Raw genomic sequence first — 72,089 nt, forward strand, 5'->3', positions numbered from 1 at the left:
TTTATTATAAAAACTATGAAAAAAAAAACTAATCTGAAAATACGATCCATTAATATATAATAACATTTAATTCATTAATATGTCCCTTAGTGATGTAAAAAAAAACAATATATAGTATATTTAATTATAAATTTTCAGTATAATATATATTTATGTGATTTTTCAAAAATAGAATTAACGAAAGCATTGATAACAATCATGAATAATAAATTCTTCTAAAACATACTTTAATTAAGAAGTTTTTTATAATTCTTGAGCTATTAAACAATTATAAGTAGATCATATTTTAAAAAAGTATTATTTTATCTTATAACAATATTTTGCCTTTTGACCAACAAAATACAAACTAAAAGTATTAAAAAAACTTATAAAATAAAAATTTTCTATAACAAAGTTTTCATAAAATAAATTATATAGAATAAAAATTAAGTGTTTTTCATATAATATACGTATATATATAAATGGGCAACGGAAAACCTGCACTTTCCCTTATTAAATACAAAGCAAGATATACTCATCTTTTTCTTAAAACATACGATGCATATCTTTAAATACATTAACATATAATAATTTTAGAATGAAGCAATATAAAAAATATAGTGTAGCATTTCATAAATTACAAATACATATTAATAAACTTACTAAAATTGTATTAATTTTCCTATAATATATTATTTTTATCACAAAAAAAATATAATTTTTATGAGTATCAAAAGAAATTCCAACATATATAAATATATATTAATCTAACGTAGTTAACTATGTTGAAAATATATCATAAAATACAAAATAAAAAACATTTAATTTCACCTAAAATCATAATGCACATTTATATATTGTCATGTACCCAAAAAAGGAAAGTACATATAAATGTATTTATAAAATTACGTAATTATATATACGTATATTAAACATATGACAAGAATTAATACAAATATTACGTCATATTAAAGACTTCATTATCGAAAGAAACATATAACATACTTTATATTTTACCTTTCCTGAACTTAATTTTTTGATATTTTTTAACATTTTTATGGTAATAAAAAACCACTGATATAAATGCAAAGCCTAATATAAGAAAAAGTGAGCAATATGTTAAAAAAATAAACATGTTATGAACAAGAGCAGACTTCTTTGTAGTTCCAACGGTTACAACTTGCTTAAACATTCTACCGAAATAGGTATCCTTCAAATACTGCCCAATTTTATTAACATTTTCAGATCCAAGAGATATAAAAAACACATAATATAGCACATTTGAAATTCCATAACCCAAAGAAAATTCTACTATTAATTCTAGTGATAACAACAATAACAATATCAATGGAATAGCGATTCTTAATGAACATTTTTTACGTATTATTTTTTTGTAAAGCTTACCACTAATTGTCTTGTTGTTTTTAAGAAAATCTTCAAAATCAAGTTCTTTAAATATTTTTCTTTCCAAATAGGAATATATATTTGTTTCAAATAAACATAATTTATTTTTTTTATCTTTTTTACAGCCTTTTTCATTATATGGTAAATTTTCACTTAATAGTTTCTTTTTATCTTCTCCCACCTTTTCGTTATTAGACGCATCATTTTTAATATATTTTCCATTTTGAATCTCTTCTTTTAAACATACAATATGTGAATCCAATTTCTGATTATGTATTCCAAGTAAACGATAATTTCTTGCATAAAATTTTCTACAATGTTTGCAGAATTTATCCAAAAGTGTGTTATGCCTACTCTGAAAAAATAAAAAAAAACTTATCAATTAAATAAATATTTTCACACTAAAAAAAGTACTAAAATAAAAAAAAATAGAAAATTATAAGTAATATAAATACCTGTAAATAATTATATTTTTAAATTATAAATGTAAAAATTACATATCCAACTTAAAAGTATAAAAGTAGAAATTTTTAAAAATAATAGTAACTTAATTTTTTGTTCCATGATATAGATTATTAAAACTGTAATATACTGAGGAGGAGCACAATTAATAATAATATAATATTCCTTTATTTATATAGGAAACTTTTATTATACATTTATTCTTTTATATTTATAAATTTTTTTTTGTTCGTAAAAACATATTAAAAAATGTATAATTATAATTTTTTTTTACAGCAGTGACTTGGAAAAAGAACTTCAATTAGAATAATTTAAATTCAAATAACTAATAAACATATAAAATATATAATTTATTTATTTAAAATAATAAATTAATTAAAAAATATTTTTATTAATTCATTTCAGAATAAAATAAAATATATATGATTACATAACATTCTAGATATTGATTATATGTAGAATATAGAATGTATAGAATATAGATAATGGATCTTTTTATACCTTAAGAGAAGTATTACAGATGTTAAAGAAGTTCTCCTATTAATTATTCCGATTTTATAAATAATATATTTTTGAAAAACTTGTTATTCCTAAAAAAAATATTAATTGTTATAGAAACATAATGGTAGAAGTAAAAAATGAAAAAAATATTTTTCATATATTTTTGTTTTATATTAATTAAGCTAATGTAATTAGGTATAACATAAACATATACATTCCTTTATCTTCAATAACATATATCAAATATCGTATTTATAATAAAGAACCTAAAGCACTAAAAAGGTATATATTTCAAAGGTAAATAAAGACCGTCTTTTATTTTTGTAAAATAATTTTTGAGTGTTATAGTCTTTAATTAGAAGTAAATGTACTATTATTTCTAAATTAAAAGTTTGTAAATTTATCAACTTATTTCAAATTTCTTTTTAATTTAATATTTATTTAGACGAAATAAGATAAAAAAATAATACATAAAAAAGTGAAGGATAGATTAAGTATTGAATTAACTTAATAATAATCTTGGAATAATAATATACTTCGTTAACAGCATTTAACGTAATAATGAGTATAATTTCATATCAAATAATTTTACATAGATTTTTAATAATTTTTACAGAAAAATTTTAACACAAACAATTATCTAAAATAAAAAGTAAAATAAGAGATATACTTTAAGACACTCATTTAAATATAAAGCTTTAAAAATTATAAAATTGACAATTTACTAATAATAATTCATTTCCAAAGGAGAATTATATTATTATTTAATTATAATTTTTACTTGAACTATAAAAGAATCCAGAATTTTATTAATATATTCTTATATCAAATAACTTTTGAAACATGTAATTTTCATAATAACTTTTTTATAAACATGATTTGTTATGTTTACATTTAAATAAGAAGTACATTTTAACAAAAAAAATTAAATAGTTTATATTTTATTAAATAAAAATAAATTCAAATATATTAAAATTAAAAGTAATATATCGTATATATATTAATAAGATCAATAATGAAAACTTACAACCTTTAAAAAGAAAAGAGAGGAATTGTTAATTATAAAAGTTATCTCATTAGGTGCGTGAAATTACATTAATTACGATATAGTATAATAAATTAAATATCACATATATATTGAATTACAAATCCAAATGTAACTATTACACATATATTTTTTGCATATATGGTGTATATTTTTATTCTGAATATTCAGCAATTTAAATTTCACATTTAATAAATAAAGAAATATATATTATATATATATATTCCGAAAAATAAATTTTAATATAACAAAAATCTAAAAATATAAGAACCGTCAAAAATACTTCTTATACATCTTATTACTTCTGTTCATTAGTATATACTTGTATAATATTTAGTTTCAATAAAAAAAAATTTATAAGTATACAATTAATTTTTGTTAGCATATTTCCATTAAGCATAAAGGAAATATTCACTAGATACAGGAAAAAAGGTATTTCTGAAAACAATATATCAATTTTGAGGAGGCTTTTATTTTGTCTTTTTCTAATTTACAGGCTTATTTAATAATTTTAACAGAACATATAACATTAAAATATATAAAAAATGAAAAATAAAAATACAGTTGTAAATCTCTTTTTATAATTAAATAATTATATTAGTAATTCTCACCTTAATATATATTACAAATTTATTAATGGAATAATAAATAGAAAAGTAATAAAAATACTATAACAAAAGTATCCATTAGAGTAAATGCTAACGTAATACTCATACATTCTATAAGTTTTACACTTTTTTTCTTGGTAGAACAGGAATATTTTCTGTTTTTATATATAGGAATATATACTCCTTATAATATTTTTAAAAATACATATCTATCACTATATATGGCTTGAATAAAACAAGTAACCATTTAGTGACTAATTTTTTGGATGTCCTTTTTGAATTATCATTATGTCTACGCTAATACATTCCAATATATTTTAATTCAATATTACCTCTTTATTGCATGAACCAACATATACATTACCATATAACACACCTTTAATTCTACATTATTTCTCTCCTCTTTTTCTGAAAATAATATAAGAATCCTTTGTCTAATATTCCATCTACAATATTATAATTATCTAAAGATATATAAAAGGTACATTATAATGAAAAGAATATATTCTTATTATTTATAATGTGGTAAATTTCCTTACAGATAACAAAAATATTCTTATAAATATATGTATATATAACATGGAGCTACAAAAATATAAAAAAAAATTTATTCTAGTTTATTATAGTTCCTTATTTAAATATAGACATATACAACTGAAAAAGATAAATCTACGTGATTTTTCTAATATAACATATTTATTTAATCTATAAAATTTGTATTTTTTTTGATTTTATAACACATCTATTTTGGCAAAATATATAGAGAATATTGACAATTTAGTAATATATGAGTATAGTAATTTCTTTAGCTATTTTGTTTTATTTTTTAAAAAAGTGCTAAATTCCATAAATAATGTACAAGTTATAAAAAAGCTAAGATAATTTAATAAATATTTTTTTAAATATATCATATTAATTTATTTATAGAAAAGCAAATATCAAATGATATTTGGGAAACGAATTTTATTAATGAATACTCAAAAAGCATATATATTTTAATAGCCTAACGGAACATTTCAAAATGTTTGTTATTAATACGTTTCAGAAAAAAAATAAAATGGCTATCCTAGTATACAGGAATTTTTTTTTATAATTAGAATAAAAAAATCAGACATGTGTTGAGAATAAGCATGTTAACATATGTTTGTAATACAGTTATTTTTTTATTGAACCTTCTAATAATAATCTTAATTATGTATACCTGTTATACTTCTTATAACTTATTTACAAGTAATAAATACAAGATATAGTATATAATAGTAATCATACGCTGAAAAAAAAAATAAAAAAAGATTTTTTTTTATAGCACATGTTATAATCTAGTATGTCCCATATATATAAAACATGTAAAATATTTGTACTAGAATAATTTTGAAATTATATTGTGCAATTTTATTAAAATAAAAAATACTAATGTTTTAAAGAGTTCTATACAATTTAACGCTTTTATAAAATTGCATGTTATTGTTTTAAATATAATAAAATAATTTCTATATAGTTAAAAAAAAAAAAAAAGAATTCTATTTATTATGATCAAAATAAAATATATTAAATTTGAGAATTAATTTATATATTTTTATTTTTTCGTTAAAATATTTATAAATTTATAATATATAGCGAAAATGCTATATTAAAAAAACATAATAACTATGTAAGCATATATATAATAAGAAAAAATTTATAGTAATTATAATAATTAAAAAAAAAATTATAATAAACAAATTATTTTAAATAAAATAATTTACAGTAAAAAATAATAATATTAATAAATAAAAAAAAAAATACATAAAATAAAAGTTTTTTTTTTTTTTTTAAATTCAGAATAGTATATATCACAAAAAATTAAAAATTAAAATAATAAAAAAAATATATAAACATAATGTTATATATAATAAATTACATTTATTGTTAACTCAAACTTAACAAATGTTACAATTCGAATATAATGTCCTATTTTACTATATATTATAAGTCAATATAAATGTATAGTATACTAAAATGTTCATTAAATTAATATGTTATATGTTAATAAATATAGTTTTCTTGTATAACAAAAAAAATTAAATAAAATATATTATAATAAAAAAGTAATTCTTTTGCATGGTCGTTTTAAGGATATTAACGTTATTTAGTTTTACTAAATTCCTCGTATTATACTTTAGAATTATATTTTGTATATTAAAAATTTCCTGTAATTAGTTTATAGTTCGAAATTATAGAATTTATTATATTTCTAAGCAAAATTTATAACGAATCTTATCTAATAATAATTCCAACTTTTTTTTACATTTATGATTTCTTATTTAGTATTCTATCTATATTGAATTATCTTTTTTCTTTTAGTTTTATTTGTAGAAAAATCTTTTGGACCATTTTTCTTAGAACAATTTTTAGGTAAATTTAGATGATCGTAAGAATATAAATGATAAAATATATCTTTTATTGGGGATATATATTTATTACTAACGTTAGTATGATTATATCTATTTTCCTCGTGGAAAAGATTCGAAAAACGTTTGTATATTATATGAATATAAAAAAATACATATATTTAGTGCATATTGTTGATATTTTATATGTTGTTTGTATTTTCATCTAATAAATATCTCTACAATAAGATTTGAATTAATAAATAAAATAGATTATTTTTAAAAAGAAAAAAAAAATTTCATAAAATAAATATATATGTTTCTCATCCAATTAGATTTATTCTATATTAATAATATATATTTTGTTGAATATAAAGAAAATAAGAAATTTAGATAACGTGACATAATAAATAAATTAAAAACATAACTACTAAAATAGAGTAATATAAAAGTAAAATAAAGTATTATAATAAGAGTATTCATGAAAAAATTAACATAGAATGAACTGATGAGAAATAAAGCTTTTGGTTATTATATAAATGAAAATATTTTGTACTCTATTCATATGTTGCTCAATTAAAAAATATCATATAAGAAATTTGAAATTTCAAAATATAAAATAGATTTCTTTAATAATAGTATAATATTAGTTTTAAATTTAATTAAAATACTATATTGCTTATTTTGATATTTTTGTCAATAAAAAGCCGTTCTAATTAATATATAACAAACAAAAATAAATGTTCACTAAATATATACTCATATATAGAAAAATTATGAAACGTAAAATGTTAGAACCTAAATAATGTACATACATATTGAGATACAGATGAACTAATAAAAAATAACATATTAAATTACTAACCCAGTAAAACAAGTAATAATAATATAAATATAGTATAATAACTTAAACATAGTTTATTGGTAATTTTTATACACATACAAATAAAAAAAAATAAGTAAATTAAAAATGTAGATATTTTTACATCACTTATACAGAATAAATTATAAAGACGAATACTAAAAAAATTAACAAACTATCCATATTAAAAAAAATATAAATAATTTTAAAAGATTTTATTTAGATTAAAGTTAAAAAAACTAGAATTCTCATATTACCTATTAAGAGTTTTTATATATATATATATATTATCAAAAAGATAAAATTACTGTATTCTAATATATAAGCATTCAATATATATATATCCAAGAAATACCCTATTTTTTATTTTTTATATGTGTTTAGAAATTATTTTACCTAATTTTACTTATTATTACCCTTGTACATATTTTTCAATAATTTATAGGAAGTAAATAATAGTGTTAAAATAAATATTGAAAAAAATATTGGAAAGGATAATGTGGCATGAAGGTCTTTTATATCCCCCTTACTTATTAACATTACTACCACCAATGCAACAATACTGAAACATATAAATACAATAATAACATGAATATGCCTTGGAAATTTTTGTGCAAATTTACACATAAGGTTATTTACTTCTTTGTATTCATTATCAAATGCTTTTACCATTTTAATACTATATGTATCATCTAATCCTTTTTTAGGTTTAATAATGGATGCTGACACGTTTTTTTCCTTTTTTGACGATTTTTTTTTTAGTTTTCTATGCCGTCCTTCATAGTTATTATTATTTGATGTATCAGATGAGACTTTAAAGTTTTTTGAAGACATTTTTTTTAAAGGTATTCTTCCATTGGGGGGATGTAAACATTTTTCTCCATGTAATAATCTGTCTACTCTTACATATAATGAATTATTTAGATCAATTTTCTTAATATATGTTATTCCATATATATTTGTCTAAAAATATGAGCAAATATTTGATATTAAATAAAAATATTAATATTTTTGCACGAATAAAATATTAATTTTTAAAATTAAAATGTATGATTACAAAAAAATGTATAGAAATTGTTAAATATAGCAATTATCCTACCTTATATGAATTCTGATATGTCCGTATTAAAAGGGAAAATGAGCAGAATTTAATAAAGAAAAATAATTTGTTAGCTTGTATCATCATGTAAAAATTATTTACCGCTGCTAAAACTTATTCGATATTAAAATTATTATTCATATAATTATAACGCTTATATTCAGTAGAAGATAGATTATAATTTTTTTTTATTGTTTCTGCCACATATATATTTTATAAATTGTATTTATTATATAATTATAACATATAATTAAATGTATAAAGAGAAAAAAAAATTTAAATATAATTAGTAAATTTTCTATGTAAATATATTAAAATGATATAAATGGAATAGTTTCTAAAAGTACATTGAATGGTATATAATGACTGCAATTAGACTTGCTGTAAAGATAATTTACTTCGAAAAAATTTACTTATATTTTATTTGCATATTACTTAAATGGTTTGCTTAATTCAGCTAGATAATTGGATAAAATTTAATAAAATTATATAATATAAAATACATAAATTCGACTTTTAAAAAATATTATTTTAAATTTCTTTGTTACGATTAAAATAATAAAAAATCTTTTTAAGTTAACTAATGTCTTATAAAAATTATTTTTAAAATAATTTGCTATAAGCAGAATAATTAGAACAAAAATATAGATATACCGTAACAATGATTTAATAGAATTTAATTAATCGGAAGTATCAACAATGTCAGCTTTTTATATATTTTATGAAAAAACGATTAAAAGTCTAATAGATATGAATTATACGACATTTAAACGAGGTTACTTTTATTGTTATATAAGATAAATTAAATTTTTAATTTTTTAATAATATATATGACATAATTTTCTTGCGCGCTGACTTCGTTCATGGCTTTTAATATTAATTGAAAATATTTAATAATACAACAGTTTATAAATTAATATTAAAACTGAATACATGAACAGACAAATGTTCTTTTCTAATAATCGTTCTATTAAAAATTAAAATATAATTAATAAAAAAAAAAAATCAATGAATATTAAAGAATTATTACATGCTAATTTAATCAATATTTATAAATAATTAATTAATTGACACTTTAATAATACTTAAGACGCAATTACTAGCCATTTTACCTTATAAAATCATACATATATTAAATTGAGGAAATGGCTTCACATAGATACGTTTAAACGATTAATCGAAATATAAGAATGAATAAATATATGTCCCATTATATGTAATAAAGGAATTAATACTAAAATTATATACATTATTTTTAAATATAGCTTTAAAACAGTTTTATATTTTTTTCAGTTTTTATTCATATGCTATTATTCACTTATGTTTCTTGAAGCATTATGAATATATTTCTTGTTTATTATGTAATTTTTCTACATAAAAAATTGATAGTTAGAAAATAAATTCTTTACTTATATATTTATTAAGTTAATAATATATTAAATGTAGTAATATTTAATAACTTTTTTCACATATATATATATATATATATATATATATATATGCTTTGTAATAATAATATTTTTATATTTGGATGCTTAAATATATATCACTCCATATATAAAATATTTCATCATTTCATTTTTATTATATATATATATATATTAATTATATAATAAATATCATAAAAATATAGACATATATTTATTGTATAAAATATTCTATGAATAAATGTGATGATGAATGTATAAAAATTTAATGAAAATAACTTTTATATGTAAAACTCTATAATAAATACCCTTACCATATATTTATTTTAAATATTATGAATTTCTGCGAATTTCTTTATGAAAATAAGTGCGCTATGTATTATTAAAATATTTTTCTTTTTAAAAACAATAAAATTTTTTAGTATTTAAAAAACTTTTTAATGTGACGTTTTTATGAAAAATTGTTAAATATATAAAATACATGTATATTTATGACTGTACATAATATTTATTAACTTTTTCCTGTCAGATCCTTTAATGCAAAACAATAAAATTTAACTTTATTTGAGATTATGGAATTTTTAGACTTCGTTTTTTAAAATAAATCGCTAATGCGGATGATACAAAACTTAAAAAAATCCTCTTATATATGTATTTTATATGTAAAATATTATTTTAAAAAACATTAATAATAATAATACTGTTATTTTTATCCTGTCAAAAATAAGATGTCATATGGCTTTGTCATAAAGTTAAATAACAAAAAATTTGAGAAAAATTACATTGAAATTTTTTATTATTTTATACAATTAAAATATCTATTTATAAAAAATAATTTTAATATATACTTCCTTTTTTCTGGAGTAGCTATATAACATATTACAAATAATAATATAATATAAAAATAAAGGAGAGAAATTTAATAGTACATTTTATTGCTTCAAAAATTTATTATTAAAATAATAAAAATAAGATAAATAATTTCAGTATAAATATGATTTACATCTTATTACTTAAATATTTTAGCACCTGTAATAATATACTACAGAAAAATAACAATATATCATAAGTTAATATTCTATAATTCTTACATAGACTGTTGTACTAACTATAAAAAAGTTGTATATATAGATTTAGAAATATATTATTATCCAAATTAAAGAGATATAATATCATAAAAATGTTTTTAGAAATAATTTAAAATAATGATCATATATACTAATTACCCAAAAATATTTTTATCGCACAATTTAGGTAATATATATTTAGAAATAAAAAAGAATATATATCATCTTCTAAGAATAAAGAACGTACTCATGGATGATACATTTGAAATTTTGTTTTATGTTTTTTTTTTTATATAAATATTTAGAATTTAAAATATTTAAATATTAAATTGAATAAATAATGTTTAAACAAATTAAATATATAAAAAAAAAAGGAATATAATATTAATAAATAACATATATATATATAAAAATAATTTTTATATAGAATCCTAATATACATTTTAACTTTATAATTGTGGGTATCCGGTACCCAATAATATGTTATTGAATAATCTAAAATACGTATAACAAAAAAAATAAAATAAAAATACCTTTTAAAAATACTAGTAATACTTTATTTATATTGTATGATTTCAATGAAAGAAATTACTTATTAAGAAGTAAAACAAAATATATTGCTTAATATTTCATATAGTAATATTTTAATGTTTGATATATATATAATCATGTTTGTATATTCTTTTGAAACAAGGATTATTAAAACTTTCTTATACATGTTCTTTTTGAAAGAGAAAATTATTTATAATTATAATATATATTAAATAAATGAATTTCTATATTCATATTTTATACTTTTTTTTTCTTTTATAATACTCATTTTGTAATTAATTTTCTTTATTCCATTCCTATGTAATGATATTTAATAAATATTTCATATGTGTATAATCATATTTCACTTTAATAGCATTCTAATATATTTTATGTACTCCCTATCTATTACTGTTGTGTATTATTCTAATATTTTATAGGATTCCTCTACGGTATTCTCCATATATATAGAATTTACATATGTATAATATCCTATCGAATCTATTATTTCCTAATAAATAGAGATCTTATATTTATAACTATGAATATCCTAGTTTTTATTATTTTCCGCAACGTAAATAATAGAACCAATAATATTTCTTTTTATCTGTTATTCTCTATATACGTTGTCTTTTGTCTAGGATTCATTCATGCAATTGTGCAGATACAATACACTATTTTCTATATAATATTATTTTTCATATTCTTCTAGTGCTATCAAATGTACAAATATAAACAGTTATTCTAAATTTTTTTTAATATATTTCTTCATCACTTACTTTATTCTACAATTATTTTACATTTTTTAATTGTTAATCATCTTTATTTTCTTCATTTTCATTTTTATCCAACTTATTTTGATATCCCTCTGTCAATATTTTATATCAGTCCTATTTCAAATATCTTATTACAATCATGTCCTTATTTGATATCCACTGCATGCCCGAAGCTTTTTTCCTATCTAGGAATGGAACACTTCCAATTTCATTTAGGATATTCTCTTTTAATTTTTTATTGTTTTTTATGTAAGCATATTCTGTCTACCATACATTTTTTAAACTATATAACCAATGTTCTTTTTCTACTTTTCAGAAAAATTTTTATGTCCTTCCACTTATACATTCCATCGAATTTTTTGTTTTTTCATTGTCATTGCTGCTTTTAATATTTTCATTTATTAACTCACCATTTCTTAAATTAAGATACGTTTAAAATACCTCTTTTGAAGTAACTTCTAGGTATAATTTTAATAATTTTTTTTACTTAAAATCCAATTTGTCATTTTTGAAATTTTCGAGTACTTCCATATGTACTACTACAATCGTTTATGCCCTGTCCTTTTTTAATTTGACGTATTTACATTTTTTAACATTTTATGTTCATGTAATTTTCATCCTCATAAAATATTTTACTAAACAATAATCCCTAAGTTACAAGTTCGAACAGAAATTTCAATCCATCATTCCATTTCTCAAACGTACTTTAATGTAATTATATCGATATATTATATGGGATTACAATAGTTTACTATTATTGCGCTAATTCATATACTTTTATAATTAATTCATTGTATATTTTAATTAAATATATTTTAATTTTTTTATTCAAGTACTGCGTTTTCTTAAAAATATAATATTATGCTAAATAGAAAAGCACTCTAAATTAATATACAATTGTTATGCATTCTTTTGATGCACCATATTCAATAAAAAAATAAGTGCATTATTTATATTAACTATTTTTATTGATTTCTTAATATAATAAGAAAAGGATATCAGTTTTTATGGTATTATATTCTGATGCACGCACAATAACTATTATCATAAATAATATTATTTTTCTTAATTTATTACTAAGATATATAAAAATATATTAATGGATTCACAAAATTAAATGTCCACTATTATCATCTCAGAAGCAATGAATATTATTATATTAAATTTCCATAAGACAATTTAAAATGATGTTTAAATTTTACTTTTTTAAAAATTCATGTTAATGCATAAATAGATAAGTTACTAAAATATATAATATAAAACTTAAAATTAAAGATTATATCTGTACTAGATCTATAAACTGTGCACAAGAAATTTTTAAAATTGCTAGAAAATGTATTTAAAAATATTTCATAAAAATAAATACTTTAAAATAAATTAAAAAAATAAAATATGTGTTTATTTTATATATTTCATTATATAAATATATAAAATATATAAAATAAAACTGATTACAAAATGTTACAATTTATTATCATTCTTGATATATATTTTGTACCTGTGAAAATAAATACCTATGAGAAATATAAACATGAATATTATTATTGGAACGAATGAATTATGTAAAAAGTAATTGTTTCTAATACAAACAACAATTCATATAAGTTTTTATCGTATTAATATATATATATTATATACATAAAATCAGTTATTTTAATAGTATACTCTGGAGTCTAATATTAATTAAAAAGGGAAAATAATAACCTTATATTATTTAATATTTTTTTATCATGTATATAAATTTTTCAATTCACAATTATCCATTTATTGATTCCACTTTTTTTAACACAAATTTATATATAAATAATTTAAATATATATACGAATTAATTCACAAGTGATCAGATTATAAATGTAGATAACTTCAATAACACAAATAAATACTATATACAACATTTACTTCTATTTGAATATAAAGAGAAACACTTTTGTTATATTACATGTAGTCACCTAAATCACTCATATATACAATGCATGCAAATGTTATATTCATATCTTTTTTAATTAAAACTATTATAAATATATATTTTTCATTTATTCTTTTTTGTTATAGTGTATCTATTTAATAATAACTAAATGAAATATTTGCGTATAAAGCATAATTTATATGGATTTACAGTAATTACTTTTTATTATATTACAAAACGGAGAAGCTTAAGTATCAAAATATTGATAGTTTGTAACATATATTTTGTATATTTTCAATTAATCCCCATACAAACTTATTGCTATTTTTATGATAGATATAGGTAAAGATGTTTAATATCAAAAACATAAAAATAATTATTTTTGCGATTATACCAAACATATATATTTGTTTTTGTCACTCTTACAGATATGTGAACATTGACATATATATAATTTATTTTTAAAAAGTTATTTTTGTTATAAATTAAAAAGAAGGATATTTATATAATGACAGACAATAACATATGAATATTATTTTATTTGTAAAGCTTCATTTTGCAATATAAAAAAGTAAATATAAAAGCAGCATGAATATTTATAAAATTTCATTATAATGTATATTTAGGTAATTGCTGTGAAAACGAAATAAAAGCACATTTTATGTTAATACAATGTTAAATATACATGTCCCTTATTTAGATACAAATATATATATTCTTTAAAATTTTAAAGGATATATAATTAATTCATTCATAAAAATAATATAATTTTATCACATATTTATAATTTCATAAATGAATCATTCAAAAATTCAAACATATACTAAATTAGTATTATGAAGTAATTATAAAACCATTTACAATAGATATAAAATAAATTTTATTTTCGCAAAAACCAAAAAAATTAAGCTTTTTTTATTTTATAGTATACATAAAGAATATAAATAATTAATTTAAAACATATCATAATTTTGTATTAATTACGTCAAAATAATCATTTTGGACTAAGATTTTAGAAACGATAACAAAATAAGTATTCTTTTTTAGGTAAAAACATACTTTTTCCTATTAATTTAACGAAATTATAACATTGGCCTTTTTTTATATGAATTTTATAAAAAATAAATATGTTTTATACACAAATATATTTAGATAAAAAAATATATTTATTTTTCTAATAACTACATTATGTTCAAACAATTTATTTAAATAGAATTTTAAAAAATGAAAAAGTAAAATTCACTAAGAATTTATAATGTATATTTTCATAATTAATATCAAATTAACTATGTAAATATATTTGGTATTATGTAAACAAAGTAATTGTATTTACATTTTTTATATGTAGATTATATTTTTATCGATAATTTATGTCTCCCTTTTCCATATTGAAAGTTTTTATTACCAAAAAACATTAGCTACTGATAGCATATTTTAGAATTTGTTTTCTTTATAATATGATATCTTACAATTATAGTCAATGTATAGATAATACATAATACAATAAAAGATGTAGCACATATTAAAAATAACGAATATAATACTATTGCTACAAAAGCCCATACTCCTGAAGCCTCTGAATTATTTTTCGATACACCCATAAAAAATATAAAACATAATAATAAAACTATAACTAACCCTACAAACAAAATTGAAAAAAGTGAAATAACTGCTAAACCTATCTTCCCACATATCTTTATATATGCAACCTTTTTACTAATTTTTCTGTTATACTTAATTTTATATATAGAATCTAATAGATTGAATATTTTGTTTTCAAATAATATATCTATTTTTTTAAGTAAAGATGTCTGTTTTTTCTTAGTTATTCTGTCCCCTTCTGTATTTAATGAACTTTCTTTTAATTTTTTACTTTCAGATACATGGTCATCCTTATAAGATATATCTTTATATTTACGTAATAATTTGATTTTCTCTTTTTTACCAAAAAGACCTTTAGATGATTTTACATTCATTGAATCCTCTAGTAGTAATCTATTAATTGTTAAAGTAAAATCCCCATATAGCTTACATCTATCATACAATGATTTATCGCAGTTTATCTAAAAAAGAAAAAAGTAAATATTCACCATTTACAAAGATTAATACTCTTATAACAAGAAAATATAATTCTTATGAATATAATGTTAAACTAAAAAAAAAAACAAGAAATAGTATTATAATACTGCGTTATCATTATAATGACATATCCAAATAAAAATGGTGAATACAAGAACTAAAATACAGATTAGGTAGTTCAAATTGTCTTTCATTTTATATTTTTTTAAAACTATTATGTATTCACAAATATAAACGCAAACTATATTTTAAATAATGCAAATGAAAAAGGAAACTGTTTATATTATTAATTTTAATTCACTTATTTTTATTTTATTTTAAATATAATATATTAAGTTTATATAGATTCAACTCATTAAATTTTACATAAACTCAAAAAACTTTAAATTTTAGTATAATTTCTATATATATATATTATATGTAAAAATAAATTATTCTGAAATGAGTTTAAATAAAATTATATTATAATTGTTTATAAAATTTAAATTAATTATTAGATACTAAAGGGTTGTTACTTCTTTTTTTATTAGTCGTTTAGAAATAGAAAAAAATATAATACTAAAAAGAAGAAAACTATATAAGATAAATTAAAATCAAAAATCACTTAATCTGCAAAAACAATTTTGTACTCATTCAAAAGAAACTACAACATGTAGAAAATTTATACTAATATGTATTCAGAATCTAATTAAAACTTTTATGAAGTGTTCAAAATATAGTTCAAATTTTTTATATAAGTTATTAGTTGACCTTCATATTGAATCTATCTAATATTAATTATTATCACAGTAAATATAATAGAAAACGAAATACATTGTTATAAAAAGTATTATTTAATACAAAAGATACGTAGTAGTATGTAACTCAAAGTAATGCATGTATTATTACATACTAGTATATATTAATATAATTAAATATACAATTTCTAAAAAATATATTCATTTATTTACATAACTGAAAGTTCTACATTATGACTTTCATTGTTTTATAATAATTTTACAATATTATAATTTGTATATAAATCGGTATACAATTTATAATTATTTAATATAATGTTTAAAATTTCATACATTCTGTAATTTTCTTCCTTTTTATGAGGTAAATACATATGCATTTGGAAAAATAATAACTTATCTAAAAAAAAAAAAGAAAGAAAATAAAAATATATTTAGAAAAAAACAATAATCTTCAATTTAATTATATCAAAAAAAATTATAGTCATGATATATTTCATGAAAGTAATAAATTATAGTAATATAAGCTTTATAAAAAAATTACAAAAGGTATTTAATAATTTTGAATATAAACAAATTTTTTTTATGATAGAATTTAGAAAGAATTCATAATATACTATATTTTATAAATTCATTCTACCAAAATAATATTTTAAAAGGAATAATAAAGAAATAATTTATTTTTTTAGATAATTAATATTTATAAGGACATAATTATATTATATCTTATTATTTTTATTCTTCGTATACTACAACACGATGATGAATAATTCTAAAATTATTATGTGTAAAAAAATATTATTATGACTGTAAAAAACAAAAATACTTCATTTATAATAATTCTTTTGAATTACTCGAAGTAACAAAAATTAATATAATTATATTTTTATTCCATTCCATTATCTGTACATATCTTTTAATATCTATAACGATTCTTATGTAGTATCAATTTGGAAATTTTATTTTTTATAAACATGTTCGTAAATGAATGAATAATATTTATAGAAAAAAAGTTTAACGAATAAAAAAGGGTAAAAAAAGTATTTTATAAGATATATTATAAAATAAATTACAAAACATTAAAGGCTGTATTTAATAACTATAATTGAATTAATTCAAATTCTCAATAATTATTAGGAGTATTTATTTTTTTTAAAATTTTTATCATTTTCCCATATATTTAATAAAAATATTCACAGAATATTTGTTCAATTTTTCAATAATAAAAATACATATATTTCTTGGTTATTAAATTATTTTATCATAAATATATAATTATTATATTATAGAATTATATCACAGTTCCAAATGCATAATGAAAGAAAGGTAAATACATATACCCTCATATTTATTGGAATGTCATAGTAATATATAAAATTAACAATTATTTATTTAAATGTTCTATTGTAAGTTAAACTAAATAATAAATAGTGCTCATTTCTTATAAATGATACCCTCTAAACTGCACTATATTTTCAGTATGTCAACATTTATTATATATATAAAAATATTACCTTTATCTTATATTATTACATTTTAGAAATTATCATTATTAATATGGAAATATAACTAATTTTAAATATAATCTACATAATGATTGAAAATTATGTGAATTATATTAATGTGTCACTTAATTTTCTTAGAGATATATTAAATTTAAAAATACATATTTATTTCAATGTTTCGCAATGAAAAATTACTTTCTTACAGATACGCAATACAGTATTAATTATTCATTATTATCAAAAAATAAAGAGAATAATTTCTATATAATATATCTTAATATGTAGTTAAATTAAATCTTTGAATTACATAAAAAAAGAACACTACATGTAACTTTATATTTTTATTAATTTTCAGTATACTATATACTTAAATAATTTATGCATTGTAGATTTGGTAATACAAATAGGAGCAATAATAGCATAATAATCGGTTTTACATCTTCACTTAATTGTAATTATTTTGATTTTTTAAGCTAGAAACAAATTACAAATAACCCATAATAAAAAGTATATTATTTTTTTATATATTTATAATTTCACGTTTACAAAATCTAAAAAAAAAATAAATATATGTTTAAATGAGTTTTGTAATTAGTACGTTTAATAACGTATTTCACATAAAAAATATTTTATTGAATAAATATTATGTTCTTTTATACGTAGAAAATATGTATATACATCACAAAGCAACAAAACATTATCTTGTCTTTGCATTAAATAAAAAAATATACATTTATTGTTAACTAAAAATTAACAACTAATTTTTCTAATAACCTTGAAAAATAATCATATTATACTAGTATGTTGTAAAAAAAAAAAATATTCATATTTTATTTCAAGTATAAATAATAACTTCTTATTCAAATTATATGAATTATTTTATTATCTATTCGTTTTAAGCAAAAAACATATATTTTTTTGAGATAATTTAATTAAATTCAAAATGTATATATTAAACCATAATATCTATTCACCTTGAAACTGCACATTCTAATATAAATTAAAGAACGTTTATATACTAAAATTTACAAAAAATTAAAAATACATTTATTTAGCGTAGTATAACAAAAAATCCACTCTATATGTATGTGAAGTTATCAGATAGAAGCTATTATATGTACTTTTGTTAAGTGTATAAGTAAATATATTACAGATAAAACTTATTAATAAAGACATACTTACACAAAGAAATGTATTTCGTACTATATATTTACCGTTTTCTGAATTTTACTTTTTCATACTTTTTAACTTTCTTATGGTAGTAAAGGATAATTAATATGAATATTAAACCCAATATAAAAAATGGTATGACATATAATATAAAGTCAAATAATTTCATTAATACAAAATCTCCATATTTATCCGCACTAATCGCAGTACTAGTTTTCTTTGTCCATTCTAAATAGGTATACAACGAACTAAGTGCAGACTTCAATTTATCCAATTTATCCAACCCTAATAGATCAAAAAACCACGCACTATTTTGCGTACTTAATGAACAGTCTAATAATGGTACGATAGATAACAACATGAAAAATATTAAAGGAAAAGCAATTCGTAATCCGCACTTTTTACGTATTATTTTTCTGTAAATCTTATTGCTAATTGTCTTGTTTTTTTTAAGAAAATCCAAAAAATCAAGTTCCTTGAATATTTTTTTTTCTAAATAAGAATACTTTTTTGTTTCATATATACAGGATTTATTTTCCATAGCTTGTTGGATATCTCTTGCATTATATAGTGAATTTCCATTTGCTTGTTTTATTTTTTCTGAGTTTTTTTTTTCATTATTAAATATATATTTTTTTTTGCTCATTTCATCATTTGGTAAGTCTATTCTTAAACTTACAGTACATGAATCCTTATACTGTTCATATTTCGCCAGTAAACGATAAGTTCCTTGAAGTAACATTATTTGACATTTGTGGTTTTCATCTAAATATCTATTAAAATCACTATACTGAAACAAAAAAAAATTATTTTCTTATCAAATAAACAATTTCACCTTAGAAAACAATACTGATAAAAATAAAAACAAAAAAATATAAATAATAAAAATATCCATAAGTAATATTATCATACCTTATTTACATGAAAATGACATATCCAAGTTAAAAGGACAATTGAAGCAATTTTAATAAATAACAGTACCTTAACTTTTTGCTCCATATTATAGATCTTCAATACTGTAATATACAAGAATTAATATAGTTGATTATAATATTATTACATAATAATGATAAAAAATACAATTATTTATTTGTATTTATATTTTATCTCTTTTTGTAAAACCATAGTAAAACGTATGTAACTTTATTAATTATCTACAACAAAAACAAACAAAAAAATGAACTTTAATTAAAATATTATAAATTTAAATCACTAATAATTATTGAAATTATATAAATTACTTATTTAATATAATAAAGAAAATAAAAAAAATTTTTAATAATTCATTTCGAAATAAAATAATATTTATATAATTACTTAATATTTCGACATTTATTATATACAAAATATAGATTGTAGAGAATATAGATAATATATTTCTCTGTACACTAAAAGCAGAATTACCGATTCCAACTATGTTTTCTTATTAAATTTTATTATTTATAAACAATATATTTTTGTATAACTACTTATACCTATTAAAGCATTTACTATAATAAGAATATATTAGTAGTAATCATAAGTAAAGAAAATAATTTGTACAACTTATTATATTATGTTATTTGTAGTACTGTATTTTATATTTTATAAAATTATATATGTTCTTATGGTTTATTATATATTTAAAAAGTGAAATTTATAACAATCTAATCTACTGAAAAAATACGTATTTGAAGATAAGTGAAGTGTATACTTCTATTTCTATAATATAATTTTTGAATTTTATATTATTTAATAAAATATAATTTGTACTAATATTCTTAAATACAAAATTTGCAAACTTTTCGAACTATTTTTATTTTATGTTTTTAATATATATATAAATTTAAAAATTACATAATAAAAAAAAGATAACAAATATAAATAAAATATAGCGTAATTCTTATATAAAAAGTACTGACATAGGAATTTTCATGGTAGAATAAGTTAGCTTTATAATTAATTCAAGAGGAAAAGTATATATGTTTTTTTAATCAACATAATTTTTTATTGTTATTTAAGTTATTTTTATAAGAATGAATAAATTTCAAATATTGCATAAGATAAGAAGTGTAATGAGAAATGTTAATAGAGCTTCTAATTTAAATATAGACCTTTATAAATTATAATATTGATAATATTCACTTAATAATTTATATTTTAAAGTAGAAATGTATTATTATTTATTTATAATTTCATACTTCAACTATAAAAACAAAACTAAAAATCTATTAAAGTATTCCTTTATAAAATTAGTTAAGAAATATATAATTCCTACAATATAATTTTTATAAAAATAATTTAAACGAGTACTTACAATCATAAAAAAAAAACTTTTGTTAAAAACTTAAATTATTTCAAAACATGAAGGAAGTTATATTGATTTTATGCATTAAATTATACTATGACATACTTATTATAAAAAGAATATAAATTAAACAACTACACATATAATTTCTTCATGTAAAGCTCATATTTTTATGCATAATACGGAGAATCGTGAATTTAATATTTTATAAATTAGGAACAATGTATTATATATATATGTTAAGTTAACATACACGATTATTCAAAAGAATAAATTATAACACAAGAATAAATATGGAAATATACGAGATTTTAAAAATATTATATAAATATTTCTTTGATTATGTGTATTACTATTTATCTGTACATTATCTATGTTCCATAAAAAGAAATTTATAATTATAAAAAAATTAATTTTTATTAAGCATTTAATTTTATTAGGCATAAAGTAAAATTTCATTTGTTACATAAAACATAATATCGCTCAAAACAATATATTAATTATAGGTAGACTTTAATTCCATTTTCTCCTACTTCTACAGTATAGCTTAAAAATTTTACTAATATATATATAGTCATTAAAATAATTAATCAATTATCTAGCAATAATACAGTTGTATTACCTATTCAAAATTAAATAGATATAAGAATACTTCTATCCCCTATATGTATATAAATTTCTTCATAGAATAAAAAAAGATGTAATCAAAATATAATAAAAGAACCTATTCTTGTACAGTAAACGCTAAAGTTATTCTCATATATGCTGAAACGTATAAACGTTTACTCTTGGATCAGGATATCTCCTATATTTATTTATAGAACTAAATCCCCTATGTAATAGTTTTTTAAACAAATTATATATTGCATAAAATGGTTTACATATAAGACATGAATATTTTTTGTCTAACAATTTTTCACCAGATTTTGAAGTATCTTTATCCAAAGATTCATATTTTCTATCGTATTCAGATGCACAAACTTCATCTTCGTCTTCTGAACAATCATCTTCACTTTCACATAATTTAAATTTTAATCCCATATTTTCATTTCCATCTCATTTTCTGAAAATAATCTGCCTTTTCTTGAATACAGACAATTATTTTTACTTATTTTATAAATATTTATGAAAAATATACTACAAAGAGAAAATGTTTTAATTACATACAATGAAATAAATTCTTATGTGAATAGATAAATTATTATATATATATATAATAAGATGCAGTAAAGTATATAAAGAAGATTTTCTTAGTCATAATTTTCTCCATGCATTAGTATAAGGAGATGTCCAAATAATTAGAACAAATATATTAATTTTAATTAAAACAAAATATTTTTTATTTCATTCATGCCAATTATTTTATGTTATAATATCTTTTAGTAGATTAATAAATAAACTGATACACAGAACGTATTGTTAAAACTGAACGGTTACATACATTATTATGTTATTTTTTTTTCCTTTTAAAAAATTACGAAGTTTCTTAGACATATTACAAATATAATAAATACAAAAATAAAAGCAAAATTTAAATATATTTTAGTAAATATTTCCAATAATTTTTTATTTATAAAAAAAGTATCATTAATTAAAATAATATTTGGTAGATATTTTTTTTTGTTAAATAAATGCTCATAATATATATATCTTTTATTTACCTAAGAGAACAATTAAAAATTTTGTTAATAATTCGTTTCAAAAATAATATAAAATTACCTCTCTGATATTTAAAATTTTTATTTTTCATTCTATATAGAAACAAAAAATACATATATATATATATATATATATATATATATATATATATTGAATGAAAAGTAACATTAACATATATTAGGAAATAGAGGTGATTAGTTTTTTTTATGTTTCCAATAAATAACCTAGTTTTTGGTACTAATTTTACATTTTAAATATTATTTCATAATTAAAAAAAAAAAACTCGTACATTAAACATAATAGCATCGATAAGATTAAAAAAAAAATATATAAATTTTTTTTTATTGCGCAAAATTTAAACTAACTTACAAAATGTTACTAAGATACTTTGAACATTTATAAACTTTTTTTTTAAAAGTTATATACAAATAATGAATTCAGATACAAAATTGTATATTCATAAAATAAATATTCAAATAATCGATATTATCATATTGTATTAAGTTATTATAACTAGAACATTGTAATTATTATACAACATAAATAAATGCATTTTATTTATTATTACTAAAAAGAAAGTTTTTTTATTTAGAAAATTATATTATCTCTTTTTTTTCTAAAACTAAAATAACTTTATATTTTGAAGAAAATACTAATATTGATAAAAAAAGAATATAAGTAAATTCATTAAAATAACATTTTTAGTATTTACTAACTCTTGGTACAAAATATCAATAAAATATAATTTCATATAGAATAATTTACAATATAAAATAACGTAGTTTAAAAACACGAAATGTTAATGCACAAAAAATTTAGTAAAACATAAGAAATTCTTTTATGTATAGATATTTTTCTTGCAAATGTTAACGACATGGAAACAAGGCATTTATGTTTTATTCATTTATACATGAATACTCACAAAATCATGTATTAAATTATAACCTATATTCAACTAATATAAATGAAATAGATTTAATTTTTTTTGAAATATATCTTTCAGAAAAGAAATGTTTACCTTTGAATTTTTTCAACCTTATTCTTTGCTGAATTTTGTGTCAGTAGAAATTATGTTACATTAAATATATTATTTTAATAATATGATAATAAATTGGTATCAGTTTTTCTTAGAAAATTACTTTCATAAAAAATAAATAATAAAAAAAAAAAAAAAAAAAGTATATCGCAGTTCTAAAATGAATTTTATATTTGATATTTTCCTGTAATTTCTACATTTTTATTTTTAATTTAACTTTTTTGTTTTATTTTTATTACTAAATTTATATTAAATGTAATTTATTTTTATTTATATTTATACTATTTAGTTCTTGTTTACTATATTATTTTTATTTTTTAATATTTGTACTTTACATTATCTAAATGTTATATGATATATTTCCTAAGATAATTTATATTACAAATGTCAACTAATTTATATTTCATTGTAATATAATAATACTACTGCTATATTTCTCCTATATATATATATACATATATATATGGTAATGAGTTCATTTTTTTGTGAAAGTAATTGTAATATTTTATGAGACCTCTGATATATATATTTTTTTTAAATGTTTATATATTTTCTTTTTATATACCTTCAACAAATTTGATAATATATTATTTATATATATCAAATATATTTTATTGATGTATACTTATATTCTTACTATATATTATATGTTTTTAAAAAATAATATATATATAAAATATATAATTACAAAAACAATACTATATTTTTAATTTTTTTTATTTAATATATGTTAGCATTTTATTTAACATAACTTTAATATATCATATGAAAATAAAACTTCACTAAATATAGGTAATTATATTCCTTAGTTTTTTTTATAGAATAATAATTAGAATGAACTTTTTTACCCATGGAAATTTTGAAATCTCATTTTTCTATGATGTTTTATAAAATTTTTAATTCTGATTATTTCTTCTATTTTCGCATAACAAGTTTCATTAATATAAAGAATATAATGTACATGTAGTATTTACTTATAGATGTATTCCTAATAAAATCTAATTAAATTATATATATCTTTTTTCCCATGTATCTTTACGCTATGTTTATTAAGAGCTAATGAAAAATTTTTATTTAAATATTTATATAAAAATTTATTGCTTGAAATTTAATAACACATGTTATTTTTAAATGTATCTTTTACACTGCATAATTTACAATATATATAATAATTTAGTTAGTTATTTACTATTAATTCTACTATTGATATATAATATGTTATTTGTTTCACGCAACACTCTTTTCTTATAATAGCACTAATCTGCATCTTACTATTACTCTGAATTAATTGTTAAAATTATTTCTTTCACTACTTCAAATTATGAATTCGTATATACTAATATATAAAAAATATTAAATTTCAATAAACTAGATAAATGCATATTTTTTATTTCTTGATTAATTCTTTTTTGTCATATATAAATTGGGGATTCAACAAGTATACAAACGTCTAATTTATCATTTTCTACTTTCTTATCAAATACAATCATATATTTATTTTAAATAATATTTTTTTTTATATAGAACTTATATCAATTTTATATGCTTTTTTATATTAAAATACATTGTTATAGTATATACTATGATTTTCAATAATTTATTTAGGTGTTCTAGTTTCTGTTTGTTTTTTCGTTTTAAAAAGGAAAATATATATATAAAATATTTTTTGGAAAATAATAATAACACTAACACAATTAATTTATGTTTGATTTTAGTAAAAGGAATTTTATGAAGGATGATAATATACATTTAAATGTCTTCTCTGTAAATTTAAATTTTTATGCATAAACCCATATTCCTCTAATTCATGTGTATCCTCACCATCCAAATTATTTCCAAGTAACGTTTTTCTTCGTAATTGAGTTCTTATACAAGATAATAGTGGAGTAAACTATTATACAAATAATATATATATATATATATAATAAATATTCAATAATAAAGGTTTTTATTTTTTTTTTTATTGAAGAAAAATATATATTAAAATTATTATAATATTTATAAATGTTATTAAAAATTACCTTATATATCATGAAGGAAATGAACAAAATTCCTACAACAGGAAAAAAAATCGACATGAAAATTTGAGATGAATTGAAGGTAGAAGGATCATTCGTACTTCCTAATCCATCAGATGAACGATAATTAGATCCACCTGAATCTTCTAATTTTAAGGACACTTCTTTTAATTCACAAGTTAAATCTTCTAATTTTTTAGAAAGGCAACCAGTAACATGTTTTCTAAGTTCAGCACAATATGATAGTGATCTATCTAATTCACATTCACTATAAACATTGTTATACGTACTAACAGCTTCTTGAAGGTATTCTTGAAATTCATTACTACAAACATTATTTTTAGCTCTAAGAGTTTGTTTAATCGTCTCATGATCTTCACAATAATCATGGACAATCTTCATTCTTTTAAAGTTCTCCTTATCAGTATCACTAAAAAAAATACAGTTGCATTTATTATTCGAAGAAGTATTTCTAAAGCCATCACTTAGTATTTTAATAACATTCAAAAATGAAATTTTGTTATTAAAAACACTTGAGAGTTTGTCTCCTATCCAATAGTACAAATTATAGCACTGTTCATTACATTTTTCACCTTTATCAGAAAAAATCACGAAACAAAAAGCCTTCAGAATTTTATCATAAACAGTTTTATTTTTATCATAGTCAATTAATTGAGGCTTTACATTTTTAGCTTTATCTTCTGAAAAACAATAATCAAGAGATAACGAATCGAATTTTCTATAATAACGTTGCGAAGGTAATACTTCCAAAAAACTCCCCATAATATTAAAAAGAAAAATATAAAATTACAAATAATGAGCAAATTTTATTTCTCAATGTTATAGTACTAATGCACATTATAGAAAAAAGTGTACTCTAAAGAATATATATAAATAAGAATTATAATAAGATATCAACCTCCGATATACAAAACATCCTTAAAGTTATTTTCACTGTTGGAATATTCCAATCAAAAGAGTAAAAAAATATTTTAAAAATATATTTATCTACATATTAAATCAAAAAATACGTAAAAAATATGTATTTTGCATATATTTTATTAAAGAACTTTAAATATGGATAGTTATTATTTAATATTAAAAAATTTTAAATTTTACGTGGAGAATAAATTATAATAATATAATTATTTTATGTAAATGTAACATTTACAATTATAACATAACAAGCACATACAGAAATATAATAAAATAAAAACAAGGACTAATATTATTTTAAATTTTTATCATTATATCTATATTATATATTTACAGATCATCCATGTGCCATTACCCAACATATTAATGTATATATATTATTTTATATATATGTGCATATAATTATATCAATTATTATTTTAAAATATATATAAATAATGAAACTATTTATACTATATAATTATTACAGATGCTTCCTAAATATTCATCTATTTATATAAAAGTATATACTTATATCATCTAAATACATTCTCTGACTTTTTTAATTACTTATAGTATCAATGTAAATATTAAAAATATATAATAGATTATAACAATTTTTTATTATGTTCTTATGTAAAATCCATTATATTAAATATTATTAAAACACGTAATAGTCTGATATGCAGATAATTACTTCAAAAGCATAATATTAGTATATCTTTTTTACAGTTATGTAAAAATTGTTATTTCTCTGATCTATAGTACGTATTGTTAATATCTCCTTATTTTATATTATAGATATTATCTACGTTTATAATATGTAACGTTCAATTATTATTTTTCGTTTTTTAATTTTTAATCAATTATTTTAATATTTAAGTGTTCATATTGTTACTTGTTTTAATACTTAAATATTAATTTTTTGATAAAAATAGAATAAAGCTTAGAAGTAATACAATTGTAATAACTCTTATCATTTTCATGAAAATATTATGTGACTATATGTAATTTATTGTTTATATATGTATTTATTTGTATTAAAATATAATTTTTTCATTATTATGTAATATTTGAAAAAATGAATATACATTATTTAACGTAAAATATGGATAAAATAAATTTTCTATAGTTCGTATTTTTCACAACAAATCATATAGTATAACAAATTCCTTAAATATATTATTATTAAAAAATTATAATCCATTTATTGCTTCCTTTCATTAGGAAGAGTTCATATTAGTGTTTTTTGACATCATTAAATTTATAGAATTTTTAATATAGATTATTATATAGTTTTTTATATTCTTTATCATATTACGAAAAAAGGAATACTACACTAACTTTAACTATAACATGTATTGAATTGAATATATTACTTTTTGAAAATATTAACATCACTTTATTTATTAGTTTTACATTTTATATTTATATTTTTTATATAAATATTACAATATGTAGACAGTGCGTTCATATTTTATCATTAAAATCATTAGTTATCCCTAATTTTAATATTTTTAAATATATCATTACAAATCCATTTTATTATTGTGTACCCGTATTATGCTTTATTTAGCACATATAATTATTTTTTATTCTTTTCATTAAACATTTCTACATATGTATACTTATTGAATACTCTCAGCTGTTATAATTTTACTTGTGCTTTTTATTATTTTTAATCTATAATTTTAAAAAAGCATAAATCATTGCTACATAAATTTAAGTATTCTTAAGAATGCTCATTTAGTAAAAACTTTATTTTCTTTAAAAAAAATAATGATTATTAGCTAACAATATTACGGATTTAATTTCATATATAGAAATAAAAATAACCTAAATATTAATATCATTTCAGTAAAAAATTTCATTTATTAAACACTTATTTAACAGGAGCTTTATTTTATAAAATGCTTACATTTTTTTTTTTTTTATTTGTCTTAAGAGTCCCATACTCTTTGAGATATTTAACATTAATTACAGTCTTATAATTATATATAACTTTTTTCTTCCTATTTAATTCAATACATAATGTATGATATAATTTCTGAATTTATTGAAAATGTATGCAAATTTTCATATACATCTTAAAATTATTCTTAAAACTTTGTTATATTTATTACCTCTAAAAAACATATGGTTTATATAATAATATATGTAGCAAAACGTACAGTACATGAGTTTTTAATATTACAATTTTATACTGTTTTTTCTTATAAAATGTACAAAAAAAAAGTAAATAAATTTTATATTATCTTTATTTAAAACAAATATTTGGTATTTTAACAATAATATAAAATTTTAATTATTACTTTCTTATAATAACATAGATATTACGTGATAAATACATTCTTTTTTAATTTATAATTTATACATAATAGATAACTCATTTTAGTATACACATATATATATATATATATATATATTTTTAATCTTTTTATAAAATTTCATTCGTTAATGCTTTCAGAATAAGAGCAAATCGTTAAAAAATATGACACATATAAATGAACATTCACAATTTTCAGTGTATATTTTTATTTATAACATAGTCCAAATTACATTTATATTATAACTTTTTTAATATTTTAAGAAATCACATAAAATCGAATATTAAATGTTTATTTAAATTCAATACATATTTTCGACAGAATATTTATTTATAATTCTTTTAATAATTTTATATTTATTTAATTTTCTATAATAATTACGAATGCTACATAAAAATAAAACGGTTTCTTGTATTATTAATAGACTTAATATTTTAATAAAAGTTTGATTAGTATATTGCTATGAATTATTTTTAAATAAAAAAATTCACAGGAGATAATCTTTTTTATTGCATTATGCGTAAATAATAAAGTTAATAAAATTATTTTATAAAAATATTAATATTATACATATAATAAATTTTTAGATAAAAATCATTAAAAATAAAAAAAACAATATAAATATGTAGTAACATTTAATTTATATTTATAAATTTAAAAAAAATGTATGCTAAAGTATATATAACGAAAAATAAAAAGCAATTTTTTTTAAATTTTTTAATAGCATTCATGATATTGTTTATATATTACATATTCAATAAGACAATTATTTTACAGTAACCTTTAACATATAATAGTATGGTTGTTCTCTTTCAATATATTATTATTAAATTAATGCTTAAGTTTTTTTTTACTTTTTTTAAGAACAGTTATAAACGAAATTCATAAGAAATAGATACATTGAATAAATATAATACTAAAAACTTAAAATAAAAACATTTGATGATATATTAAAAAAGAAATACATTAAATACATATTAATAATTTATTTTTAATTTTCTTTTATATATACATGTATGTGTCTTATTTTCATTTTATCGTAATAAATTCTTCTGTTATATTTATATGTATACTTGTTACTATTATACTAATACAACAACTGTGTATATAAATTTCACATTTATGTTTTGCAATATAAATAATTATCTTGTACTACTAATATATATATTGATTATATTTCAACATTCAAAATTAGTTTCTATATAATAAAATTGTTAAGAAGCACATTCTCCATCATATAATTAAAGTAAAATTACAATTAAACATAAATTTAAGATAAATTTTATATTTCTGTATTAATGCTTACCTTTTTTATTATAAGTGTTTACCATATTTTCTATATCTCACTGTGATCATAATTTTATTTTATATTTTGTAAATTTTATACTTGAATTCTTTTTCTAAAAAATGATTATAATATTTTCTTTTTATTCAAATGGTAATTAAAATTTATTCCTTTTTAAGAATGTGACATAAACACTCTAAATTTGTTCATATAATAATGTCTAATATACCTTGCCTTTCTGTTCTAAATAAAATCCTATCACTTTTGTAGTTTCTTATCAAATTTCTAATTAATTGGCATATATTATTATTATTCATAAATTAAATTATTCTTATTTCAACTTGTTCTCAAAATTTCAGTGAAATGTTGTCAATTGCAGGGTATATATGTATTAATATTGTATATTTGTTAGTTTATTTTGTATTAAAATACTATTAAAAACATAGTTTTATTAGACTTATTTATATAATTAATTATATCCTATTTTACATATATAAATAAATTATTTATTATTTAGTTGATTCAATGTTTACTATATTAGAATCAAATGAATATATAAATAGAGTTTTTTCAGTATTTTTTTCACATTTATATGTTGTTTATGTATATTTCATAAAACGTAATTCCACATGTGCTATCAGTTTCATGAGTTGTTTTATATCATGTTTCATATGTTCACTAGAGTAATCATTTTTTATCTAACTACTTATATTTTAATCAGTTATCTAAATACGTCTATTTTTTTGGTTTTATCATGATTCTGTATAAAAATTCCATTTTCAAAGTATTGTTCCTGTTTATTAGAGCATAGAATACTAATTTATTATATATTAAATACAACTAGTTGAAAAAAAATAAGTTTTTATTCTATATAACATCCGAATTAGTAATTTTTCACTGAATCATATCTCATACAAATTTCAAATTTGACCCTAATTTATGTAATGATTTATAGAATTATGAGATAATTCTTTCTTTTCTTTTTGTTGGTTTCACCAAACATTTATCACCCTTGCTATATTAAGGCGTTTTCATAATTTAAATAAACAATATTATATAAATTTTTATTCGTTAAAAAATATATAAATTTTATAATGTAAATTATTTCTGAAAATTTATTACGTAAATTTTTGTAAAATAGTACATTATGAAAAGTAATTTAAATTAATTTTACAAAAACTAATAAAAATGTTGTGAGTAATCAAGCTTATGTAATAAGAGGGTAATTATTTTATTTAGGGGATGGTAATTTTTTTATTAATTCCCATCTGCCTTTATATTTCATACTATTATAATAGGGTAGTTCAATATTTCTTAATTTAATACAAATATATTTTGTACACAGCGAGTAACAATTGTTTATATGACTTTCATATTATGCAACATATTTTCTGTCGAAATAGCAATTTTTACCATTAAATTTTTCTTTATCATACCTGAAATTATTAAAATATTCATACAAATTACATACCCTTTTGATTTTTTAAAAAAATTTCATTTATGTTATAAATATTTCAATAACATATATGGAGAATAAACGAAAGTTCTTTATATATATATATTAATACATTTTAAAACTATGGAATTTTATCACTATAAGAATAAAAATATGTATATTTGTATAAAATCCAGTGAATGAAGTAATTCCAATATTTAGATATATCATATTCATAATCGTTGCTCTTTCTATAATTTAAAAGTTGAGAAGAGGATTAACAAATTTTAAAAATATTTCAATAATCAAAAAATAATAAGCTATTTGCAAAAAGATAGGATTTCATATATAGTAAAATAGTTATTATAAAGTTTACTAAATTTAATAAATTTATCGTTATATTAAGGAGAATAATTCACATATTTACAATAAAATTAAAAGGAAAATTATAATATGTTAATACATAAAATAATATTTTTAAGAAAAAGAAGTTAATATTCTATTTCATTAACAATGGTATTCTCAAATCAAATTTTATAAAAAAAAAGATATAATTGTAAATTAAAGATTATAAATTCTTCTTCTATTTCCATTGTCATACTTTAAAATTTGACTAATCATTGATAATAATTAAATACTATTTAGCATATATATACATTTATAAAAAATATATTAATATATTTTCTTATCTTATTAATATTAAATTTTATGAAAATTTTTATTACAAATATCCTTCTGATCATATAACATAAAACAATAATAGTAGTATTAAATTGGCATAACAAAATTCTTTAGATTTGAAAATATTTGTATGCGGAATGGTCTTTGATACTGAAATTAAATAATTTTCCTTTTTTTATTTAAATATGATTTTGTAATATTATTATTTAAGTAAAATTAAATAATACTATTGTTAATTACACTAAAAAAAACCATTTATTTTTATATACATAGGTATAAAATGAAAATTACAGTGAAATATATGTTTGCAGATTTTATTAATACCTTCAAATTATTAAATACAAATAAATATCCGTAATTTTAAAGATAACGAAATGCTTACATTCTCTAATAATTTTTTTGTTTCAGCATTTTAAATGCCTTATTTTATTTTTACCATAAGGCATAAAAATACATTGACTCTTTAACTTTCCTATATTAACACATGCTAAAATATTGCAATTTGAATAAATGAAAACAAAAATTATTAAATTATGAATATAATAATTAAAAGTTAATTATATTATATTTTTCTCTAATAAGTGCTCCATAGCAATTATAACAAAACTATAATTAATCATAAAAATCGTGAATTAGGAATTTAAAAATGATTTTCTGTATTTTGTATATTTTAGTCAATAAGTAAATTATAGATAATATTTCACTACGTACTGGAAAAGATATTATGTAATAAATTTGTTCATTGCATTTTCAATAAAATTAAATATATAAATGTATTAAAATATATATACACTATTAATCATCTTATATAAGATTATTTAAAAAAAACAAAAAAAAATTTTTTTTATAATTAATTATCTTTAAATATCCCAAAAATTAGAGGTTATGGAGATATTTTTATAATTTAATATAATAAAAATATGGTTCTTATTTTATATTTTTGTATACTAAATACTAACAATAATTTTATCATTCTTAGAATTAATCATTTATTTACTCATTTATTTTTACGTACTCTATTATTAGAAAACAGTTTTAAATGAATTGACTTCATATGCAATATACAATAGATTTAATTGTAATTAATAAAATGAGCTGTAATTTTGTTAAATATTGTGACTGTATAGATCGTTTTAAAGGAAAAGATATTGATATTAGTAATATTAGTTCTAATATTCTGTACTGCTTAGAAAATTTAATTAATACTCTTATATATATACATGACAGAAACAGTTTACATATTGACCTACTGGTCACATGATATGCTAAAAAGTAAATATAACTGTACATTCTTAAATGATGTAATTTACAAAAATATTTGCATTTTTCTTGAATATATATTAATTAAAATAAGTACATAAAAATAAATTAATGAAAAATATTTTTGTCCTTTTTCCAAAACGTTATCTACATGGAAATAATGAAAATATTTGCATGATTATTTAAAAATTTATTACGAATTAAAAGTTAATAAACTTCGTGGTAATACTAAAAGTAAAAATTACTATTAATATATTAATATTATTAATGCAATATATGAATAACATAGATAAAATTTCTTCATACTTAGGGAGCATGATAATTATTTTAATTATAAAGAAGGGTATTCCCCAAATATAACGTTATCAAAATTAAAAAATGATTCTCAGGAATTCAGAAGAGGTAAACCAAAGGAAAATTAGATTCAGGTAAATATTACCTAATTAGGCTCTGATAAAAGAACTTCAGAACTTCATATAACATCTAATGTTATTAAATTCTTTTAAAATTGTGGGTTCAAAAAAGAGGGTAATGAACTAACTCAATGTTATGAAATTCGGGGGTATCATAAGAAAAAATAACCCTTAATTTCGAAAATTGTTAGATAGAATGGTACAATCAATAGAAATTTCAATTTTACTCAAACAAACGAAGGAAAAAAAAATATGAAAGATAGAAGTAAAATATAAACATGAAGGAAATACACAAAGTTATACATTATTTTGGAGTTTATTATCAAAATATTAAGGAAAAATAATTTGTGCAATATCCAAATCACAAATAGATACTTCAGAATAATGAACAGATACTAATGTTCGCAATACGGAAAATACTGTATTACATTTGGATTATTTCATATTATAACTTAAATTCATATAATTATGGGAACAAATCTTCACACTTTTAGTTCTTCTGTAATTTCACATAATAGTTATAATCTGTTATTCTGTTTCCTGATGGAATATCCATTTTCATTGTAATTGTAATTATTTTAATATATTTTCATTATTATAAAGAACGTTCATATTCTATACAAAAATATAAATATATTATATTAAAATACATGATTAATTTTTTATAACGATATACTATTAATAAATAAAAATATATAAAATATACTTTAAAATATTCATTTGTAAATTATTACAATAAATTTGAAATATTCGTTCATAAAATAGTACTAAAAAAAACATTTTAGAATAATTTAAACAGTATAGTTACGCAAAGATTATCAGCAAGTACATCATATTCATTGAATAGAAGTCCTCAAAATAGGGTGTTACATTCTATTTACCTCCTTATATCATAATTAAACAACTAATTTAATTTTAAATAAAAACAATATTAAAAAGAAATAAAGTTTATTTTTTGTATTAACACTAAATAAGTATATAACAAGGAAAATAAAATTATAGGGTTAAAATATAATATATTTTTATGTTATTTTACTGTTTTTCTCATTTATTTTTTTCTTTCTTTCTTTTTTTTTAGAACTAATTTTTAGTATTTTTACTGCAGACATATGCTAGTATATTTTATTTGTAAATATCCATATAATTCAATTTTTGTTTAAAATATTATTCTCCATATACTTCTCACATTTTTAAATTTATATAAATTACTATTAACCATATGTTATATTTTACATTTTTTATAGTTTATGTATTTTTAACATAATTAATATTGTATTATACCGTAATATAATTATAATATTGTTACGTTTTAGCCATGCTTATACGAAGTGATGTTACGCTGTTTCATATATGTAATTCTGTTATTGCATATAAAATAAAGTATATACTAATTTTTAATATTTTATTATTTCTCTTTTAATATTACATAATTAAATATAATAATGCAATCTTTATATACAACACATTCATGTTATTAATCTATATTTATATTTTTACCATTATTTTATATATTTGTAAAAAATTATATATATATATATATAACATAATGTTACAGAAATGTTAAATTTTATTCTTATGTATTTATTATTATATACCTTGTTTTTGACAAAATTTTCCTTTCATTTATAGTAATAAAATCTCTAATATACTGTAGATAATTATTTGCATTTCTTTTTTATTTTAAATATTATTTAGGATATATTTTTTTATCATTAAAAATTTTCCAAAAAACAATTTTTTCCTAACGTGACTTGCAAAAACGTGTAAATGTACAATATTCCTTTTATATTTACATAATAATTTTGTTTAATATATATATTTAAAGAATACATTGTATATAGATAAATTATTTAGAAAATTATTAATAATAAAGTTACTTAAATTATGAATAGTATTATTTTTAACATTTTCTTATGTTTTTAATAGAGATTGAAGCATAATCCGAAAGTATATAATATATATTTTCTATTATTCCAAAGTATATGTCTGAATTACATTTAAAAGTAATTTTAAATTTATAAATTACAAAATTTATAATATTTAGTTTTACTTATATTGCAGTTTATTATTCATTCTTCTATTAGTACATAATATATTATCTTTTAATTACAACGCTTTTTTTTCTTGCTATAATAATATTTATTTACATTATTTTCTACCGTAGTGTCCTTTGTTTAGAACACGTATTTTGCTTCTTTATATTATGATTTCCTCTGTACTATTATGTATAAAAAAATATATAATTCGGAAAAACTCAATAAATGGAAATATTTTATTACTTCCTAAATTTTATGCTGGGTTATATTCAAATTAAAAGGAGAATTGTTAAATTTCTAATTTAGCATTTTCCACTTTTTTATTAAATACTTTTCTTTATATGTTTTAAATAATAATCTTATCAATAGAGAAAATATATTATATAGATATATTTGTTTCTATTATATCACAATATTGTATTCTATATTATTTTCACCAATTTTATTTAGTTGTTCTAATTCTTGTATATATTTTTTTTCCTTTTTACTTTTTACTTTTTAACTATAAACATATACTTAAAAAAAAAATTGTTAAATAAAATAACAGTACTATCATTAACTAAATTTATACCCTCATCAACTTTAGTAAAGGGAGTTTCTTGCAGGATGATAAACCACATTTAGTTGTTTACTTTCTAAATTTGATTTCCCTTTTTCATACATGTATTATCTTATATCCTGTATATTTATATCATCCGAATTGCGCCTAATTGATTTTTTCCTTAGTAAGTGCATCTTTATCCAGGGGACCAATGGAGTAAACTATTGTAAAAAAAAATAGATATAATTTGTTTATATAATTTTTATTCAATAATTATTTTGTTCTATATTGAACTAAAATTAATGTTAAAAAATTAAAATATTTACGTTTTTAATTTCTGTTTATAATTACCTTATATAGGAAGAAGCAAATGAATACAACTCCTACCAGTGGAATAGTAACTGACATTAAAATGTGAGAAAAGTTAAAGGTAGACAGATTATTAGTAGTTCTCCGTTCTACAATCAAATCAGAATTAAGTCTATATAACCCTTTTTGTTCTGACGTATCGCCTATATCACACTTTAAATTAGATAATTTAGATTTAAAACAATCAGGTACATGTTTTCTAAGTTCACTACAATAATGTTCAGGCTTACCCGAATTACAATTATCGTACACGCTTTCATACGTACTAACAGCTTCTTCAAGGTATGCTTTAAATTCACTATCACATAAATTATTATTTAAACTAAGAGTTTGTTGAAATATTTCGTGGTCTAAACAATAATCATGCACAATCTTCATTTTTTTAAAGTTTTCTTTATTACCTTTAAAAAATTCACATTTACATTTATTAAAACCAGAAATATGTTTTAAACCATTATTAAGTATTTCAATAAGATTCGAAAATGAATTTTCTTCCTTTAACATTTTTAATAATATACTGCCTATCCAGTAGTACATATAATGGCATTTTACTTTGCAATCTTCACTGTCTTCATTAGTAAAAGATATAAAACATAAAGCCTTAAGAAGATTATCAACATTATCTTTATCATAATTATTTAATTGAGATTGTGTTTCCGTAATTTTTTCCTCATGTAAGCAGTAATCATTTGATGGATTAAAACTTTTTTTATAATAATTCTTTGAAGGTAATACAGAACTACCCTAAGCATTAATGAAAATATATATAATGAGAAGAACTTATTTCTAAGAATTATTTTATTAATCAATAAGAAAAATTAAACGCCAAAAAATATGTATAAGAGTAAATTTGAAAAAGATATGAACCTGCATTGTAAATGACACTTTTAACTATAATTTCGATATTGAAAAAATAGTATAAAAAATATTTTATAAATATTTTTACATATATATTAAATATAAAAATATGTAAAATATCGGTATTTTTTATATATTTTATGGTAAATTTATAAAAGGAAATATATATTATTTAATAATATTTATTTCTTAATCTTTTCTTAGGAGTGAGTTAAAATAATTAAAATATGTTCACGTATGAGTAACATTTACACCTACCACATAACGATAAAAATGAATAATGTAATGAAAATATTTTAAAATATGTGTCACATATATCATGATGAATACTAAAAAAATATATCATTAATGTAATTTTTCTTTTAATATTAATTTATATTCACTTTTTTATGTATAATTGCGCAAAATTTTAAATATTTATATTATTAATAATTTACTATTGATAAGGATGATATTTTTATTATAATAGTAGGTAGTTTTCATTTGAAATATATAAATATATACATATATATACGAATATAACTACATAAGGTAAATAATTTATTCTTTCTATTTAATTACTTATGATATGACTGTGAATATATAAAATAAATTATTTATCATACAAAAATTCATTACGTATCTCACTTAAATATATTTATCAATATTTTATTATAGTACTCAATAGAAAAACTTGTAGTTACTAGAATAGACTAATATAAAAATATTTTTTCTATGATTTACTAAAAAAAAATAACTTATTTCCCTAATATGTAGTATAAATCTTGTGCATCACTCTATATTATATTATTGGGAGATTTACCTTTTATAATTAATATTACTCAATTATCAAATATAATTTTAAGTATTTTTTATAAAAAATATTAATATATATATTATCATATTGTTAAATTTAAAAATTTTTGATTGTTTTAATGTTGATAAATATAAAATTATTCCTAGAAATAATAAATTTATAAAATACTTAATAAACGTCTTTAAAATATTAACCAGTTAAATGTAATTTATTTTAGTTATTATTTAAATATATATTTGTTGATACTACAGTAAACTATTCATTATCATATAACATTTCCAATAATAAGTGCAAAGTTATATGATATAAAATGGGATAAAAAGAGAACTTACTAATTGATATTTTTTAAAATAAAATGTATAAGAAAAAATATTCTACAAATGAATCACAATTAAAAGAATACTATTAATTCAATATTTTCTTTTACCTTATATAGTTTACTATTTATTGACCATCTTTAATTTACGAAAATTTTAATATACATTATTAAAAGGATATTTATTTTTCACTGTGTTCTCATGGAAAAAAAGAACTCATTATTAACTTCAATCACAAAACGAATTTAATGGAATATATCACTATTTATTTATATGAATAGGCTCTTTTTAATAAGTTTATGTTTATATTTTAATCTTTAGAAAATTTTTACAAATAATAAAAAATATTTTCATATATAATCATTAATAACCTAGATTATTCTAAATATTAAACATTTTAATATATTTTATTACAAATTCATTTTATTTTTATGTATATATATGAGATCTATTATAATATATATAAATATATTTTATTTATGTATTTGTAACAATCTCTGTATGTTCACTAATTACTGTAAATAATTATAATTTCACTTATGGTTTTTATCATTTATAATCCATAATTATACAGAACGATATATTTTTATATAGATTTGGTTTAATATTCTTATTAATTTTCACTTGCTATAAATATTTTATTTTATTTTTTTTAAATTAAATTTCAGGTAATAATCAAACCACCGCTATTATTAAATTTACCATAATACTAATATATAAATATGTTAAAGTTATTTATTATTCCTTTAAGAAATTGAAATTATCAATTATTTATTAAATGGAAGCCTTATCTTACTAAGCGTTACAACTTATTTTTTTATTTTTAATATATTTCTTTTCTTAAATGCTTACTATTTTTTGAATCCTTCCATTAATAAATATAGCCATATATATTTATATTTAATATTTTTTTTTTTTTTTTTTAAATTCTTTGTAATGTAATTATTTTCATATTCTATAAAAAAATGGATACATTGACACATATATATAAAGATATGTTTGAATACTCTGTTATATTTAATATCTCAGAAAAAAGCTTATCTTAAACTATATATAATCAGAAAAATAGTAAATATGTTTGTAATATTCTAGTTTTACATATTTTTTTTTTATAATAAGCAACAAAATAACAGATAATTCATATAACATTAATTTTTATGGCAAAAATATGGTATTTTATTAATGAAAAAAAATTATATATTAATTTATGCCATTTTTATTAGTAAGAGTATGATTCCTCAGTCATTTCATAACTTTATTCATTATACGTATTTTAATATTCCTTAATTATATATATATATATATATATAAATATATTTTTGTGATTTACTTATCATAAGATATTTATCTAAATTTTCAGAATAATTAGAACTTACATAAAAATATCAAATGCAATGATAAACCTACACGTTTTGTCAATATATTTTTATTTAAGGCATTTACATAATTGCATTTATAATATAATACATATTATATATTATAAAAGCAAATAATATCATATAATAAAAATATTTATAAATAAAATTATTAATTTTCATATTTTATTTATTATTAATTGTGTCACACTTTTTATTTTATTTTAATTGTTTTAATAATTACAAATACTTTTTCAAAATAATATTTTCTTTTTTATATTATTAGTAGATTCGGTATTTTAACAAAAAATTTTATTGAGATATATTTAATAATTAGTTTTTATTAAAAAAATTCACAAAATTTAATTATACTTATTGTGTATTAAGCCTTTAAAAAAAAAAAAAGAATGACAAAATTATATTATGTAAAACATAATGTTACATGATGAATAATTAAATATAAACCCAAAAAAAAAAAAAAATATATATATGTCAATATAATAAAGTAATATATGTTAATATTTCTTTTTAATTTTCAAAAATGCAAGTACAAAAATTATGTGATATAAATGTAAAAACTCTTTTTATATTATTTAATTGGATCTATATATTTCCTTATATATTATTTATTCAGACAGATATTTTCTTTTCCATTATATGTGAATATTTAATTTTCTGATTATATTCTTTTTAGAGAAACAATAATTACGCTATTACTTTTTCTTTTTGCGTTTCGTTAGATATAAGTGTATTCATTAACAAAAACTTTTGTTTATATATCTCACATTTATTAAAAAAAATAAAGTTCAAATATATTTTATATATAAAACACATGAAAAAAAATATATCAAAATATAACGTTTTTAATAAAATAGTTACATATTAATACTTAATACAATTATGATTTTATATATACTTCTCTTATGTTAATTCTTTTAAATCAAAGAACTTAAATAATAAGCAAATTTACCATAATATGAAAATATATATAATATTCTTCATTGTTATATATATAGTAAAATTTTTAAATAAACAATAACATGATAGAAATTTATGTTTTGACGAATACAGTACATTAAAATAAATGAATTTGTTAAATTGTTTTCGTTGATCATTACTGTTTTACCTGTAATGATTTGCTATTTTTGTTATATGATATTATATCTATTAAAATATTCATAACACTATTTTATAAATTGTATAATTCATCAATATTATAAAAAATACTAAAAAAATAATAAAATTATAATAAATACAATGATATTTAATAAAACAAACTAAAATAAAAAAAAAATATTATAACAAAATCTATGTATACTTTATAGTGCATAAATATACGTTATGAATATTAAATGTAAAATAAAATGATATATATATTATTTTTCTTAATTATAACGTTCATTAATACTGCAAATAGTAATTGTGCGATGATATACATTTAATATTTTATAATTATCGGTTACTTTAAATTTTAAAAGCATAATATTTATACCTAATTAGAAGTCTTCATACATATATATTCTTTTAACACTGAATATAAAATACATAATTTATATATCCATCATTATAATATACAAGCAAGAATGTGTAACAAACATAATGCGCCATATATTAAGGATCCTGATAAACATTATATAGATATAAATAATGTATTTTTAGTTGATTAATTTTTCTTTGTATAATTATTAATTTTTTTTTTTTTTTTAAATAATAATATACAAATTTAACTTTAAATTACAGTAATATGCATATCTTCCTTTAAATATATTAATGTAATTTTTTTGTACTTCATTTTATTAGTGGAATATTTAGTTTAATATGAGAATCAAACATTGTTAAATATTTCTTATTATAAATATATTCAATTCTCATATTATTATTATAAATTATTTTGTTGCATTTATTTGTATACTGACAGATTATTATTCAACTAATTTATCATATATTTATATGAGTACCATATTTATAAATTAATGTATGTAATTATTTTTATCAGTGTTACATAATTTAGTATTACATAAACATAAGCAATTATATTCGGTGTAATAAAACCATTATAAAATACGTTTTCTATAATAAAAGTAAAACAGCAATCAAATAAGAATTTACGAAAAATGTTATATTTCTGTCCTTATATTTCCCTTATATATATCTTATTATTCTTCGCTAAATTTCATTTAACTCAAACTGAAGATTTCGTAGTTTTATCTTATTTTATTTTAAGCTTTAGTATATTTTATAATTGTACAGTATTTAAAATGTCAATTTTATTTTTATATATTTTACTGTTAGTTATATAGAGATAATATGATAAAAGAATATTTTATATAAAGTATAATTTATATTTTTATATTCTTTATTTTATTTAAAAACTTTTATGCCCTGAATAATAATTACAAAAGAAATATATTCTAACTTATAAAGAAATATGTTTACATTTTTTTTTCAAAGTACTATGTGTAATGATAAAACTATTGAGCATAACATTAGATAACAGTATCAAATTAAATTATTTGTTATACACATTTATGAATTTATTTATTCTTTTTGTTCTTTGTTCATATTTCCCCAACTCTAAAAAATAAAAAGTACATCATACATATCATACTTAGAGTAATAACATTTTATCTTCCAATTATTCAAATAATAGGTAAAATCTGCTACTTTTAAAATAAATCAATTAATATTTAAAGTTTGGTTACATAAATAATTATATATAAATGCTTCATTTTTCTATGCTTAAAACCTATTACTTCTATTTCCTATTAACTAATTTTAAATTCAGTGACTTATTAAGATTTTTAAAAATTAAATTTTTTTAAATTCAAAATTTACACAAAATTACATTTCAACACTATATAGAAAGAATATATATACATATATTTTTATAACATATATTTTAATGTATATCATAACGCAAATATATGTTACAGCCATTGTTACACTGATCTTATTTATACTTCAATTTATATGTTATGTTATATTAATATAAATAACTTACTGAATAATTACTTTCTATTTATGCTTATTTAATTTAAATGTAACATAACACATTTATGAAGATTTTTTTAGTAAAATAATCATTTTTTTATTTTATCCATATATGGTTCACTAAATGTAATTGCCTATATATTATTTATTCATTAACATCATGTATCAATTTTTCTTTTTTTCACTGAATTCATTGCCTTTTTATAATTTTAACTTACGGTTTATATTTTTATATATTATACTAATATATATAATTTATTTAAAAATTCCATATTTTATGTACTGTATTAGTTTTACTGATAATTGCACTTTAAATTATAGGAACTACATATTATTAGACATTAATGAATTATATTTCCATATAATATACTAATTAGAAATTTATTACTTAATCGTATCGTACATGAATTTCACTTTTGCACATATTTAGCTCTTGATCCATAGAATTATTAAATATTTTATTATTTGTCTCATGTCTATTTCCCAATCTTCTTTTCATCCTAACATTCATGAGCTAAACAACATCCGAAAAGTAGAATACTACATTAAATAAATACATATATATTTACAAAAGTATAAATTTAGTAATTGTAATTATATGTAAAAAATAATTATACGAATATTCGAGCAGTAACTTACTTCAATATGGAATTTATATTAACCTTATAAAGAAAAAATAATATGAAAATTATTGTCATTGATATGAGAACATGTAATGCAACTAAAATAGGTAAATTAAATCACTTGTGAGATGGTAATGTTTTTAGTCGTTGTGAACATTTGTTATTAGATTCCATATATTTACCGTATTCTACTTTAAACTTTTGTAATTTCTTGCATAAAGGTTATGTATTGCCAGAAGTACATTTATCTATAAAAACATTATATCATGTAATGCATTTTTCACCGAATTTACAATTATTATCCTTAGATTCTACTACTTTTTCATTCATGAATTTTTCTAAATTTTCATACATTTCATAAAGAATAATTAATCCATTAAAATTATCATTACTTATATGTTCTGCAAATACCCTCGTGCATGCTGAATATGGTCTTATAAACGCCGTAATCAGTTTTTAATTCTTTTTAAATTTCTATTTCATTTACTAAAATTTTAATTTCACTAGTAATAATGAAATTTAATTACTTAGAGTTAATTTAAATTATTGTAACTTAAAATAAAAATTGATTGAATTAATTCGAGAGGTATTATTTTAAATTTAAAACCAATTAACATTAAAGAAAAATATTTTATTCTTTAAAGAGATATTATCTATGTATTCGTAATATTTCAAAAGGCCATAAAGGAATAATAAATGAATATTCCAATATAATGTTTAATTTATATGAATATGTACTAAAATTAATTTATATTCATGTATAGCACTTCAATAAAATTATATAATATGCGTATTAATAAAAATAATAGGAAAGTATATTTTGCTCCGAAAAATATTTTAGTTAATATAAATTTATACTATTTTGAAAATATTATATTTAGAATTATAAGGATTTCTTTTAAAATATATAAACTATACTATTTTGTTTTAATTTTAAGAGAAAACTAAAGGAATTATTGTGTAAGTATTTTTTTAAAAACTCAATGTATAAAAATAATTAATGCGTCACATATTAAGATATAATGTATCATTTTTTTTTACATAAATAACTACTAACCTGATAAGAATTTATTTTTTTTTTATTTCTTTTTTTATTTAAATCACTTATATTAAGATAGAATGCCATCCGAAAGTGTTTGGCAAAATTAATATATATTTTTTTTGTCATAATGGATATATATATATAGAATTTTGGAATTCCTTGTTCTTAAAATTAAATAAAACATTTTTTAAAGAGATTACTACATTATACATTTAACTCTTATAATTTTACTTTTTTAGAAAAAATACGCGCAATTATTTCTTAAATATAAAAAAGATTTTGATAATACTAACCTAATTAATAAACATGGTGACTCTAAAAGTGCTTGTGAAAGAATATATTCAACTAGTACAGATAGTAGAATTGATGCAACTTTTGTATTTAAATGTCAAAAGTTTTATAAGTTATTGGAAAAAATAAAATTCCATTATAATCCTTATAGTGACATAATGCGTAAATACTTGAAGGGCCTTCTTAATAATGATAAAATTCATAATAATAATAGTTTATTTAATGTTTTTATTAAAATTTCATTAGGATGTTATCTTAGAGGTGTGTGGAAATTATATAAAAGAAATTAATACTTAATATATAAAAGAAATATCAGGTATATACGGATTATATAAGAATCTTGACTTTTTGATTAGTCAAAATCCTCAATCTAAGGAGAATTCTAAAATTGTTGAAAAATATAACTTTTATATTAGTCATCAGTGGAAATGTAAAGGAAATAATGGTAACGACTCATGTTGTCATTTGAACAATTATAATGATGTATATAATTAAAAAATATAAAAAGTTAATATTTGTTCTAATGTACAAAAATTTTAGAACTTAAAAACAATTATGTATTTCTTTTCAATATAATAACTGTTAAATTATTAATAGCATATTTCAAATTATCTTTTTTATATAAATTTAATAAAAATTATACGTAGCAGTGTCAACATTGCTCCACAATTCATATAATTCGTTACATATAAAAAAAGCATAAAATAATATTTTTAAGTATATTTATATGTTTCTACTTTCATATGTTTTTCTCCTATAAAATCTGCTTTTCATGATCAATCACAAAGGAAAAAATACTAAATGAAAATTGCAAAATTTAAGAAGAAACTAGACAATACTTACAAAGACATATAAAAAAAAAAATAGAAATAATGTACAAAAAATTTACAACATAGGCTATCACGGTTAATGAATTTTTATACAAAAACTACAGTTTACATTAATTTCATTAGAAATTCTAATACTCAGTATTATAAAATTTGCGTATAAGTAAAAATTTACTGATAAATAGTATAAACTAAAAATAAATAAATAAATAGGCATAAAAAATTGTAAAAATAATGATATAAAAACTCTTTAAAGAAAAGAGTAACATGAATATAGTACTACTTTAAAAGTTTGTAAAAGAAAAATCAACTTATATATGAGATTTTCCTTAGAATAATATATGAGTAATTTTAAAAAATTAAATATTTATTACAGAATTATAAGGTAAATGTTGATTTTCTTATACAATAATATGCAATAAATTTTATTTACTAAATATTAAAAAAGAAGAATTAAAAAGGAAGAAAGAAATGAAAAGAAGAAGCGAAAGCATTAAAAACAATACCGGTAATCTTATTATATATATAAAAAGTAAAAAAGAAGTGTTATGAAAATATTATACAAAAAATAAAAATACATATATTTTATTTATAACTTAATTTTAATCTTTTGTTATTCCTTATTCCATTGTAGTTATTATGAATTAAAACATTAACATATTCTACATCTATTTTAATCGTGTTGTATTTATCTTGTATCTATTTTGTATGACTTTACAATAAGAAGTTTTATACATGGTGATTAAAGATATTAATTCCATTGTTGTTAGAATTTAAGTTGACAAATACCTAAGCATTCACTAATAATTTATTAATATATTTTACTAGTGCATTATTATTAACTTTTTTTGCTTCCAAAATATCTTTTTATATTTATAAAATTCACTAGACGCAAAACAATCGATGCATTATAAATAACATAACATATAAAACTTCTATATAATTATAAAATTTTAGCTAAATAAAATTATAATAATAACAAAATAGTATTTATATTTTTATATTTAACATTTATTTACCTTACCAATAACGAAAAATACAGCAAATAATTTATACATTTTTAATGACAATTAATAAATTAAAAATCAAAAGAATCAGAATAATTAATAGCTAATTCTTCTTTTCTTCAAATTTGTTATATAAATCAACTTTTATATTATCTATGAAAGTCATTATATACATATCTCTATATTATTAAAGTTTTTCAAATGGGTACTTCTTGTTTTCACAGTGAAATATTTACATATTCGTGCTACATTACTAATTAGTAATTTGAAAATACGAAATTTTTTGAAAATTTTCTTATAACCCAGTATGTATTTAGATTTTACTACATATAGGAAGTTTATTAACTTAGATTACAGATTTTTTGGATTATATATATTATCATATTCAAAATAATATAATATATGAATTATTATAATACCACATTAATGTAACATTAGCCTGTCTACATTAAAAAAAATAAATGCAAAATTTTTTAAAATTGCAAGCAATAAATATTACTTTTAATGAAGATTACCTTATAATAATCATATATTTAATGCAATCATAAATGTTCATCATGTGGTTCATGCTTCTAATGTACATAAAAATATTATTTATATTGTTATATTTTTTTAATAATTATTTTTAACTTTATAGTAATGATTTATTATACTATAAGTATATGCAAACAGAAACAAGTATATCATGGAATGGAAAATAATGCATATAACAATAGAATTTAAAAAAATTATAAAGTAAAATTTCCCTATAAATTTATTCATATAATACCAAGTTAAACATTTTGAACAGGTTTAACCTAAACAAATTAATTCCTTAGTTCAGCTAAAAATGCATTGTATATTTATAATTTATTTTCTATAAAAAATAAATTTCTTTAATAAAAAAGTTACTCTCATTTATATATCGAAAATATAAATTTTAAATATAAAAATCCTTTTTGCCTATCAAAAAAAACATTTTTAAAATTCAAAATATACTTCAGCTTTATATATATGTATATATATATATTATTTTTTTAAATTGTAAAGTTTATTTTTTTATTCTTAAAAAAGAATTAATTGCATATTTAAAAATCGATAGAAGCTACGAAAATAAGATAAAATTTTAAAAGGATTAAAATTAAAATATTTATTAGAATTCGTATACTTGGAAACCTATCTAAAAAAGATGTTACATTATTATATATTTATTATTTACATTTATAAGATGCAAGAAAAACTAAAATATATTTAAAGTCATTTTACAATTAGTACGTGTAATAATTTATTTGGAGTGAAAGATATCATATACAATAAATAAAAAATAAGTTCTTTCTTAAGTAAAATAGAATATATATACACATGTAAACGTAATGAAATATATCCACTTTTTTTTAAGAAATACTAAACAAGGCACATTTATTGTTAATTTTAATATAATAGTTTTTCTCATAAAATTTAACAAGTAATAATTTAGATAACAATAAGAAGTAATGTATACAGCGCAAATTTTTAATAAAAATATAAATTATCACAGTTTTATATAATTCTGTGTATTGTTCTATTATATATTCATTTTAAATTACAAAGTTATATATTCATAGATATATATTTTAATACACAAACATATACATTTCATAAAATAAAAAATTATGTTACAATTATAATATAAATTACAAATTAGAAAAATTTAGAACGTTTCAATTTACAAAAAGGTGAAGAAAGTTTGTTGTTTTTGTTATATATAAAAGAGGCCGGTTGAACATATGTGCATTTAAAATATTTTAGAAATTATACGTATTCTTACTAAGAATATCTATAAAGATATTGCATATATTACTTCATAATAAATACTTTTTTATAAAAAGATAAATATACATTATTATTTGTCATATTCAGACATCAACTTAATTTTATTATACTTTTCATTATTTCGTAATATCTTATAAATCACTAATATGAGTATAATAGATAATATAATCATAAGAAAGATAAAAAGGATTATTTCAGAATATTCTCCCATAGATTCTGATATAGTTTTCATAGCTCTTGTGAACGATTCCCCAAGTACCTTTTTAATATCTTTCCATTTATAATCTAAAAATGTTAAACCTGGTGACAGCGGTATTCCTATCCCCACAAAGAAAAAAAAAAAAAGTAAGGCAACTCCATATTTATAATTTCTAAATTTTATTTTTTTTAAAGATATATCACTAATTTTCCTGTTCTTTTCAAGAAATTTATCATAATCTTTTTTTTTAATCCATTTTTTTTCAAAATGGAAATGCTTTCCGTCAAACATTCCATTATTATAATCTGTAACTTCCGTGTAGTATTGCGCCCTATTTAATGGAGTTCTACTTAAATTGCTATTTTTTCCTTTTGTTTCTTTTTCATTTTTACGTATATCTTCTTTTTCGTATTTTCCTTTATTTCGTATATCTTCTTTTAACCTCGCAATATAGGAATCGTTGTTTTGTTTATATTTAGATAGTGATCGATAATTTCTTGTATATAATTTTTTATCAAGTTTACAGTTCTCAACCATGGATTTACTAAATATACTCTAAAAGAATAAAGTAAATATTCTTTATTTAATTTAACAAATCCAATTATAAAAAATTGTATTAACGGTTATAATAAAATAAAAATATAAAAAATACAAAATACAATTATATAATGTTATTATACCACATTACTGTTAAAAAGATATGTCCGGAATATAATAACAAGAGTAAAAATTTTTATAAAATGGTATAATTTATTTTTTCGATTCATTATATAGATATATAATATTATAATATAGTTGAGCACAGAAAAAATTATAATAATATAATATACTTATATAATAAAGGAAAATATAATTATTCATTTAATTTTTTTCATATTAATGTATTTTATTTTTTCCTAAAAACTTAGTGTATATAACTATAATAGTTTATTCTCATATACAAAATAAAATAACTTTACAAATATATTGCATAATTTTTATTTAAATGTTAATAAAAAAAAAAATAATAATAAAATAATTCTCATTAAAATATATATTGTATTAATTCATTAATATTTATAATACATAACTTACGTAATGTAGTGTATTAATTAAATAATAATTTTATTAATCATTTTAAGTATTATCCATGAATTAAATATGTGATTTCTTATTATACTTAATTATTGAGTTTATATATTGTAAAGAATATAGAGAATATATATATAATAGATATATATACATATCAATATAATAATTACTAATTTCAAGGACACTATCTATTAATTTTTCCAATTTTATAAATATATTTACTTCAGAAAAAGGAATTAATTTTAAAAAAAATTATTAATTTTTTAATAACATTAGTAATAATAAAAAAATAATATACAATACTTTATGTTAATTATAATACATTTATTAATTAATCCTTAACCACCCACAATCACTTATCCTGTATAATTTTCTAGTATGTCGAATTTATACAGCACTACGTAATTTATGAAGGAATATGTATTCTAATAGAAATAAGAACTCATTTATTTATTTTAGTACCATAATTTTTGAATGTTACATATTTAATTAAGTTTGATTTACTCTATAATACATAAATAAAGTATATTTATATTCATATACTAAATTTTTTAATTAATTATATATACTTAAATGAAATATTAACATATCAAAAAAAAAAAAAACATTAAAGGTATAATAGTTATAGAAATGCAACTTGTAACTACATTAATTATAGAATACATCAAATGAATATATTCACAATTAATAATAATATATATGGCTTATAATACATATGTAATTTGTAAATAAGAATAACAATATAATTTACTAAAATTTATGATTTGGTAGTTTTTCTGATTCCATTTTTAGAAGGTATAAGTTTTTTTTTATTAATTCCTTCAAAAATGCATTATATCAGAAACATATTTTAAAGGTTCAACATAATAAATAGACGTAATTACATAAACGAATAAAATTTTATTAAAAATATTTTTAACGAAAATATATCATACGTAGATATTTATATTCTTTATATGATGTAACAAAAGGAATTATAATTATAAAAATATTATAAGTCCAAAATATAATTAAAAATATTTGAAATGTATCATTATTTTATTTTTCTATTGAAGATTGTTACTTTTTCTAGTAAATAAATAAAAAATTAAAAAAAAGAATAAATATTACAAAAGTTAACATTATTATATTTTTACATTATTTATACATTCATTATACCACTTAGTAAGACTCTTATATAATTACCTTTACTTAGTACCTCTATTTTTCCTTTTAACATTTATATTTACATTGAATATTTCTATATATAATATAAAACGTTAGTTTTTAAAAAGTATAAAAATCCATATATATATTACAAAATTAATTACGACAAATAAGAACATATTATATGTAATTTTGCTAAAAAAGTTACTTATTAATTCTGTTTTTCTGTTTTACAAACATTCATGATTTCTAGATATTTTTTGAGTTTTTTTTTTTAAATATTCTATATCTTTCCTATTATTTATATTTTCTCTTAAGATATAATATGCAAAATGATTAATTTACTTACAAAAAATTTATATTTTTACTTCTTTAATACGTCAAACATATGTAAATCATTCTCTTAAATATGTAAATTCGTATTAACATCATATTACTATTTCATTAATCCGTATATCCAATATTATTATTTTAAATCTTATTTCATATATCTATTATTTTTATTAATATATTGTATTTTTAGCTAACAACGTTTTCAAATCTATAAACAGCTAGAGTAAATCATTTTGTATCGTTAAAAATTGTTGCCTAGAGTGTAATTAATATATTTTTACATTTACAACCTTAATTTTTTTATATTTTTTATTTTTTAACAGTTAGAAATTCTTCAGCATTCTTAATATTAAAATATTGCACTTAATTAAAACATGTACAAAAATATATATAAATCTTTTTAATATACGTAAATAAAAACAATATAATTAAAACAAATAAAGAAATATACTTATTAATTAAAATAATATATAATACCTTTTTTTTAATTTCCTGCTTTTTTAAAGAAGCGCTATTTATGTAAATCAATAAGCAACTGTCAAAATATACAACATATATTTTTATACATCACTAATATAATAATAACTATTTACAAAATATATTGATAAACATAAAAATTGAGGAAATATATATATAAAGGTACCTGTACATTATTATATGCATAAACAAAAAATATGTATTTATCCATTATCCCTAGTGATAAATTATCTTTTCCTATAGATAAAGTCATTTGTAATTATACTATCAAGAAATAGGCAAAAAGGGATATATACATATAACATGTTGATGTTTAATTACATTTAATTCATTTTTTATTTATTCTTTTAATAATTCAGAAAATGAAAAAAGTATATATATTACATATTTGGGAGATTTCAATATAAAATATATTTAAATATTTATACACAAATATGCAAAATAATAAGAAAATAAAACAATTTTATCATTTATATTAATAGTTAGTATTAAGAAATACTAAGTTGTTAAGCAAGCATATATAATCAGTAAGTAAAAAAGTTATTATTTTACTATATATTTATATTCTTCCTTTTAAATTATTCATTAAAATTTAAGCGTTTGCTAAGAATGGTTTTATGAAGAAATTTTTTCCAAATATATTTTTCATAAAAATTCCTTAATATAATAAATACGAATTTTTTTTGTATGTAGTACATATAGAGAAAAATACATTTATTTAGTATAATTAAATATAAAACAATATATATACTTTTTTAATTCAATCCTAATAATTACTTTTCCATATACATCAACAAATAATATTTTTAGTAATACAAAGATAAAATATATATAAAGAAATATTATTTATAGTTAGAACATAAATATACACAAGTAATCAATAAAATTATATAAAATTTCCTACATTATATTAATTATAACGTACAAGTACATATTTTTCACACAAATATATGGAAATATGCAAATACATATAGTTAGCCAAAATATTCAATTTAGATGAAACTATACTTTAAACTACAAATTAAAAAATATAAAAATATTCAAATTCACAAAAAAAAATAAGAATAACTTTTTTACTGTAGTTCACAAATAAGACCAGTTAGATGTACATATATATGTAAAATTTAAGCAATTATGTAGATATATATTATTAATACTATTCAAATTATTGTACCCATTTGTCCTATTGAAGTTTTCGTTTCAGACAGAAAAATATTTCCTCTTATTCATTTTATCTTTTCCTAAACTTAATTTTTTCATATTTTTTAACTTTTTTATGATAATAAACAACTGCTGATATAAGTATGATACCTAGTATGAAGATAGGTACAAAATATATAAGAAATCCAAGAAACCCTGTTACACAGTAGTTTCCTTTAATATTTTTTGTTTCTACAACAGAATTTGTGAACCAACTTAAAGGTGATTTTGTCAGCCACACATACAAAGTTGCTATGGCGGGAGAAGTCTCCTTTGTAAAGATCTTTGAAAGATCTGTAAAATTTGTAAGATATGGATAATTACTAAGTTCACTACCTTGTACAGCAGGTGAAATAAAAACTATTAATTTAAACAAACCAAATGTAATCCCATATCCCCAAAAATTATCTAATATAAATGATATTAATAACACCAAAATTAGTAATAAAGGTAAAGCAAATCGTAGTCCGCATTTTTTGCGCATTATTTTTTTATATATTTTATCACTAATTGTTTTGTTTTTTTTTAGAAAGTCTACATAATCAAGCTCTTTAAATATTTTTTTTTCTAAATGGGAATATTTTTTCATTTCAAAGATACAAGATTTATTTTTCATACATATTTTATTGCCTCTTTCGTTCCTTGGTGCATATCCATTTGATGCCTTCTTTTTTATTGTGCTATCTTTTTCAATATAAGTTATATCGTTTTTATTGTTTACTCCAAGTGGTATCTCTTTCTTTAAACATACAATACTTGAATCCTTATCGTTATTATATTTTGCCAGTAAACGATAATTTCGTATATATAATTTTCTATGATTTTTGTAGTATTCAACAAAAGATTTGTTATGTGTACTCTGAAGAAACAAAAAAAAAATTTATCATTTACTCATATGTAAAAAATCACACAAAAAAAAAGTACTAACAAAAAAAAAAATAACACAAAAAACATAATACATATATCTTTATGTAATAATACCATACCTTATAAATGTAAAAATGATATATCCAACTTAAAAGGATAAAAGTAGAAACCTTATAAAATAACAATAACCTAAATTTTTGTTCCATTATATAGAACATTAAAATGGTAATATACTTGGTAGGGACACAATTCAAAATAAAATAATATTCTTTTTATTATAAAGGATACTATAATAATTCATTTATATTTTTATATGTTTATTTTATTTGTTTTTATAAAAACATTATAAAAAAGGTATAAACATAATCTTTTTTACAACAGTGACAGAACAGGAACTTTAATTAAAATAATATAAATTGAAATCATTAATAAATATTAAATATACATAAATCATTTATTCAATTTAATAAAATGATTAAATAATTATTTTACTACTTTATTTCGAAGTAATATATATAAAATTACTTATTATTGGAGATATTTATTATATGTAGAATATAGAACGTAGAGAATATAGATAATGCATTCATTTATACATTAAGAGCAGTATTAGTAATTTTATCGATGATTTCCTATTAATGATTCCAATTTTATGAACGGTATGTTTTTGAAAAGCTGGTTATTCCTAAAAAAATATTAATTATTTTAACAATATAACAGTATAAGTTATAAATAAAATTTTTTTTTTATAAATTTTTGTTTTATATTGTGTTATAGTAATTAGATATTACATAAACATATACATTTTTTTATTCTTTTTAACATATGTAAAACATTATATTTATAATAAACAACCTAATATACTAAAAAGGTATATAGTTGAAAGATAATTAAAAACTTATCTTTTATTATTGCAAAACATTCTTTTAAAGTTATAATATTTAATCAGATCCAATATGTACTATTATTTCCAAATGAAAAATTCGTAAATTTATCGAGTTATCTTCATTTTTTTTTTAGTTTAATATATATTTAGAAGATATGTTATAAAAAAAATAATACGTAAACAAATAAAAGATAGAATAATTGTCATATAAACTTAATAATAATCTTGGTATAATAATATATTTGTATAAATCTATTAGGTGCCATAATGAATATAATTTTACTTTAATATTTAAATAATTTTTATAAAATATTTTCAACTATAAAAATGACCTAAGATAAAAAGTTAAGTAAGAAGTGTTCCTTAATTCCCTAATTTAAATATAAAGATTTATGAATCTAGAAATTCATTAAGTTCTATGAATAATTCATTTTTTAAAGGAAAACTGTATTATTAATTATTCATAATTACATACTTAAAATATGAAAAAAATATAGAAATTTATTAAAATATTTTTAAATAAAATAATTTATAAAGTATATGATGCTTATAATAAATTTTTCATTAAGTTATCTGTTATGTTTACCTTTAAATATTAAATGCATATGAATAAAAAAGTACCTGCGGTTTTAGTTTTAGTGCACGAAGAATCAAGTAATATATTAAAATTAAAAGTAACATATATTCAATATCTAAAAAAAACATTGAAATGTTTATTCACAACTATAACATAAAAGAGTATATTATTTAAAAATATTAATTACTTTACTAAATCAGAGAAGTCCTATAAATTGTGAATTTTGATATAAAATTAATTATTGAGTATTTTTTATAATAAATATATACATGAAACATTTAGTACGTAAAATTATTGTATATAAAGTACATAAGTTTACTGTACGTACTGAGAAATACCAATATCACATTTTTATGTATCCGAAAAATACATTACATATATATGTTATGACACAAAATTATATTACCCCCCCTAAATAAATTATAAAAATAAATCAATTGTACAAACATGGTAACTGTTATAAATGTTTAATATGTAATTGTTTACATTTACATATCAATATATATTTGTATATTACCTGAGATCTATAACAAAATATTTTGAATATACAACAATTAATTTTTTTTAAAGTACAATTTCATTATTTATAAATAAAAATTTACTCAAATCATTAAAAAAAGTATTTCTGATAACAATATACTAATTGTAGCCAGGATTTAACTTCGTTCCTTCCTATTTCTAAGGTTTATTCAATATAATTTACCGGATATACATAACCACTAAAATATATAATTAAGTAACTAACAATAATACAATTGTATCTCCTTCCTTCGAAATAAAATATATACTTAGTTGTTCTTAAACGAATATATATAGCTAATTATATAATAAAATAAAAAATAAAAAAAGTAATAAAAATTGTACAATAGATTCTTATGTAACAGATGCTAAAGCGAAACGTACACATGCAAAATGTTTTAATTTTTTTTCTTGGTATTATCTTTTCATTTCTACAAATATAGTATTAAATCCTCTATATAATATTTTTTTAAAAAAAATATATTTATCTCTGCAAATGAATTGCACATAACATATATCAATTTTTTGCATAATTTATTGTATTCAGATCCTGAATTATCAATAACATTACACTAAGCTTTTTCACCCAAATCTGAGTAAACATAATTATATTCATTGCCTAAATCATAATGTCAATTTCCAAATAATATATCATTGTACCCTTATTATTATCTAATAATAATATAATATTTGTTGAAACTGAAGTTCCATTGGTACTGTTCTACTTATTTAAAGTTTTATCAAAAATATAATACCACAAAAAGTAAATATTTTTTTATTTATAATGAGACACATTTACTCATATATATCGGGAAATTTCTTATAAGTGTATATTTGTAATACAACTTAAAACATCTAACAAAATAAAGAAAATATTCTTCTATGTTATTTTTATATCACATTATTAAAATAAAAATTTATTCAAATAAAAAAGATGAATGTAAAAGTTTTAAATAAAACAAATATTTGTTTTTTAAATTTAGGGACAGATTATTTTATTTTATAACATATGTAAGCAGCTATAAGTTTTGGTGCATACATACAAAGTATTTATAAAAGGATATAGTTAAATTCATTGATATTTTATTTACTTAAAATTTTACTAAATTTACAAATAAATTGCAAATATAGAGGATAAAAAAAAAAAATTAAATTTTCAAATATTTTTTTTTAAATATTTCCAAAAATGTTCTCTATAAAAAATGTAACATCAAATACAATAATGTTACGTAGAACCAATTTTATTAGCGAATTGTCAATATATATATATATATATATATATTTTAATAGTTTAAAAGAACAATTCTAAACTTTTTTTTATCAATACATTTCATAAAAAAAATAAAATAGCTTTTGTGGGGCATTAATAATTTAATTTATAATTATGATAAACAAAAAATATGCGAAGAGTACGCGTGCATTAACATATATTAAATTTGTAGTTATTACATTTTAGCTAAGTTTCTTAGTAATAATGTTTTTTTTTGTATAAGTTGTACCTTTTAAACACTATTTTGTAGTTGAATAATATAATATTATTTTATAACATATAATACTTTTCAAGGGTTAAAAAACAAAAATAATAAAGTACAAGTATTTTTTTATAGCAAAAAATGTAATTCAATATCTACCATATGCTTACGGCATATAGAATATTTATGCAAGAAAAATTTCCAAATACCATTATAGGATTTAATTTATGTGCAAAGTATTTATTTTTTTATGTCGTACTATCTAATCTATCTTTTTTATATATTCATGTCTTAATCTGCATGTCGAATACTAAAATTTCTATTTACTAGAAAAAAATCTATTTTTTTATTATAACCATAATAAAATTTATTAAATTTAATAACCATAAAATTTGTAAATTTTATTCGCACTTTTTTTTTTGAAAAAAAATATAAATTTATAATTTCTATAGAAATGGTCATTTTGAAAAAAAGAATAAAAAAGTAAATATAGAAAAAAAATATATCTAGTAAACAAGATAAATAAAAACACAAATAAATTACCATAAAAAAAATATTTTGCATAAGATAATTTATAACATAAATTATATAAATAAGAGATGATAAAAAATAATATATAAAATAACGTAAAATAAATTCTAATAAAATTCTTAATACATTATTTATCTTTTCGACAACTCCATGGAGAAGATACTAGTGTATGTATATTTTATTAATTTATAAATATATATTACTCCAAATTATATATTAAATGATTTCTTTCATGCACTCCAAAAGAAGTTAAATATTTATGAATTATACCTATATAAGATAAAATAATAATGTACTTACTGTTCCTTGAATATAACGAATCTAGATATTTATAATAATATAATATATTTAATATATTATTATAATTGTATAATAATAAATTGATAATAATTTATGTTAGCATATTATTTTTCTAAAGTCAAATTAGCTAAAAGAAAATATGTAAAAACTTAAAATTTTTATTTTTCTCTATAATACATATTATCCTACATTATTTCACAAAAATAATACAATTATTTATTTATTTCATTCTTTCGTATTCATAATGTCCATGCATTGACATAGGTATATTTAAAAATATTTTTCTTTTTAAAACTTTAAATAATTCTTCTATGTGGATATCTCTTTGTCAACATTTACTGATTTGTGGTAATTTAAATGAGTATAACTGTACTATTTAATAAATAATACAATCTGTTATGAAGAATACATGACGATAAATATTATATAAATATATAAGCTTCTATTTATTTGTTATCTTCTAAAATTCCTTGTAATTAATGTAGTTGGTAATTTATAGAGTATTAATTTTTACTTACATTATTTTATTCAAGTTGTATTTTTTTAAAATATTCATGCAAATTTAAATTAACTATGCATATTCAGTAAAATAAAAGAGTAAACTATAAAAAATTTCCTTTTTTTTGAAATATTTAATTAGGACTTGAGTTAATACATATAACATTTGTTTACGTTATTATTATATATATATATATTTATTTTATATACGCACATCTATTAATTCATATATATATATTTATATCAATCCCTTAAAATCTTTTAAATTATTATATATATAATGTCACTTGTAATATTTCTTTCTCGCAATTATACTTTTTGCAATTATAGATTAGTTTTTTTTTTAATTTAACATGTTCTTAAGATTATAATAAGGCATATGTCTTTCTTTACTTTAGTGTAATGCTTAAAAATTAAATGATGTGCGTTATATAAATATTCAGTGAAATAATTAATTTCCTATTATTTCATTAAGTAATGCCCTTTCAATCTTTCCTACTATAGATCTATTAAATCTTTTTTATGATACTATTACTACTATGTTTCTAATAGATGTATGTTAACAGAAACATATATATGATAAAATAACCTATAACATGTGGACAATTACAACATTATCTATGTATTCTTTATACTATTCTAGATATTTACTAGTATTTATTTTTTCTAATTAATGTTTTTTTATAAAACATATATAGAATTTCAATATCACAAATATGCTTACAGAAAAAATAAAATTACAAAAAATACGGTAAAATATATTTTTTTAAGCTTCATTGAATTAATTCTTTATGTACATCTTTGCATAAGAAAGTTGTTTCTGCATATTCTTCATTATTACATATGTAAACATCCTTACATGTTTGTATATACATTGTGAATATTATAAAAATGTGCATTCATGCATAAGTCCATCTTACACATAAGCATATCTATGGGTATGTAAAAACTTTGTCCCATCGCATTATGACACACTTATAACTTTTACGTTTTTCCTTTATACCTTTGAAGTTTACATACTTGCATTTTTTACATTTGTATATTTGCCTTCTTAAAGTTTATAATGAATGTACTAATTATTACTCGGTAAGGGAATATGTGATAAAGATCATAAAAAGTACGTGTGCAATTTTCATTTAGTATAATATGGAATACTGTTAAACGAATTTACTGTGCAACTAATTAATTTAAAAAATTCTTTGTTTAGATGGATTGTATATTTGATCATATTCCTTTTCTCATTAATGTCTTTAAGTGAAATAGCTACTTCAGTGAATTTTATACATTGGTTGTATTATCTCTTGTCGTATATCAGACTTTTATTTTTTTTCTCGTTCTTTTCTATATGCATAAACTTTTACATGGGCACATCTACAAAGTGGACATGTGTAAAGGTAATGAAGATAAATATGAGTACACAAATTTTCAACAAGCAAAAGTTTGTATATAATGCATGCATGTGTATTCATCTACAATTTTTCTACATAAATATTCTAACACCTATAAAAAATGATAGTTTATGAAATAAAACGAAAAAAAAAATATATATACGTTCGTATTATATTTATAAATAAGAAGGCACTCATGAATGGTGCTATCATGGGTACACATATAGGCATATACTTAATTGTGCCTTCACAACTTTTCAGTTAATTTTATACATAAAATTACATACGGACTATAGACAAATTATTCTATTTATTTTGTTTTAAGTAATCTATGTGTACATTAGCGTCTTTATAAAATTATTCATATGAGAAAAAATTGTAAAAAAGTACTTATGCAAACGTGCACAAAATTTAATCATAATAATTTGCAGAATTGATATTGTAAAATGAAAAAAAATAAAGCACATCATAGAAAATTCATTTTATTCTGGTTTTTTGTTATAATTTTATTATGTGAACTTTTTCCAGGAGTAATAGCTTCCATAAGAACTTTTAAAAATATGATCAAATAATTCAAAGTATTTTACCATATATAAAAATAAATATGCATTTTGTGAAATTTAGAAAGGTACATATGTTTAAACACGTGTTAAAAAATAATCCTATTGAGTGCATTCATAAACATACACATATGCATGTGCACATACATGTACATGGTGTGTCAACATGTGCGATTCATAAAAAATTTTCTAATAAAATAGATTTCATTTTTTATAATTCCAAATCTTAGTGGAGTACATTATTACAAATTTTTTTCGACAGTTTTTCTTCTTCGTACACGATGTAAAACAAGAAAAAATAAGGTAACAATATATTGCGAACTGTTACTCATCCTTTTGTTTTTAGATTTTTTTTTTTTCATGTTTTTCTTGTATTAACGTTTTATTATATATCTGTCTCTTTTTTATGGAAGAATATCTTTCTAATTGACCACTTACCAAGTAAAACAAAGTAGAAAGAAACATATTTTAAAATGTATATTACACTTATATATTTGTTATTCTTAATCATAAATTATGTTATTTTGTATTTTTTGTTTCTATTTTTCATTTTTCTTGTTCTACTTTCGCATGTCTACCAACTATCGTATTTCTACTTCTCTGTTCTCCCTTTTCCCGATTTACTTTCTTTCAAGAAGATTAATTCTCATTTGTATAATATAATTTAACCTAAAAACAAGGAAATATATTGTTCATTATGCGCACTTCACTATTTTTTCAATGTACATGTTATCAGTACTCTCTATTTACCTTTTTCTGTTTTACTAATGTTTTTGCACGCATTCACCTTTACTAATTAATGGTTCAACGAATATTATACCAAAAACGGAAAGTCACTTAAAATTTAGAATTATATTTACATATATTCCACCAATTATTATAACAGTTCAATAGTGTTTTCCTAGTTCAGTAATTATTCAGTGTCAAAATCCGAATTATATATTTTTATTTTTATAAAAATTCCTATACAATTTAGTTCACATAATAATCAATAATTTTATTTTTTTAATTATAATTTTTCGAATATTAATTCAAGAAAAAACAAAAAAGGAAAAAAGGTAGGTAAAAGTGTTAAATATGAAGGTGAGGTAAAAGATGGAAATATAAAAGATAGGAAGAAAGGGAAAAATAAAAGTGAAAAACTTCCTAAAAAATACATGTACATTAGTAAAATATATTAATTAATCGCATATACATGTAAATATTTATAAATGATTAAGAAATAAATTAAAAAAAAAAATGAAAAAATATAATTATATATATAAAATGGAGACATACAAATATGAAACAACAGTTATTGAATCTATTGAAAGAAATAATGAAATAAAAAAAACAAGGCACAAAAAAAATAGGAAAGAAGCACGAAAAAATAAGAACATATTCAATGTTATAAATAAATTATTATTCTTCGAATGATAAAAGTAATATGTGTAAAACATTTTTATCTTCCAACTTATAGCTGTAGCTCCGCTCAAATATACACATATATATAAGAAATATGTTAATAATAATAAAATCATAACAATTATATAAATGATTCCTTTATTTTATTATTTTAAATAATAGCTAAATATTTTATTATGTGCATAAATTACTAAATTTTAATTTATTTTTATTTATATTAAAAATTGCATTACCATATCTTGTATACATATCATCATATTATACTATTTAAAACAAATTATGCCATACGGATTAAATTACCTATCATATAAAAATTAACTAACCACATAATAATTTATCAATCATCTATATGTTATTTGCTTATTTATATATTTTCTGTCTGCAAAATAATTTTTTCTTTTACCTAAAATCAAGAAAATTCTAATTAAGTTTTTTTTTGTTTTTAATTGTTATAATATTTTGTATTATATGAAATATAATATTACATAAATTCAGATACACTGCAAATTAACATATAATATTGATGAATTTTATTAATATATATTTTCCAATAAAAGTTCACTAAATATATTAACTTTTGTTTTTATTCTTAGTGTACAAAAATAGTTATTTTTTAACATTATATATAACTAGAAATAAATCACAAATTATAACACTAAACAAATATATTTATATATTATTTAATTAATTATTAAGTAAATAATAATATTTAAATTATTATATATAAAATATTACTTATTCATTAGCTGAAACTAAAAGTATAAAAAATGTAAAATATAAATGCCTTTGTATATATTCTTTCACACTTAGATGTTCCATCGTAGATTTAATAATAATTATTATTTTAAAAAAACACAGTAAATTTTAAACTTATTTCTAAGTATCATTTTTCTAATATATAGCATTTACTTTAATTAATATATATAAATTTATTAAATAACTAAATTATAACTTCAGCTGTAAGACTATTATTTTGTAAAATATTTACATATTTTTTAGCAAAATTTTAATAGTTCTAATAAATAGTTCAAATATTTTTATACCAATAAACAGATCAAAAAAAAAATGAAATAATTACATATTTACATGTATACATTTTATATTATTAATAAATATAAGAAAATTAATATAACCAGAGTTATACGTAATACATATGAAATCAAAAAATCGTGATAACTTTTATATTATTAAAAAAAATTTTTAATTCCATATGTATATATACATAGATATGTTTAATGTTTAGACAGTTTGTAATTGAACAGGTACAAGATGAAACAGAAATGTTTCTATTAGGAAATTATACTTTTATTTATTATATTTGGAAATGTAGATATAAAAAAATAATATATAGTTTATTTATATATAAGTTTTCAATATCACATATATTTAATTCAATTTTTAGAAAAGAATTAATAACGCATTTAATCAAAATAGCGAAATAATAAATGTTATATACACTTAGTTTAATTTTAAATCTATAGGATCCCTATATTAGTAAAATATTATAAATAATTTTTAATGAAGGTATTTTTATTATCATGTAATTATAATTTCAAAGGTATATCATGCAAAACAAACTAAAAGTACATTAAGAAGGTATTCAGAATATTGTTTTATAACATAATTCTCTTAAAGTATATTATATACAATAATTATTAAATTTTTTCTTTAGTAAAAAAAATATATATATATGTATCAATTCCAAAAAAAAAAAAAAAAATACATCCACTTCCCTCTATTACGTAAAAAATGAAACACATTTATTGTCAAATTAAATCTAATACTTCATTTACTTAATAAACTTAGAAAATAATAATTTTAGATTATAAAAAAATTAGAAATAGAAAGAAACTATATTTACGTTAAATATAAATTATCATAGTTAAACAAAATTTATGAATATATATTAATATTAACTCATACATATTTTTCATGAAAATCTATCTAAATACAAATATAAATAAATAATACCTAATATTTTGCGCCAATCTAAAAATATGCATTATAATATAAAATAAAAAAGCATAAAATATTCAAATTTACAAAAGAAATATAAACATTATTTTTTAGGATTCTATAACAAATGGTTCACGCCAACGTAAGTTCACTAGTCAAATATAACCAATTATGAATATTTTTAATAAAAATATAACTAATTATAATTCATCACATTAAAATGTTCATTACGAAAAAAAAAATTCTTGAATTTTCATTTTACCTTTTCCTGAATTTAATTTTTTCATATTTTTTAACTTTTTTATGGTAATAAATAACCTTTGATATAACTGCGACACCCAATATGAAAAAAGGTATCACATATACCAAATATCCAAATAATTGTCCTAATATGCATTCTTTACTAACAGCATTAGCAGCATCTTTGCAAGAAGAACATTCGTCCATCCCCCCCCATGTACTGTGCTTGAAAAACCCACTTAATTTTGACAATGGAGTTAAAATAAAACCTAGCGGTTCAACTAATTTTTTTAATTGGGCCTTATCGAATCCTATTAGCGCCCATAAGCTTTGTTCTTGCACTATACCCAAAGTCAAATCTACAATGAATACTGTCAGTAATAACAACAATATTAATACAGGTAAAGCGAATCTTAATCCGTACTTTTTACATATTATTTTTCTATAATTTTTATTACTAATTGTCCTGTTTTCCTTAAGAAAATCCATATAATCTAGTTCTTTGAATATATTTTTTTCTAAATTGGAATATTTTTTGGTTTCAAATACACAAGATTTATTTTTCTTATCTTGTTTATGTCCTCTTGAATTTTTTGATGGACTATCATTAGATAAGTTACTTTTATTCTTGGCTAATTTTTCACAACTATATATATTTTCATTTATGAAATCTCCATTATTTTGCATACCATTTTTTAATCCTATATTATTTAAATCCTTATACTGCTTATATTTTGCTAGTGATCGATAAATATTTGTATCTAATTTTCTAACAACCTTGTAGTTTTCATCAAAAAATTTACTAAATATATTCTATAAAAACAACGCATATAATTATTATTTAAAATATTATATCATCTAATGCTAAAAAAACAGTCTTAATAAAAGCAAAACACAGAAAATATAAATAATGTAAATATCCTTAGATTATATGGTCATACCGCATTATTCGTGAAGTAACATATCCAAGCTAAAAGTACAAATAAAGTAAATTTAATAAGTAAGATTGGTTTAATTTTTTTCTCCATGTTATAGCTTTTTAATGCTGTCATATATTAACGAAAAAATTAACAATATTATAATATTCGTCAAATGAAAAAGGATAATATATTATTCATTTAATTTCATAATAATTATTATTTTATTTTATGTTAAAAATATAATAAAATTTATAAAACTACAACGTTTTTGATAACAGAAATATGCAAAAATAACTTTACAATTATATTATTTAATATTTATATTAATTTTATTTTTAAATATTAATTATCATTAAAATGAAAAAACTTTAAGCATTCACAAATATAAAAAGTACATAATTTAATTATTTGATATAGAAGAGTAATTAAATAATTTTTATATTAATAATTTTAATAATAAAATAAAAAATATTATTAGATTTTTTAATTTTCCTAATTATTGTTTTTATCTTTAATATCGAATATATAGAAATATAGAATGTATAGTATATAGATAATATTTTGTTCTATATTTTAATTAATTGCAACTATTTTTAATGATGTATTTATTACTTATAATTGTAATTGTATAATTATTATATTTTGCAATAAGTCGTTATTATTCTCAAATAGCATTTTTATTATAATAATAATGATGATAAATCAGCAAAGGAATATTATGTACATCATTTTATTATATATCTATTATATTACTCGCATTATTTACCGTGAGAATATATATATTTTTTAATAGCCTGTAATTCATTTAATGAAATAAATTTATTGCATACAACAAAATTAATAGAATAATGTATATTTTAAAGGTAGATAAACTATAAGTTTTTATTTTCATATATTAATTTTACAAAATTATGGTTTTTAATTAAGTTTATTTCATACCACTGTTTGTAAATGAAATGTTTTAGTATTATTTTACTTAAGTTTTTCTTTTCTCTTTTTTTTATAAATAAAAATGTATATTTAGAAAAAACGATCATATAATGTAAGAAAAAATAAAAAAAAAGTTATTCTTACATTAAAAGAATTATTATTGGAAAAATTTGGTTTCACAAATTTATTCGTTTGTTATTTCAATAAAGAACAGTTATATAAGTCATTTTATCAATTTATTAAATTATAGATATTTAAGTAATTTTTATAAAATAGAATTAAATCAGCAGTTAATAATGTATAATAATAGTACAATAAATGCACATGTATATACATTTATCTGTATATCATTACACTATTCTAAGTTAATCATGTTAAAAAACAATTCTAAGAACATTTCAAAATTATAATAATGGATATTTACCACTTCTTGTGATATCCATCCTAATCACTAATATATAACTATATTTTCCTTTATATGTAATATGTTAGCATAATATTTGGACATATTGAACATTTTATTTCAGCAATTTTTAAAATGAAAAATGGGTATTTGATATTTTAAAAAATGCAAATATTTTAAAAATATAATTGTGAATTTACTAAAAAACAAAATCAATAAAAACTAAAAGTTAAATATTTATACATAATGAAACAAATAATTTTTATCGATATATCTATTTAGTATTATTTTATTAATATATAATTATTCGAGCAAATATTTTGTTACAAGTTTTGTTATAATTTTTCAACTAGAATTGTGTATTTTACAGAAACTTAAAATAACTTTTTGAAATCCTTAATAAATTATACATATAATTAGTAACTTGAAAACATCAATTTTATGTTTTTATACACGTTGTTACGTGGGACAGAATACTAAAACATAAATAAATTATGTAAAATCTAGTATTTTAGAGTTGAAACTTTATATTCACTTATTAATATTTCTAAAACTGTTTAAAACATGTCTTTTTACTGTTTATATTTACATATTAAAAAAAATTATATACATCAAGCTAGAAATAATAATATATATTTTTTATTTTGTAGCCACTATATTCAATATAATTGCTCACGAAAAAAAAATTGAATTAAAATTTTCTTGGAAACTGTAGACTAATGTAAAGTATAGAATCTTTAATAAGAGTTTAATTTGTATTATTTATATCCAATAATATAAATTAACTTTAAAATATTTTCATTTTAAATATTTTTTATCTCATAAATATAATATTTTTTATATTGTAGATAAATAAGAAATCTGAAAATTTGAAAGTATATCTTAAAGAAATTATAAAGATTTTCCAGTATTAATATATATTGTAAGATTCATAATATAAAATATGTTATTTCTTATTTAAGTAAATTCTAATAGATGAATAAAATAAAAAAAAATAAAGCTCCAGTATTAGTAAGTAATGTTAAAAAAAATACAAAAATATTTAAAATAAAATTAATCTTATATAAGAATAACAACAAATGAAAATATGAATAATGTAAGAATAATTATTGAAATAAGAAGCACAAAATATTCAAATTTATATTGTACAAAAACAGAAGAATAGTGCTTTTCAAAGGGCCCAAAAATTTTTGTATAAAAGATGATCAAAGAATTAAGATAAATTCTAAAAAACAAATTTAACTATTTAAAATATTTGAAATATGAATCTGTTATTGCATGGGATCAATTTATTATAATTTTTTATAATGTAATAAAAATATGCTGCAGTTATAAAATTACTTAACCATATTTGTTGAGCTCTTGGCATGTTCAATGTATCCTTTTTTGTTAGAAGAAAAAACTTTATCGTATGCAATAAAAAAATACATATATTTTTTATTGTTTGACAGTATTACGATTCATTACCTATAAATTTTTATTCAATATATACTAAATGACACTCATATGTAATTTAGAATTTGTTTTAATTAATAAAATAAAAATAATTTAAATTGTACATCAGAAATATTATAGCATAGATTAGTAAATAATACTAAAAAAAAAAAAGAATTAATTATTCCAACAAATTAACTATTGATACCTTAATAAATTTAATTCATTAATTAAATCTACAAATGGTACAAAAAAATAAATGAAATATATATTTTATTACTGTAGCAATTTTCAGTTTAATATATCTCTAAGTAATTTTTATAAATCTGAATTAATTGTATTATTAAGAAAAACAGTATTATAATTTCATGCTCTAACTCTATATTTGTTAGTAACAATTTAATATTTACAAGTAAGTAGTTGCAAATAATTTATAATTTAAAAGGTATGTTGTTTTATTATATATGTAGAATTTCTCATACATACGATGCATAATAATACTAAAAGTCCCTTATAAATATTTTTACTATAATTATATTATTTTGTATATTTCATATAAAACCTATTTTACATAATGAATGGAAATTTTTTTCCTTATAGTAAAATATATACATACGTATATATCATTGTATCGAATTGAAAACTATTCCACATATAAATACACAAAAAGACATATTTTCCAATTATATATCAATAATGCATTTTCTAAAAAAAATAAACAAATAATAATTTTAGACTATAACAAGATATAAAATTAAAAGCAAAATTTTTTAGTACAAATATACGTTATTACATTTCTATAAAATTTCATGAAGTATCCCAATATATATTAAGTTTAAAGCGTAAATATATATATACATAGATATATATTTAAATACGCGCATATACATATTCTTACATAATATTTAAGCTACAATATCAATTTAAAATACAAATTCCAAAATATTAAAGCATCCAAATTCTAAAAAAAACGAAGAAATAATATTTTTAAGGTTTTATATCAATTAGAGCAAATATGTACAAAATTATTTTATAATATTTTTGAAAAATATATATACCTATTAAGTTTATTACTAAAATTATTAAATTGTTACTTTATATTAAATACTCCTTACATAAGTACATAAATTTTTTATTCGTCATTTTACTCTGTCATTAACTTAATTTTTTTATATTTTTCATTATTTCTTAAGATCTTATAGATCGCTATTATACAGAAGATCGCTAATATAATCATAAGTATTCCAAATAATATTACATAAATAGTTCCTTCTTTTAAAGCTGTCATTGTTTTTATATAATTTATAACCACTTTAACTGTCTCACCTCGTGCACTATCTAAATCTTTGATAGACATCTCTAATCCTCGATATATGGGTAATCCTATTCCCAACAGGAAAAAAAAAAAAAAAAATAGCAACTCCAAATCCATAATTTTTAAATTTTATTTTTTTTAAAGTTATATCACAAATTTTCCTTTTTCTTTCAAGAAAATTATCATAATCTTTTTTTCTAATCCATTTTTTTTCAAAATGGAAATGTTTTCCATCAAACATTCCATTATTATAATCAACAATTTCTGTATAGTACTGTGCCTTATTTAATAAACTTCTATTCGATTGCTTCCTTTTTTCTGTTATATCCATTTTATTACTATGGATATCCTTTTTTTCATTCACTCCATTATTTGGAAATTTCTTTTTCAAATATACATTATTTGAATATTGTTGTTTATAATTTGCTAGTAAGCGATAAATTCTTGTAACTAATTTTCTACCAAGGCAGGAATTTTCATTCAGGGATTCACTAAGTGTACTCTAAAAAAAAATTAATATTTATTTTTCAGAATAAAAAATAATATTATTCTAAAAAAACAGTAATAATAAAAATTAAACGCCCTTAAAATATAACTAAAGTATATATCATCAAATTATTCAATAATACCAGATTATTGTTAGAATTGTATATCCAAATTAAAGGGAGAAATACAGCAACATTTATAATAATAAATAAGTTTTTTTTTTGTTTCATGGTAATTTTTAATTTTTTAATATAACAATACCAGAAAAAATTAACAAATATATACTTCTAGTGATAATTTGTGCTATATTTCTTTAAAAATGTATTATTATTGTTTTTTCTTAAATACTTAGTAAAATGTACATAAGTGTTATACATTTTACGACAAACACAGAATAAAATAACTTCAAAAATATATTATATAATTTTTATTTTAATCTAAATAAAAAAGAAAATATTTTTATAAAAATAGTATATTTTCAATTGATTCATGAATATTTAAAGTTTATAATATATTTATTTAATGTAATGAATTAATTAAATAGTTTTTTATTGTTCATATCCACAGTGAAATGTATATTAAATTTTTCATTCCTTATTATATATAAATGTTGTGTTTATCTAGTATACAGAATGTAGATGGTACATACAGTTTATATTCTATATATTATGATAATTACTACAAATATTAAGATAGTTATAATATTAATAATTTTAATTTTATTAACATTGTACTATGAAAAAACTAGTTATTTAAAAACAAATATTAATTATTATTATATAATAAATTTAATAATAGAAAAAATATATTATATTATGATAATTATAACAAATATATTAATTCGTTTGTTAGTTTATACAATATTTTATTGAGTATATTTTTTAAAAAAAGTAAAATTTACAAGTAAATACTAGATATATATAGAAATACGTATTCAAAAAGCAAATAGAGATTTATTCTTTATTTTCGTATCATAATTTTTGAAAATTACATATTATCATTAAGTTTAATTTATTCTTCTTTTATTTACAAATTAAAAATTAGTACATTTATCTGTTTAATTTTTTAATTTACTTGTCATATAATTATATATATACATAACTAATATTAATTTATTAAAAAAACAAAAAAATAGATTAAAAGTAATCTTATAAAAATGTTATATTCAATTTCATTAATTTAAAGATATATCAAATATAATAATTTCCGCAATAATATGAAGCATAAAATATGTACATACAAAATTAGAGAGAATAACAATGAAATATCCAAGAATATGTGATTTAGATATTT

General features: G+C 18.4%; 8 protein-coding genes and 3 pseudogenes across 11 annotated transcripts; all 11 read right to left on the minus strand.

Moving 5' to 3' along the window:
- Positions 1-985: 985 nt before the first annotated feature.
- On the minus strand, positions 986-1,738 carry PmUG01_00028700 (annotated as a pseudogene). The gene has a single exon. A coding segment is annotated over exon 1 (753 nt).
- A 5,894-nt stretch (positions 1,739-7,632) lies between these two features.
- PmUG01_00028800 (Plasmodium exported protein, unknown function) lies at positions 7,633-8,416 on the minus strand (the record flags this gene model as incomplete). Its single annotated transcript, XM_029004021.1, has 2 exons — positions 7,633-8,193; positions 8,330-8,416. 2 exons carry the CDS (start codon positions 8,414-8,416, stop codon positions 7,633-7,635), a joined length of 648 nt encoding a protein of 215 aa, XP_028858872.1.
- Positions 8,417-15,454: 7,038 nt separating this feature from the next.
- PmUG01_00028900 lies at positions 15,455-16,309 on the minus strand (annotated as a pseudogene). Its single transcript has 2 exons — positions 16,223-16,309; positions 15,455-16,099 (listed from the first exon to the last, which is right to left on the minus strand). Coding segments are annotated over exons 1-2 (732 nt in total).
- A 3,255-nt stretch (positions 16,310-19,564) lies between these two features.
- On the minus strand, positions 19,565-20,523 carry PmUG01_00029000 (fam-l protein; the record flags this gene model as incomplete). Its single annotated transcript, XM_029004133.1, has 2 exons — positions 19,565-20,314; positions 20,446-20,523. The coding sequence occupies 2 exons, from the start codon at positions 20,521-20,523 to the stop codon at positions 19,565-19,567; spliced, it is 828 nt and encodes a 275-aa protein (XP_028858873.1).
- Positions 20,524-22,311: 1,788 nt separating this feature from the next.
- On the minus strand, positions 22,312-22,852 carry PmUG01_00029100 (annotated as a pseudogene). The gene is given in 2 exon segments: positions 22,312-22,569; positions 22,583-22,852. Coding segments are annotated over 2 exon segments (528 nt in total).
- Positions 22,853-26,232: 3,380 nt separating this feature from the next.
- PmUG01_00029200 (PIR protein) lies at positions 26,233-27,307 on the minus strand (the record flags this gene model as incomplete). Its single annotated transcript, XM_029004244.1, has 2 exons — positions 26,233-26,397; positions 26,528-27,307. The coding sequence occupies 2 exons, from the start codon at positions 27,305-27,307 to the stop codon at positions 26,233-26,235; spliced, it is 945 nt and encodes a 314-aa protein (XP_028858874.1).
- Positions 27,308-37,542: 10,235 nt separating this feature from the next.
- Positions 37,543-38,965, minus strand: PmUG01_00029300 (PIR protein; the record flags this gene model as incomplete). The annotated part of the gene is made up of 3 exons (XM_029004355.1): positions 37,543-37,638; positions 37,769-38,530; positions 38,903-38,965. The coding sequence occupies 3 exons, from the start codon at positions 38,963-38,965 to the stop codon at positions 37,543-37,545; spliced, it is 921 nt and encodes a 306-aa protein (XP_028858875.1).
- A 10,789-nt stretch (positions 38,966-49,754) lies between these two features.
- Positions 49,755-50,650, minus strand: PmUG01_00029400 (fam-m protein; the record flags this gene model as incomplete). Its single annotated transcript, XM_029004466.1, has 2 exons — positions 49,755-50,438; positions 50,564-50,650. The coding sequence occupies 2 exons, from the start codon at positions 50,648-50,650 to the stop codon at positions 49,755-49,757; spliced, it is 771 nt and encodes a 256-aa protein (XP_028858876.1).
- Positions 50,651-54,141: 3,491 nt separating this feature from the next.
- PmUG01_00029500 (fam-l protein) lies at positions 54,142-55,183 on the minus strand (the record flags this gene model as incomplete). Its single annotated transcript, XM_029004577.1, has 2 exons — positions 54,142-54,969; positions 55,097-55,183. 2 exons carry the CDS (start codon positions 55,181-55,183, stop codon positions 54,142-54,144), a joined length of 915 nt encoding a protein of 304 aa, XP_028858877.1.
- Positions 55,184-65,326: 10,143 nt separating this feature from the next.
- Positions 65,327-66,336, minus strand: PmUG01_00029600 (fam-l protein; the record flags this gene model as incomplete). Its single annotated transcript, XM_029004688.1, has 2 exons — positions 65,327-66,121; positions 66,250-66,336. The coding sequence occupies 2 exons, from the start codon at positions 66,334-66,336 to the stop codon at positions 65,327-65,329; spliced, it is 882 nt and encodes a 293-aa protein (XP_028858878.1).
- Positions 66,337-70,329: 3,993 nt separating this feature from the next.
- On the minus strand, positions 70,330-71,026 carry PmUG01_00029700 (fam-m protein; the record flags this gene model as incomplete). The annotated part of the gene is made up of 2 exons (XM_029004799.1): positions 70,330-70,812; positions 70,940-71,026. 2 exons carry the CDS (start codon positions 71,024-71,026, stop codon positions 70,330-70,332), a joined length of 570 nt encoding a protein of 189 aa, XP_028858879.1.
- Between the last annotated feature and the right edge of the window lie 1,063 nt (positions 71,027-72,089).

The sequence above is a fragment of the Plasmodium malariae genome, assembly GCF_900090045.1.
Source record: "Plasmodium malariae genome assembly, contig: PmUG01_00_13, whole genome shotgun sequence".
Taxonomy (NCBI): domain Eukaryota; phylum Apicomplexa; class Aconoidasida; order Haemosporida; family Plasmodiidae; genus Plasmodium; species Plasmodium malariae.